The 68,735-nt window shown below is 46.7% G+C and overlaps 2 protein-coding genes across 3 annotated transcripts; one reads left to right on the forward strand and one right to left on the reverse strand.

Moving 5' to 3' along the window:
* Positions 1 to 7: 7 nt before the first annotated feature.
* Positions 8 to 17,039, reverse strand: LOC123488994 (ornithine aminotransferase, mitochondrial-like). 2 transcript variants are annotated; one of them, XM_045219714.1, is made up of 5 exons: positions 16,784 to 17,039; positions 4,874 to 5,107; positions 2,665 to 2,889; positions 477 to 572; positions 8 to 169 (listed from the first exon to the last, which is right to left on the reverse strand). In XM_045219714.1, the coding sequence occupies exons 2-5, from the start codon at positions 5,085 to 5,087 to the stop codon at positions 30 to 32; spliced, it is 675 nt and encodes a 224-aa protein (XP_045075649.1). In that variant the 5' UTR covers positions 5,088 to 5,107; positions 16,784 to 17,039; the 3' UTR covers positions 8 to 29. The 2 variants fall into 2 exon arrangements, with proteins under 2 accessions (XP_045075649.1, XP_045075648.1); XM_045219713.1 differs by lacking the exons at positions 8 to 169; positions 2,665 to 2,889; positions 4,874 to 5,107; positions 16,784 to 17,039 and adding an exon at positions 973 to 2,651 and having other exon boundaries at positions 488 to 572.
* A 12,962-nt stretch (positions 17,040 to 30,001) lies between these two features.
* Positions 30,002 to 52,338, forward strand: LOC121578328 (phospholysine phosphohistidine inorganic pyrophosphate phosphatase). Its single transcript, XM_041892643.2, has 7 exons — positions 30,002 to 30,190; positions 31,500 to 31,687; positions 34,301 to 34,454; positions 34,643 to 34,706; positions 34,842 to 34,934; positions 35,276 to 35,367; positions 50,911 to 52,338. The coding sequence occupies exons 1-7, from the start codon at positions 30,003 to 30,005 to the stop codon at positions 51,005 to 51,007; spliced, it is 876 nt and encodes a 291-aa protein (XP_041748577.1). The 5' UTR covers position 30,002; the 3' UTR covers positions 51,008 to 52,338.
* The last annotated feature ends 16,397 nt before the right edge of the window (positions 52,339 to 68,735 follow it).

The following is a 68,735-nucleotide window of genomic DNA, read 5'->3' on the forward strand; positions in this document are numbered from 1 at the left end:
GTTCAGTATTATATATGATGCATGTCACGTCAGCCTCGTACCTCCAGAGCAGGGATGTCATTGTAGGGGACGAGCCCAAAGCCAGGCATGAAGGGCCCGAAGCCCTCGTAACTGCTAGGGTCCGTAGAGCTGGAGATGGCTGCCATGGTCCGGCCCCAGAAGTTACCATCTACAGAGGAGAGGGAAGACACACTACATTAGCGTCCTTCTTTTAATGATATTCACCACACAATTCACAGTTCAAACGCATTCTGCGCCATGTGAATGAACTAAATGAACACATGGATATGGCATTCAATAACATGGTAACAAATATAGCTGCAAGCAGCCGTGGCGGGGTTAAAGCCCAATGGCACCACCGTAAAACAATGATTGGTATTGTGTATTTCAGGAACGCACAGGTAGGTTAGACAGGGCCAAACATCCTGCATCTCAGGACATGATGGGAAACCAAAAGTTGCTGTATATTGACTTACTTGCAAAGATGATTTTTGCCTGGTTCTTGGGCACGCCCTTCACAGTGTAGGCCCACTTACGGGCTAGCTTACAGGCCGTCTCTCCACCCTCCACACCTGGGAGAGAACATTAGTATGTCACTACACTTAGAATTCAATATGTTGTGTTGCCACGGACCGTGACAGAAGACATACCTGTCAGACAGCTAGTGAGCAGTCTCTCCACCCTCCACACCTTGTCAAGGGGAGACATGTTGTTCTCAGGACGTACTATAAATCATGCTGTGCCATGCAACTGGTCCTGAACACCAGATGGCCACATATCAGACCTCCTAACCTGTGTCCATGGGCAGTACATATCAGACCTCCTAACCTGTGTCCATGGGCAGTACATATCAGACCTCCTAACCTGTGTTCATGGGCAGTACATATCAGACCTCCTAACCTGTGTCCATGGGCAGTACATATCAGACCTCCTAACCTGTGTTCATGGGCAGTACTTATCAGACCTGCTAACCTGTGTTCATGGGCAGTACATATCAGACCTCCTAACCTGTGTTCATGGGCAGTACTTATCAGACCTCCTAACCTGTGTCCATGGGCAGTACATATCAGACCTGCTAACCTGTGTCCATGGGCAGTACATATCAGACCTCCTAACCTGTGTTCATGGGCAGTACTTATCAGACCTGCTAACCTGTGTTCATGGGCAGTACATATCAGACCTCCTAACCTGTGTTCATGGGCAGTACTTATCAGACCTCCTAACCTGTGTCCATGGGCAGTACATATCAGACCTCCTAACCTGTGTTCATGGGCAGTACTTATCAGACCTGCTAACCTGTGTTCATGGGCAGTACATATCAGACCTCCTAACCTGTGTTCATGGGCAGTACTTATCAGACCTGCTAACCTGTGTTCATGGGCAGTACATATCAGACCTGCTAACCTGTGTTCATGGGCAGTACATATCAGACCTGCTAACCTGTGTTCATGGGCAGTACATATCAGACCTCCTAACCTGTGTCCATGGGCAGTACTTATCAGACCTCCTAACCTGTGTCCATGGGCAGTACATATCAGACCTGCTAACCTGTGTTCATGGGCAGTACATATCAGACCTGCTAACCTGTGTCCATGGACAGTACATATCAGACCTCCTAACCTGTGTTCATGGGCAGTACATATCAGACCTCCTAACCTGTGTTCATGGGCAGTACTTATCAGACCTCCTAACCTGTGTTCATGGGCAGTACTTATCAGACCTGCTAACCTGTGTTCATGGGCAGTACATATCAGACCTGCTAACCTGTGTTCATGGGCAGTACATATCAGACCTCCTAACCTGTGTCCATGGGCAGTACTTATCAGACCTCCTAACCTGTGTTCATGGGCAGTACATATCAGACCTCCTAACCTGTGTTCATTGGCAGTACATATCAGACCTCCTAACCTGTGTTCATGGGCAGTACATATCAGACCTCCTAACCTGTGTCCATGGGAAGTACTTATCAGACCTCCTAACCTGTGTTCATGGGCAGTACACATCAGACCTCCTAACCTGTGTTCATGGGCAGTACATATCAGACCTCCTAACCTGTGTTCATGGGCAGTACTTATCAGACCTCCTAACCTGTGTTCATGGGCAGTACATATCAGACCTACTAACCTGTGTTCATGGGCAGTACATATCAGACCTCCTAACCTGTGTTCATGGGCAGTACTTATCAGACCTCCTAACCTGTGTTCATGGGCAGTACATATCAGACCTACTAACCTGTGTTCATGGGCAGTACTTATCAGACCTCCTAACCTGTGTTCATGGGCAGTACATATCAGACCTACTAACCTGTGTTCATGGGCAGTACTTATCAGACCTCCTAACCTGTGTTCATGGGCAGTACATATCAGACCTGCTAACCTGTGTCCATGGGCAGTACTTATCAGACCTCCTAACCTGTGTCCATGGGCAGTACATATCAGACCTCCTAACCTGTGTTCATGGGCAGTACTTATCAGACCTGCTAACCTGTGTTCATGGGCAGTACTTATCAGACCTCCTAACCTGTGTTCATGGGCAGTACATATCAGACCTCCTAACCTGTGTCCATGGGCAGTACATATCAGACCTCCTAACCTGTGTTCATGGGCAGTACATATCAGACCTCCTAACCTGTGTCCATGGGCAGTACTTATCAGACCTGCTAACCTGTGTTCATGGGCAGTACTTTGTCGTATCCAAACAGGGTGGTGATGTACTCCTCGTAGGCCCCCAGGACGTCGTTGTAGAAGGCCCTGGAGGTCAGGGTGAGCTTGGAGGCCTGGGCGTTCAGAGCAGTGATGATCTTAGGGTGGCAGTGGCCCTGGTTCACTGCACTGTAGGCACTCAGGAAGTCATAGTATCTGTTTCCCTCCACGTCCCACACATACAGACCTGGAGAGGAGAGGACACAGAGCAGAGGGGGTTTGGAACAGCCACTGGAGAGAAGAGGACACAGAGCAGAGGGGGTTTGGAACAGCCACTGGAGAGAAGAGGACACAGAGCAGAGGGGGTTTGGAACAGCCACTGGAGAGAAGAGGACACAGAGCAGAGGGGGTTTGGAACAGCCACTGGAGAGAAGAGGACACAGAGCAGAGGGGGTTTGGAACAGCTACTGGAGAGAAGAGGACACAGAGCAGAGGGGGTTTGGAACAGCCACTGGAGAGAAGAGGACACAGAGCAGAGGGGGTTTGGAACAGCTACTGGAGAGAAGAGGACACAGAGCAGAGGGGGTTTGGAACAGCTACTGGAGAGAAGAGGACACAGAGCAGAGGGGGTTTGGAACAGCTACTGGAGAGAAGAGGACACAGAGCAGAGGGGGTTTGGAACAGCCACTGGAGAGAAGAGGACACAGAGCAGAGGGGGTTTGGAACAGCTACTGGAGAGAAGAGGACACAGAGCGGAGGGGGTTTGGAACAGCTACTGGAGAGAAGAGGACACAGAGCAGAGGGGTTTGGAACAGCCACTGGAGAGAAGAGGACACAGAGCAGAGGGGGTTTGGAACAGCTACTGGAGAGAAGAGGACACAGAGCAGAGGGGGTTTGGAACAGCTACTGGAGAGAAGAGGACACAGAGCAGAGGGGGGTTTGGAACAGCTACTGGAGAGAAGAGGACACAGAGCAGAGGGGGTTTGGAACAGCTACTGGAGAGAAGAGGACACAGAGCAGAGGGGGTTTGGAACAGCTACTGGAGAGAAGAGGACACAGAGCAGAGGGGGTTTGGAACAGCTACTGGAGAGAAGAGGACACAGAGCAGAGGGGGTTTGGAAAAGCCACTGGAGAGAAGAGGACACAGAGCAGAGGGGGTTTGGAACAGCTACTGGAGAGAAGAGGACACAGAGCAGAGGGGGTTTGGAACAGCCACTGGAGAGAAGAGGACACAGAGCAGAGGGGGTTTGGAACAGCTACTGGAACCAAGCCTTGTCCCCAGAACGGCCCATAGGGGGAGGAGCCTATCTCCTGTTTCTGTAGCGTGAGGCAGCTTGATGCACAGTAGACAGGACACTAGTCTTGACGTGCAGTAGACAGGACACTAGTCTTGATGCACAGTAGACAGGACACTAGTCTTGATGTACAGTAGACAGGACACTAGTCTTGACGTACAGTAGCCAGGACACTAGTCTTGACGTGCAGTAGACAGGACACTAGTCTTGACGTGCAGTAGACAGGACACTAGTCTTGATGTACAGTAGACAGGACACTAGTCTTGATGGACAGTAGACAGGACACTAGCCTTGATGGACAGTAGACAGGACACTAGTCTTGACGTGCAGTAGACAGGACACTAGTCTTGACGTACAGTAGACAGGACACTAGTCTTGATGTACAGTAGACAGGACACTAGTCTTGATGTACAGTAGACAGGACACTAGTCTTGACGTACAGTAGACAGGACACTAGTCTTGACGTACAGTAGACAGGACACTAGTCTTGATGTACAGTAGACAGGACACTAGTCTTGATGTACAGTAGACAGGACACTAGTCTTGACGTACAGTAGACAGGACACTAGTCTTGACGTACAGTAGACAGGACACTAGTCTTGATGTACAGTAGACAGGACACTAGTCTTGACGTACAGTAGACAGGACACTAGTCTTGATACTAGTCTTGACGTACAGTAGACAGGACACTAGTCTTGATGTACAGTAGACAGGACACTAGTCTTGATGTACAGTAGACAGGACACTAGTCTTGACGTACAGTAGACAGGACACTAGTCTTGATGTACAGTAGACAGGACACTAGTCTTGATGTACAGTAGACAGGACACTAGTCTTGACGTACAGTAGACAGGACACTAGTCTTGACATCCAGTAGACAGGACACTAGTCTGTCAGCTACTGTTCTAGCTGGTTTTATCTCTGTGGGTCACTCACCCTTTCCCTTCTCCAGCGCCACAGGAAGTGGGTGGTAGTTGTGGGCTCCATATTTCTCCTCTCTGGCGTACACCTCCTCAGCGGTGAGGGGTTGGTCGGTCTTCAGGTTGGAGGCGGCGGTAGAGGCAGGACGCGTCCCGGAGTGGACAGCTCTGGTCAGGGCCGGGGCAGCGCTCCGCAGGCTGTGGCTCAGCTTGGAAATCATCCCCGTCATTGGTTAATGTCTGCTACAGTCTACACAGAGAGACAGAGATCGGAGCCTAATGAATACATCTACTAACAGAAGAAAATGGACTGGAACAGGGACGTCTGCTACAGTCTACACAGGGAGGGATTGGATGGAACAGGGGACGTCTGCTACAGTCTACACAGGGAGGGATTGGATGGAACAGGGGACGTCTGCTACAGTCTACACAGGGAGGGATTGGATGGAACAGGGGACGTCTGCTACAGTCTACACAGGGAGGGATTGGATGGAACAGGGGACGTCTGCTACAGTCTACACAGGGAGGGATTGGATGGAACAGGGGACGTCTGCTACAGTCTACACAGGGAGGGATTGGATGGAACAGGGGACGTCTGCTACAGTCTACACAGGGAGGGATTGGATGGAACAGGGGACGTCTGCTACAGTCTACACAGGGAGGGATTGGATGGAACAGGGGACGTCTGCTACAGTCTACACAGGGAGGGATTGGATGGAACAGGGGACGTCTGCTACAGTCTACACAGGGAGGGATTGGATGGAACAGGGGACGTCTGCTACAGTCTAGACAGGGAGGGATTGGATGGAACAGGGGACGTCTGCTACAGTCTACACAGGGAGGGATTGGATGGAACAGGGGACGTCTGCTACAGTCTACACAGGGAGGGATTGGATGGAACAGGGGACGTCTGCTACAGTCTACACAGGGAGGGATTGGATGGAACAGGGGACGTCTGCTACAGTCTACACAGGGAGGGATTGGATGGAACAGGGGACGTCTGCTACAGTCTACACAGGGAGGGATTGGATGGAACAGGGGACGTCTGCTACAGTCTACACAGGGAGGGATTGAATGGAACAGGGGACGTCTGCTACAGTCTACACAGGGAGGGATTGGATGGAACAGGGGACGTCTGCTACAGTCTACACAGGGAGGGATTGGATGTAATTTATTCTGGGTAACAGACATATACAACAGAATGAACAATGTGGACCCAGAGGATATCACTTGAAAGTATTAATTAAAACGCTTGTTTCCAAAGTGGTCCTCAATGCTAAAACAATAACACATAATGATTAAAAAGGCCAGACAAAATGACAAACAATCAGAAATATATTCATTTATATTGACGTCCTAAAAAGTGGCACTATTCACTGCACTTTTCCCTAACCTTAAAAATCAACCATATTAATTTCACATTTCAACCTTTAAAAAAAACAATCTATTCATTCATTGCACATCCTACCTATCGTTCAAATAAATACACCTGACCAGCAGTAGGGGGCGCAAGGGGCAGTGGAGAGGTTTCTCTTACTTAGACAACCTTGTCCAAATGAAACCTTTAAAAAGCAAGTAAAAGGTTATTTCTACTTTTTCCTTTGCTTGATCTCCAAGGGGAGGCTATTCCAGAGACAAATACCTGTATAGAAAAACGTACTCCTCGCAGTACCGTTTACTCTTGGGATTTTACAAGACATACCACTAGCTCTGCTATTGTAACAGTGTTGATTATAGACCATATCAACGTGGTGTTTCATATAACCTGGGGCACGATCATTTAAGATGTCAAACAAATGATACAAGTTTAAGTTGGTCCACTCTGGACTCCAAAGGCAACAGGCCCACCTCCCAGAACTCCTGTACCCCTATATGGGTCCTAGGGGGACATTCAGAACTCCTGTACCCCTATATGGGTCTTAGGGGGGGACATTCAGAACTCCTGTACCCCTATATGGGTCCTAGGGGGGGACATTCAGAACTCCTGTACCCCTATATGGGTCTTAGGGGGGGACATTCAGAACTCCTGTACCCCTATATGGGTCTTAGGGGGGACATTCAGAACTCCTGTACCCCTATATGGGTCTTAGGGGGGGACATTCAGAACTCCTGTACCCCTATATGGGTCTTAGGGGGGGACATTCAGAACTCCTGTACCCCTATATGGGTCCTAGGGGGGGACATTCAGAACTCCTGTACCCCTATATGGGTCCTAGGGGGGGACATTCAGAACTCATTCAGAACTCCTGTGGCTATAACATGACTATGATGACTTAATGCTATACTTTTTTTACATTTTAGTCATTTAGCAGACGCTCTTATCCAGAGCGACTTACAGTTAAGTGCATACATTTTCATACTGGCCCCCCCCGTGGGAATCGAACCCACAACCCTGGCGTTGCAAACGCCATGCTCTACCAACTGAGCTACACGGGGCATGGGCAGGACCACACAGCACAATACAACGTGACTGTACTAATTTTAGATCAAAAGGGGGTGCCGGTCGCACGTGTACAAACAAAGCATAGCACCATCATCTTCATTACAGGGCTACAATGGCACAATGAACTAGGCAGGGTTGCTTTCTTGATCTAAACAGTCATACAATACAATGGAATACCCATATAATGATGCACCATACACCTACACAATTACAGGGTATATAAACAACGTACTGGGAAACGTTATCCTTTCCAAATACAGGGTTAAAATGTCAGAAATGATATGACAGCCAAAACCAGAGCTAGCCAGCTCACAATAGCTAGCTCGCAGTACAAACTACTAACGCGAATTAGCATAACCATAAATATGACGTTTATCGTCAGAGTGCATCTTCAGACATAAACACCTGAAAGATATGAAATACGTACTTACATATCAACCAGGACGCACACTGGCCTTGGCTAACACAATGAAAAGCTAACTGTTGGGAAAACACGAGGATGGCTGGAACTTTCTGTCACTTGACTTCTCTCCAGCTGATCTTCTCTGAGCTTGAGATCGCCCAGCATGCTCTGCTCCACTTCACCGGTGGGCGGAGCTACACCTCTGATATAATGAACTAACATTACTGATATGATTAACTACAAATACTTCACAGCCTTTTGTACACTGAAAATAAGGTTGAGACAAGCAGTTTCTTAACTTTGATGTTAAAATATCTAGTGTTACGATATAAAGATTTCAATTTGTTCGCCATTTTAGAAAGAATTTTAGCAGCAATCAGGTCTCCAGAAAGGGATTGATCTAGGGGCACACCAAGATAAATTACACTTGTTTTAGATTCAATCTCCTTGCCTGCACAGTTTACCTTTATCTTGTCAGCCTTAAGCAATCTACGTTTAGCTAACATGAATAATATGCATGTCGATCTCTCCTGGCTCAAAGTGGAGGAGAGATTGACTTCATCACTACTTGTATTTGTGAGAGGTATTGACATGTTGAATGTACCGAGCTGTCTGTTTGAACTACTGGCACACAGCTCGGACACCCATGCATACCCCACAAGACATGCCACCAGAGGTCTCTTCACAGTCCCCAAGTCCAGAACAGACTATGGGAGGCGCACAGTACTACATAGAGCCATGACTACATGGAACTCTAATCCACATCAAGTAACTCATGACAGCAGTAAATTGATTGATTGATTTTTAAAAAACAGATAAAAATACACCTTATGGAAAACCAGGGACTGTGAAGCAACACAAACATAGACACATGCATTCAAACACACGATAACATACCCACTATACACACATGTACACTTGGATTTTGTGTTATAGATATGTGGTAGTAGAGTAGAGGCCCGAGGGCACATACTTAATATGTTGTGAAATCTGTTATGAATGTATTGGAATGTTTAAAAAAAATGTATAACTGCCTTAATTTTGCTGGACCCCAGGAAGAGTGGGGATCCATTATAAATACAATAGATATGCCACCATGGCATCAGTGTTCTAGTAGATAGACTTCCAGTCATTGCGCTAACGCAAGTTAGCATTGGCTCGCCAACTACCTCTACCTTCCTTCCTACTGGACACATGGTTTCCACTAGTTCATCTGACTGAGGAAATAGATAAAAGGGCCTCATTGCCAAAATCCCCAAGTATCCATTTAACCTAGCAGGTTGACGTTTACTGTCATGAGTCAGAACTGAGCGATTTCCCCTTAGATAGGCCAAAATTGGCTATATTGTACAAATTCATGAAAACTCAAATTAGCTTGTTGGTCTTAACTTAAGGTTCGGGCTAGGCATTAGGAAGCCTGTCCTCATCCAACCCTGGCCACAAAGGGTGGTGGGTACAGCCTGTCCTCATCCTGGCCACAAAGGGTGGTGGATACAACCTGTCCTCATCCAACCCTGGCCACAAAGGGTGGTGGGTACAGCCTGTCCTCATCCAACCCTGGCCACAAAGGGTGGTGGGTCAACCTGTCCTCATCCAACCCTGGCCACAAAGGGTGGTGGGTCAACCTGTCCTCATCCTGGCCACAAAGGGTGGTGGGTCAACCTGTCCTCATCCAACCCTGGCCACAAAGGGTGGTGGGTCAACCTGTCCTCATCCAACCCTGGCCACAAAGGGTGGTGGGTACAGCCTGTCCTCATCCTGGCCAAAGGGTGGTGGGTCAACCTGTCCTCATCCAACCCTGGCCACAAAGGGTGGTGGGAACAGCCTGTCCTCACCCTGGCCACAAAGGGTGGTGTGTCAGCCTGTCCTCCCTGGCCACAAAGGGTGGTGGGTACAACCTGTTCTCATCCAACCCTGGCCACAAAGGGTGGTGGGTACAGCCTGTCCTCATCCTGGCCAAAGGGTGGTGGGTCAACCTGTCCTCATCCAACCCTGGCCACAAAGGGTGGTGTGTACAGCCTGTGATAATGATATGCCACCCTGGCATCAGTGTATATGATCCTCCACTCAGCGTGTATTCAGCAGGCAGGAATGCTGAGCTGCACTTCTCTTTCAGACACAGCAGCACAACAGAAGACCTGACCTCTGCTGGACCTCTGGACGCCCCGGGTTCACGTCAACTAACTCCATACTACTAAAGGACTAATGAACTGTAGTGTTCACTTGTTCCTGACCTTTCTCTCTGACGGGCAGCACCATTGCTATGGAAACACTGTCTGAGTCCAGTTAGGTCTACTGAAAGGTGCAGGCAAGACTGAGTTGGTTTGCTGCTGTAGAAGGAGAGGTGCTGCAGTGCAGTTAAAGAGAATAGACAGTCACTTGGCTGGAGTCTCATTAAATGTTTAGTGTCAGTTGATCATGGAATCAGTCTGACCGACACACTGGAAAGGCTTCATGGGGCTCTGTCAGTTACACGGCTTTATAGTGGCTCTTCATTATATTATCCAACTCCCTGGCTGAGAAACAGGCCAAACTTTACCTATCAAAACACCAGTTAACATTTCACCAAATTCTAAGAGCTTGTTGTTCACTAGATAGCTTAAAGCTTCAGTCCACTTCCAGTTACAAAAAGATCACATATTTCATAGAATGAACACAGGACACATGTACGGGCAAATAAATCCACGTGGATGTAACAGTGCGGAGACAGACAGCCCAACACCACTAATGGAGTTATCAATAAATCAGCTAGTACAGACAGTAAACAAAGTGAGTCAGTCGGGAGTCCGGTCCGTCTTCACCAAGGTTAATGTCTGTCCCATGAGGTAATGTTTTATTTGCCACTCCAGCCCCTGTCCAAATCGCTCATGGAAGAAGGTGATAGGTTGTGGCGGCACCGCCTCCCAAACACCCCCCCCCCCGCCCCCCCTCCCTACATCACAAGCCACAGCTAAATTAAGACCAGCCCCAACCCACAGGCCATGTGACGCACCACAAGACGAGTGTTCACGGTCGTACTCACTATGCACCAAAACGGAGGAAAACGGACTGAAACAGGGAGGGACTCCAACTGGACCTGAACTTTTCCAATAAACACTCATTTTCTTTTTCCTTTGCAAAATGTTTTGCTACGGTGTGCACTAATGAATATGACCAAGAGTTCCCCTCCCTCTATCCCTCAGGTCAGCTACCCTTACCATAAACGTTTTGCTACGGTGTGCACTAATGAATATGACCAAGAGTTCCCCTCCCTCTATCCCTCAGGTCAGCTACCCTTACCATAAACGTTTTGCTACGGTGTGCACTAATGAATATGACCAAGAGTTCCCCTCCCTCTATCCCTCAGGTCAGCTACCCTTACCATAAACGTTTTGCTACGGTGTGCACTAATGAATATGACCAAGAGTTCCCCTCCCTCTATCCCTCAGGTCAGCTACCCTTACCATAAACGTTTTGCTACGGTGTGCACTAATGAATATGACCAAGAGTTCCCCTCCCGCTATCCCTCAGGTCAGCTACCCTTACCATAAACGTTTTGCTACGGTGTGCACTAATGAATATGACCAAGAGTTCCCCCTCCCTCTATCCCTCAGGTCAGCTACCCTTACCATAAACGTTTTGCTACGGTGTGCACTAATGAATATGACCAAGAGTTCCCCTCCCTCAGGTCAGCTACCCTTACCATAAACGTTTTGCTACGGTGTGCACTAATGAATATGACCAAGAGTTCCCCTCCCTCAGGTCAGCTACCCTTACCATAAACGTTTTGCTACGGTGTGCACTAATGAATATGACCAAGAGTTCCCCTCCCTCAGGTCAGCTACCCTTACCATAAACGTTTTGCTACGGTGTGCACTAATGAATATGACCAAGAGTTCCCCTCCCTCAGGTCAGCTACCCTTACCATAAACGTTTTGCTACGGTGTGCACTAATGAATATGACCAAGAGTTCCCCTCCCTCTATCCCTCAGGTCAGCTACCCTTACCATAAACGTTTTGCTACGGTGTGCACTAATGAATATGACCAAGAGTTCCCCTCCCTCTGTCCCTCAGGTCAGCTACCCTTACCATAAACGTTTTGCTACGGTGTGCACTAATGAATATGACCAAGAGTTCCCCTCCCTCTATCCCTCAGGTCAGCTACCCTTACCATAAACGTTTTGCTACGGTGTGCACTAATGAATATGACCAAGAGTTCCCCTCCCTCTATCCCTCAGGTCAGCTACCCTTACCATAAACGTTTTGCTACGGTGTGCACTAATGAATATGACCAAGAGTTCCCCTCCCTCTATCCCTAAGGTCAGCTGACTACCACAGCAGCAGCAGCAGCAGAGCCCAGTAACTATGCCTACATATTGCATGCTACTGTCTATCTCACAGCTTATGACAAGCTGTAATTACCATCGAATCAGTCTCACCTGAAATGCACTCACTGGAACAGGCCCAGATGCCATCAAGACGTTCGTTCTCTGGTAACAAGCTAACTAACTTGTTAGTGACGGTCTATAATAGAATGTCTATTTGACAAAATAAAGGAGATACACGTTGATGTAATCAACTCAAGGGGCTGTGATCAATGACTAAAACAGGCCAAGAGATGCCATCCAGACCGTCTCCAGTAACAATACTGTTAGCCAACTTGATAGCAGTGAGCTAAGTCTACAGGTCAAGATAAAGGAGATGGGCCTCTTTGGCTGATTGAATCAACACTGACCGATGAACCTTCAGTCAAAATCCAACCGGAGACTGAATCAATGCGTTTGACAGATAAGCAGTGCTCTTGTCATGGTCCTCTCCTGGAATAGATAGGAGGACCCATGACCAAAACCCAGAGAGGAGTTAGCTCCTCTGGGAGGCGGGGACTAGCTGGCTAAGCTAGCACAGTGTCCTTCAAGCCCCGCCTGCCGAACACCTGCCCTCGCCATCGTTAACAGAACTGCAGGAAAACAGCCCCCCGACAGCCGGAAGGGCGAAGGACACTACCGGTGTGTACTAGCTATAGCTAGCTACCGTTGTCTCCTCCCGCCTCTTCTTCTTCTTCTTCTTCTGTGGGGTTTATTGGTTGGCATCCAACGTTATGGTGCATTACCGCCATCTACTGTCCTGGAGCGCCCCTGCCTCCCGCCTATGTACTGGAGTCCTAGCTTAAAAATGAACCAACATTTACATTTACATTTTAGTCATTTAGCAGACGCTCTTATCCAGAGCGACTTACAGTTAGTGAATACATTTTTATTTTTTTATACTGGCCCCCCGTGGGAATCGAACCCACAACCCTGGCGTTGCAAACGCCATGCTCTATCAACTGAGCTACACAGAGGGGTTCCTGCAGATGCAGCAATGCCCACATGAAGGAACCCCCTGAATTTGCGGGCTGCAGTTGCACCCTTCTCCAGGTGGTGGCCTCTTGTCTTCCGTAAAACAAGGAAAGGGATAGGGGGGATACCTAAAATCAGTTGTACAACTTAATGCATTCAACTGAAATGTGTCTTCCGCATTTGACCCAACCCCTATGAATCAGAGAGGTGCGGGGGGGCTGCCCTAATCGACATCCGCGTGTTACCTTGTCGGCTCTGGGATTCGATCCAGCAACCTTTTGGTTCCTGGCCCAACGCTCCTACCCAAGCGCTGTAACTTGGGAGATATGGGCTTGTGGGAACACTAACCCATATCAAGGTGTGTATCAATTTAACTTTTTGTTTTTAGAAAAATATTTCTGGCTGATATGAAAGATACGGTCCTTATGCTTCCAAAACCGTACCGCAAGCAACGCGTGTTAATGTTCAGATTGAGCGTCGGGGCTCTTAACAAAACTCTCCCGTACAGAAGAGTCCTTCGTCCAATGACTCTCATGTGTAATGTAATGAACGCACAGTTATAGCTAGCTCAGGGCAGGTGAGTAATCAAAATATAGCATTGTTTGGTTTAAGTGTTTCTCTCTTGAAGTTGAAGTGTTTGACAACTCGCCGGGCGGTGCATCCACCGACGAAGTGCTCAGAGCAGGTGCAATTTGGACGGAGCCTCAGTTCAAGAACAAGCAAACATATAACCCGAAGACACCCAGGTTATAGTTAACACTCAAAATGAAAAAATAGGCACCACAGCCAGAGTCTTCCGAACAGCCTTACAAGGACGCTAAACGTCATAGCCACAGGCCCGCTCATGGCTTTGGGCAAGAAATTGACTGTCAGGAGTTAAATGGAACATATTTTTCCCTTTACAAACTTGTTCTGTACTGTGAAGTTAATCTGAATAGGAGTTTAATATTATCACATAGGCAGGAGGCCTATACAGTGGGGAGAACAAGTATTTGATACACTGCCGATTTTGCAGGTTTTCCTACTTACAAAGCATGTAGAGGTCTGTAATTTTTATCATAGGTACACTTCAACTGTGAGAGACGGAATCTAAAACAAAAATCTAGAACATCACATTGTATGATTTTTAAGTAATTAATTTGCATTTTATTGCATGACATAAGTATTTGATCACCTACCAACCAGTAAGAATTCCGTCTCTCACAGAACTGTTAGTTTTTCTTTAAGAAGCCCTCCTGTTCTCCACTCATTACCTGTATTAACTGCACCTGTTTGAACTCGTTACCTATTTAAAAGATACCTGTCCACACACTCAATCAAAAAGACTCCAACCTCTCCTCAATGGCCAAGACCAGAGAGCTGTGTAAGGACATCAGGGATAAAATTGTAGACCTGCACAAGGCTGGGATGGACTACAGGACAATAGGCAAGCAGCTTGGTGAGAAGGCAACAACTGTTGGCGCAATTATTAGAAAATGGAAGAAGTTCAAGATGACGGTCAGTCACCCTCGGTCTGGGGCTCCATGCAAGATCTCACCTCGTGGGGCCTCAATGATCATGAGGAAGGTGAGGGATCAGCCCAGAACTACACGGCAGGACCTGGTCAATGACCTGAAGAGAGCTGGGACCACAGTCTCAAAGAAAACCATTAGTAACACACTACGCCGTCATGGATTAAAATCCTGCAGCGCACGCAAGGTCCCCATGCTCAAGCCAGCGCATGTCCAGGCCCGTCTGAAGTTTGCCAATGACCATCTGGATGATCCAGAGGAGGAATGGGAGAAGGTCATGTGGTCTGATGAGACAAAAATATAGCTTTTTGGTCTAAACTCCACTCGCCGTGTTTGGAGGAAGAAGAAGGATGAGTACAACCCCAAGAACATCATCCCAACCGTGAAACATGGAGGTGGAAACATCATTCTTTGGGGATGCTTTTCTGCAAAGGGGACAGGACGACTGCACCGCATTGAGGGGAGGATGGATGGGGCCATGTATCGCGAGATCTTGGCCAACAACCTCCTTCCCTCAGTAAGAGCATTGAAGATGGGTCGTGGCTGGGCCTTCCAGCATGACAACGACCCGAAAAACACAGCCAGGGCAACTAAGGAGTGGCTCCATAAGAAGCATCTCAAGGTCCTGGAGTGGCCTAGCCAGTCTCCAGACCTGAACCCAATAGAAAATCTTTGGAGGGAGCTGAAAGTCCATATTGCCCAGCGACAGCCCCAAAACCTGAAGGATCTGGAGAAGGTCTGTATGGAGGAGTGGGCCAAAATCCCTGCTGCAGTGTGTGCAAACCTGGTCAAGACCTAAAGGAAACTTATGATCTCTGTAATTGCAAACAAAGGTTTCTGTACCAAATATTAAGTTCTGCTTTTCTGATGTATCAAATACTTTTGTCATGCCATAAAATGCAAATTAATTACTTAAAAATCATACAATGTGATTTTCTGGATTTCTGTTTTAGATTCCGTCTCTCACAGTTGAAGTGTACCTATGATAAAAATTACAGACCTCTGCATGCTTTGTAAGTAGGAAAACCTGCAAAATCGGCAGTGTATCAAATACTTGTTCTCCCCACTGTATATTCTCATGTGTGTATTCTGCTGTAACATACATTTATTTATTTTATTTGAAGTTATATTCCGATATTGGGATATTTGTTCTACTGCTACATTGATGTCTTGAAAATGATATGAAATTCGGGTCTTGTAAGCCCCACAGCTGAGTATGTTAGCATATGCATATGGCGGGTGTTCTGCAGTGACATTGATGTCTTAAAAATGTGCTATAAGGAAGTTCGGACTTGTGTAAACCCCACCTCTATATTCGAGTATGTGGGCATATGCTATGCGTATGGCGGGTGTTCTGCAGTGACGTCTAAAATGCTTTGGATGAATCAGCACCTTGGAGAGCGCCGTCCATTTCAACACCATTGATAGTGAGGTGATTTGGCTGTTTCCTCTGTCTAATGCCCTGCGACGTTGTTAAGTCACTTTTTCCTCTTCATGCGTTCAGGTACCTCAAAGCCCCCCGGATAACCCCCCCTCCAGCGCTCACTATGTGTTCCGGGACCTCCCGATTTACAAATGAGCCACTGTCAACAAACATCTGTCATTTAAATTAAACAGGTCGAGCCTTTTGACACAGAGAGAGAGTGTTATCCTAACTAATTAGAATGACTACAAAATCTAGCTAACTGCCCTCTTTACCAACCCTATCTGCCACTGCACTGCCGAGTTCATGGAATATTACCTGAGCGGTAGCTTCGTCCTTCAATTAGCCATTTAAATTAACATTTATATTGACATTTTTGACTCCTGCCATCTGTAACTGATAGCAATCTGTAACATTAAAAGTAAACGTCTAAATTGTTAGCTAAACGGTCATTTAAAATGGCTAGTTGCGGGACGAAACTACCTGAGCTGCGGTTGTTACGACGTGGCTAGCTACTGTAGCTAGCTATGCTAACTTGCTAGCCAACTTCACCAGCTTGTGCGCTAACAATGAAGATAGCTACATTTTCCAACCCTAAAAAACTATAGAGAACTAGTTACATTAGTTAGCTAAACCAGATGGTATTGCAAACGCCACTATAGGTAGCTAGCTGTAACTACGTTACGTGATAAAAGACGCCGGACGGCTACCGTTAGCTAACCCACACCTGCTCGAGCTGTCTAACCGGAAAAGGTGGTGCCACCCAAGCTAACTAATCACTCAAAAATGTACTAGTACTTTAGCTGAATATAAGATCACTCAAATTACCTTTAAAATGTGACCTCCTCTTGAAAATAACGTAGATTTTTTTACGTCCATAAACAGGAGACCTCAAAGCGGCTTGTCAGAACCCCGGCGTGCCCGAAGTCAGGAGCGAATGGGTGTTGTGAAGAAGGTTAGCTACGTCAACTGATACGTCAACTGCGTGGCCCGCTGTCATCACCCGCCCCTATGTGGGCTCTAGAAAGATCATTTGGGTTGAGTGGGATATGCACTTCAAAAGAGATTACCCCTTTTTATAATATCGCGTTTGTCTTGGGGGGAAACTATTCCAAGTAGCAAAGGAAAGGAAAGTGGTGCATGTCTAGAATGGCACTAAATGGCATTGAGCATAGCACGAATGACGCGCAACTTCAATGATGCAATATCATCAAATCATTGCGATGATGTTGGTCACATTTCTACGTGTGCATTTGTGCATAAATACCTTCATGCCTACTGCCTATTGGTTTTTCTTTTGTTGTATTTAATAAGCATTTTTTTTTGTTTTTAAATAATGTTCTTTAGAAGAGCAAGTGTGATCTCTTTTTCAATTCATCATAATCAATAGGACACATGTCAAGGTGCGAAGTTCATGATTTGAGTAGCCTAGTCTTCATTTTGCATGTTGAAAAAATCACTTAAAAATCAATTAAATTCATGTTCTGGTTATCTTTAAAGATCAATATGACTTTATTTCACTCCTCAACTGGCTTCGCTGTTTCAAAGACAGAAATTGATCAAAATCCAGCCCTACTTGTTGACACAGCCAGTGAAGCTGCAATATTTACCTAACATAGCCTACGTGTGTTTGAACAGCACCTGGGCCCAGGGACACTCAGCAAAACACAGCGTTATCAGGTTTAGTGGAAGGTAACTAATCAGGTCTGCACAGTGGTCAGGTCTGCACAGTGGTCCTCTGTAGCTCAGCTGGTAGACCCATACACAAAAAAAAAAAAAAAACATGTATGCACGCATGACTGTAAGTCGCTTTGGATAAAAGCGTCTGCTAAATGGCATATTAAATATTAGTATTAAATTACCGTTAACATTGTAGATGTCCCTTGAATAGATTGAGTCATACGTCTATGCTATTGGATAAATGTGAAGTGAGGTGTTTAAAAAAAACATGTGCATACAGTATGGCCGGATCAAATCAATAAAAATTATCTTTATTGAGAAGTAAAACTAAAGGTCCGTTTGGACTGAGATTGAAAGGTGGCAGGGTTAGGGGTCAAATACTGTGGCCTATACACAGTCTTTTTTTAGTGAAAGTCTAACACACACCCCTTGCACAGACTTCACATTTTGCTGCCTAAAAAATTTAATCTAAAAAAGGGATGATGTTAGATTTTGTTTATGCTAGTCCCAGATGTTGCGTGTCACGTTCAGCCAATCAGGTTGCAGCAGTCTGTTTTTTCATACCTGGTCTGATGGTTTCAAAATAAAAGAGTGCTGCAACCTGATTGGCTGAAAGCGATATGCAACATCTGGGACTAGCATTAGCTACTCTAGCATGTTGGTGAAAAATTCTGTTTCGTAAAGAAAGTATGCATATTTTTTCCCCTGTTTTTTTTTCCGCCTTCTCGCCATTAAATCGAGTTAAGAAGGAAATCTTAAATCCGTTCTACCTAATTACTACCAGCATGTTAAATGTGCAACCAGAGGGAAAAAAAACTCTAGACCACCTTTACTCCACACACAGAGACGCATACAACGCTCTCCCTCGCCCTCCATTTGGCAAATCTGACCATAACTCTATCCTCCTGATTCCTGCTTATAAGCAAAAACTAAAGCAGGAAGCACCAGTGACTCGGTTAATAAAAAAGTGGTCAGATGATGCAGATGCTAAGCTACAGGACTGTTTTGCTAGCACAGACTGGAATATGTTCCGGGATTCTTCAGATAGCATTGAGGAGTACACCACATCAGTCACTGGCTTCATCAATAAGTGCACCGATGATGTCGTCCCCACAGTGACCGTACGTACATACCCCAACCAGAAGCCATGGATTACAGGAAACATCTGCACTGTGCTAAAGGGTAGAGCTGCCGCTTTCAAGGAGCGGGACTCTAACCCGGACGCTTATAAGACATCCCGCTATGCCCTCCGACGAACCATCAAACAGGCAAAGAGTCAATACAGGACTAAGATTGAATCGTACTACACCGGCTCTGGCGCTCGTCGGATGTGGCAGGGCTTGAAAACTATTACAGACTACAAAGGGAAGCACAGCCGCGAGCTGCCCAGTGACACAAGACTTCCAGACGAGCTAAACCACTTCTATGCTCGCTTCGAGGCAAGCAACACTGAAGCATGCATGAGAGCACCAGCTGTTCCGGATGACTATGTGATCACGCTCTCCGTAGCCGATGTGAGTAAGACTTTTAAGCAGGTCAACATTCACAAGGCCGCAGGGCCAGACGGATTACCAGGACGTGTATCCGAGCATATGCTGGCCAAATGGCAAGTGTCTTCACTGACATTTTCAACATGTCCCTGACTGAGTCTGTAATACCAACATGTTTCAAGCAGACCACCATAGTCCCCGTGCCCAAGGACTCTAAGATAACCTGCCTAAATGACTACCGACCGTAGCACTGACGTCTGTAGCCATGAAGTGCTTTGAAAGGCTGGTCATGGCTCACATCAACAGCATTATCCCAGAAACCCTAGACCCACTCCAATTTGCATACCGCCCCAACAGATCCACAGATGATGCAATCTCTATTGCACTCCACACTGCCCTTTCCCACCTGGACAAGAGGAACACCTACGTGAGAATGCTATTCATTGACTACAGCTCAGCATTCAACACCATAGTGCCCTCAAAGCTCATCACTAAGCTAAGGATCCTGGGACTGAACACCTCCCTCTGCAACTGGATCCTGGACTTCCTGACGGGCCGCCCCCAGGTGGTAAGGGTAGGTAACAACACATCTGCCACACTGATCCTCAACACGGGGGCCCCTCAGGGGTGCGTGCTCAGTCCCCTCCTGTACTCCCTGTTCACCCATGACTGCATGGCCAGGCACGACAATAACACCATCATTAAGTTTGCCGATGACACAACAGTGGTAGGCCTGATCACCGACCACGATGAGACAGCCTATAGGGAGGAGGTCAGAGACCTGGCCGTGTGGTGCCAGGATAACAACCTCTCCCTCAACGTGACCAAGACAAAGGAGATGATTGTGGACTACTGTCACGCTCGTCGAACAGAGATGACCAAGGCGCAGCGTTGCAGGCAAACATACTCTTTATTCCGAGACACGATCAAAACAACAAATGATACGTGACAGTTCACGGTCTACCATAAACAGATTAGAAACAAAAACCCACAAACACAAAGGGAAAGACACAGTTTAAATATGGCTCCCAATCAGAGACAACCAGCACCAGCTGTCACTCGTTGCCTCTGATTGGGAGTCACTCAGGCCAACATAGAAATACAAACTAGAACTCCCAACATAGAAACAGAATACATAGAACTACACACCCTGGCTCAACATAACAGTGTCCCCAGAGCCAGGGCGTGACAGTACCCCCCCCTAAAGGCGCGGACTCCGACCGCGCCAACTAAATACCACAGGGGAGGGACCGGGTGGGCACTCCGCCTTGGCGGCGGATCCGGCTCCGGGCCTGATCCCCACTCCCTCTCCAACCCCCCAAAGTACCCCTGGTCCGGTCTAGCCCCGCTGGCCGGAGCTGGACTGCACACTGATGGAGCGGATTGCTCTAGCTCCGGCGTAAAACATCTGACCAGTGCCGAACCATGCACCAGTGGAACAGGCACGGGGGTGCCGGACTGACGACGCCCACCACTGGCTTGGTGTGGAGAACAGGCACGGGCCGTGCTGGACTGACAACGCACACCACTGGCTTGGTGTGAGGAGCAGGAGTGAGCCGAACCGGGCTGACGAAACGCACCACTGACTTGGTGCGGGGAGCAGGAACGGGCCGAGCCGGGCTGACGAAGCGCACCACTGACTTGGTGCGGGGAGCAGGAACGGGCCGAGCCGGGCTGACGGGGCGCACCACTGACTTGGTGCGGGGAGCAGGAACGGGCCGAGCCGGGCTGACGAGCGCACCACTGACTTGGTGCGGGGAGCAGGAACGGGCCGAGCCGGGCTGACGGGCGCACCACTGACTTGGTGCGGGGAGCAGGAACGGGCCGAGCCGGGCTGACGAGCGCACCACTGACTTGGTGCGGGGAGCAGGAACGGGCCGAGCCGGGCTGACGAGCGCACCACTGACTTGGTGCGGGGAGCAGGAACGGGCCGAGCCGGGCTGACGGCGCACCACTGACTTGGTGCGGGGAGCAGGAACAGACCGGACCGTACTGGGGACACACACCACTGGCCCTACACCGGGATCTGGAACGGGCCGGACCGGACTGGTAACACACCCCAGTACCTCTCGCCGTGCCTCTACACCTTCCATCCCCTCTTCTACCAGTGGCCCCCGTAACCTGGCGGCCTTCTCTGCCAACCCGCTGGACCGCTCTATCGCGGCCTCCTGCTGCCCCGACGTCGTGAGCCCCCCCCTAAAAATTTTCTGGGGGTCTCTCCTCCCCGTGGGCCAGGCCTCTATAGTTCTCGCCCAACTCTCGCTCTTCTGCCCCCAACTCCCGCTATTCAGCTCCTCAATAGGCTTGACCCAGTCGAAGCTCTTCCTCCATTGTTCCCAAGTCCACTCTCTCTGCTCTTCACTCGGCTTGACCCAGTCGAGGCTGCCACGGAGATCTGCTAGGGATTTCCCTGGCGATGGCTCCTCGACTCGCTGCTTGGTCCAGTAGTGGTGGGTTTTTCTGTCACGCTCGTCGAACAGAGATGACCAAGGCGCAGCGTTGCAGGCAAACATACTCTTTATTCCGTGACACGATCAAAACAACAAATGATACGTGACAGTTCACGGTCTACCATAAACAGACTAGAAACAAAAACCCACAAACACAAAGGGAAAGACACAGTTTAAATATGGCTCCCAATCAGAGACAACCAGCACCAGCTGTCACTCGTTGCCTCTGATTGGGAGTCACTCTGGCCAACATAGAAATACAACAACTAGAACTCCCAACATAGAAACAGAAGACATAGAATTACACACCCTGGCTCAACATAACAGTGTCCCCAGAGCCAGGGCGTGACAACTACAGGGAAAAAAAGAGGACTGAGCACGCCCCCATTCTCATCGACGGGGCTGTAGTGGAACAGGTTGAGAGCTTCAAGTTCCTTGGTGTCCACATCACCAACGAACTATCATGGTCCAAACACACCAAGACAGTCGTGAAGAGGGCACGACAAAGCCTGTTCCCCCTCAGGAGACTGAAAAGATTTGGCATGGGTCCTCAAAAAATTCTACAGCTGCACCATCGAGAGCATCCTGACTGGTTGCATCACCGCCTGGTATGGCAACTGCTTGGACTCCGACCGCAAGGCAGAGGGTGGTGCGTACGGCCCAGTACATCACTGGGGCCAAGCTTCCTGCCATCCAGGACCTCTATACCAGGCGGTGTCAGAGGAAGGCCCTCAAAATTGTCAAAGACTCCAGCCACCCTAGTCATAGACTGTTCTCTCTGCTACCGCACGGCAAGCGGTACCGGAGTGCCAAGTCTAGGTCCAAAAGACTTCTCAACAGCTTCTACCCCCAAGCCATAAGACTCCTGAACAGCTAATCATGGCTACCCACCCCATCTTTTTACGCTGCTGCTACTCTGTTAATTATTTATGCATAGTCACTTTAACTCTACCCACATGTACATATTACTTCAACTACCTCAGCTAGCCGGTGCCCCCGCACATTGACTCTGCACCGGTACCCCCCTGTATATATAGCCTCCCTACTGTTATTTTATTTTACTTCTGCTCTTTTTTTCCTCAACACTTTTTTGTTGTTTTATTCTACTTTTTTATTAAAAATAAATGCACTGTTGGTTAAGGGCTGTAAGTAAGCATTTCACTGTAATGTCTGCACCTGTTGTATTTGGCGCATGTGGCCAATCAAATTTGATTTGATTTGATTTGATTTGAAATAGACGCATTTCAAATAAAATAAAATCAAATTTTATTGGTCACATACACATATTTAGCAGATGTTATTGCGGGTGTAGCTTGTGTTTCCCCAACAGTTTAGTAGTATCTAACAAGTCACAACAATACACACAATACACACAAATCTAAAAGTAAAATAATGGAATTAAGAAATATATAAATATTAGGACGAGCAACGTCGGAGTGGCATGGACTAAAATACAGTAGAATAGAATAGAACACAGTATATACATATGAGATGAGTAAAGCAGTATGTAAACATTATTAAAGTGACTAGTGTTCCATTATTAAAGTGGCCAGTGATTCCAAGTCTATGTATATAGGGCAGCAGCCTCTAAGGTGCAGGGTTACGTAACCGGGCTGGAAGCCGCCTAGTGATGGCTATTTAACAGTCTGATGGCCTTGAGATAGAAGCTGTTTTTCAGTCTCTCGGTCCCAGATTTGATGCACCTCACCTTCTGGATGATAGCGGGGTGAACAGGCAGTGGCTCAGGTGGGTGTTGTCCTTGATTATCTTTTTGGCCTTCCTGTGACATCGGGTGCTGTAGGTGTCCTGGAGGGCAGGTAGTTTGCCCCCGGTGATGCGTTGGGCAGTTGCTGTACCAGGCGGTGATACAACCCGACAGGATGCTCTCAATTGTGCATCTGTAAAAGTTTCTTAGGGTTTTAGGTGCCAAGCCAAATTTCTTTGCAGCCTGAATGGAGAATGTTTTATGTACTAACCGGTCCATGGGGATACGAATGTATAGCCAGCTGCATGCATTCCCTTTGAACGGTAAAATGAAACGACTCAATATCACCATCTGCTGGCCATTGGGCATGCATTCCCTTTGAACGGTAAAATGAAACGACTCAATATTACCATCTGCTGGCCATTGGGTTATATCCAAGCTCACTGCTCAGAGTCACCGAGTCTCCACCATTCACCCACTATGAGGGAGACACGTCAGGAAAGCAAAAACCTTTATCTAAAATTAGTAGAGGGGAGATTATTACGAAACGGATCCTCTGTTAAAGTTTAAAATGTATTTTATATCTGAGTACAAGTTTCAAGTTTTGTTATTAGTCGTATGTACAGGATACACATGGTACTGTCTACACACTGTCCAATGAAATTGCATTTCTTGCAGTATTATATCTGAATACAGTCATAAAATATTCATATTACAATTACTTATGAAGCCATACACAGTTCTCATTTATATTATACCTTAAGAGGCCTTGGCTTCTCCACTTGAAGCATATATCTCTCTCTCAACAAAGCAGACATACACTCACATAACACAGTCGATGTGACGTCTTCACTGATACTGGAGTTCTGGCTGTCACTTCTCCCTACTCCCCAACAGCTGTAGTCATCCTAGTTGGACCTTCAGTAGGATTCAGTCTGTATTCATTCTGACCAGAGGATTAAACTAGGCCGTAATGACGTCTGGACCATCTGTTTAGCAGGACTCAGTCTGTATTCATTCTGACCAGAGGATTAAACTAGGCCGTAATGACGTCTGTGTCAGTGTTTTGAGGTGGATGTGGTGTTGGAGTCAGGCGCAGGACACAGAAGCTTAGTCCAAACAGACTTTACTTGTCAGCAAATGACAATACAAAATAAAGGGCCTCAAATAACGGAGGCGAGCGATACGCAAAACAGTGCGTAAAACACTAAACATAAGCGATGCGCAAACAGTGCGTCAATCCACTTAAATACAAGAATGCAAAATCCAAAACCTCAACGGACAGGCGTACAACAACACACAACAACAAACAACACCGACTTCTCAACAGCTTCTACCCCCAAGCCATAAGACTCCTGAACAGCTAATCATGGCTACCCGGACTATTTGCACTGCCCCCCCACCCCATCCTTTTACGCTGCTGCTACTCTGTTAATTATTTATGCATAGTCACTTTAACTCTACCCACATGTACATATTACCTCAACTACCTCAACTAGCCGGTGCCCCCGCACATTGACTCTGCAACGGTACCCCCCTGTATATATAGCCTCCTACTGTCATTTATTTACTGTAATATAGCCTCCCTACTGTCACTTTATTTTACTTCTGCTCTTTTTTTCTCAACACTTTTTTGTTGTTGTTGTTTTATTCTTACTTTTTTTGTTTAAAATAAATGCACTGTTGGTTAAGGGCTGTAAGTAAGCATTTCACTGCAATGTCTGCACCTGTTGTATTCGGCGCATGTGACCAATAAAATTTGATTTGATTTGATTTGACCAAAGGAAACTTATAGGTGACATAATCAGGACAGGATAAGACACAGGTGCACCAAACAGACAAAACCAAACAAACACAGAGAACATCAAACGGTAGCAGCTAGTACTCCGGGGACGACGAACGCCGAAGCCTGCCCGAACAAGGAGGAGGAGCAGCCTCGGCGGAATTCGTGACAGTCTGGACCATCTACTCCCAGTCAGTGACGCCCCAAAGGAGTTGAATTGGCATTGGGCTCAGTGTGGTAAACGTTTCCAAGGTGACGGATATATGGAGAGGTCAGAGACAGCCAGACGTGTAAAAGGGGCTAAGGAACAGAAGTAGAGTTTTGGAGAAACGCCATCGGAGCGTGCTCTGCAAGCAATGCAGCAGATGAAGGCCAAGCAAGAGCGTGGTGAACGGTTAGACGGGCTTATAGACAGCGAGGAAGAAGGAGAAAAGAAGATGTCAGTTGAGGAAGAATGGCATCAGACATGATAAAGAATAATCTGGTCCAGTAGGAGTGACATTTTCGGAGAAAGTGGATCCTTGCCTTTTGGCTGAACCATTTGTGGTTTCAGGGTGGGTGAGAAATGAGTTGGGGGCAGTTGAATCAGTGAAGGGAACCTGTAGTGGACTTGTGATATTTGTTTGCGTTTCTTCTGCCCAGAGGGAGTGGGCGCTCCGTGTCACGCAACTTGGGTCAAGATCTGTTTCTTGCTTTGCTCTTAGGAACAGGACACCGTTGAAAGGGGTGATTTCTAGGGGTAGCGTTAAGTGTGGAGGTGGGAGCAAATGAAGTTGAAAATTCCTGGTGTTTGTGACGCCCGCCAGTTTGATGCAACGTAGAACCGGTGGGGAGCGTGGTGAGACAGAGGAGTCACTGTCAGTCCTTATGAGTTTTAAGTCAGAGTTTCTACTAGACAAAGTCATGTTAGGATATATCAGTTATCCTGTTAGAGTATATATCAGTTATCCTGTTAGAGTATCTATCAGTTATCCTGTTAGAGTATCTATCAGTTATCCTGTTAGAGTATCTATCAGTTATCCTGTTAGAGTATCTATCAGTTATCCTGTTAGAGCATATATCAGTTATCCTGTTAGAGCATATATCAGTTATCCTGTTAGAGCATATATCAGTTATCCTGTTAGAGCATATATCAGTTATCCTGTTAGAGCATATATCAGTTATCCTGTTAGAGCATATATCAGTTATCCTGTTAGAGCATATATCAGTTATCCTGTTAGAGTATCTATCAGTTATCCTGTTAGAGTATCTATCAGTTATCCTGTTAGAGTATATATCAGTTATCCTGTTAGAGCATATATCAGTTATCCTGTTAGAGTATCTATCAGTTATCCTGTTAGAGCATATATCAGTTATCCTGTTAGAGTATATATCAGTTATCCTGTTAGAGTATATATCAGTTATCCTGTTAGAGTATATATCAGTTATCCTGTTAGAGCATATATCAGTTATCCTGTTAGAGTATATATCAGTTATCCTGTTAGAGCATATATCAGTTATCCTGTTAGAGTATATATCAGTTATCCTGTTAGAGTATATATCAGTTATCCTGTTAGAGCATATATCAGTTATCCTGTTAGAGCATATATCAGTTATCCTGTTAGAGCTTTTGTGCCGAATCCACTGCGCTGTTTCAGGTGTAACATTTATGGTAATGTTGCAGCAGTGTGTAGGAAGGAGATTCCAGTTTTGAGGCAGTGTCAGAGGAAGGCCCTAAAAGTTATCAAAGACTCTAGCCACCCTAGTCATAGACTGTTCTCTCTGCTAGAGCACGGCAAGCGGTTCCGGAGCGCCAAGTCTAGGTCCAAAAGACTTCTCAACAGCTTCTACCCCCAAGCCATAAGACTCCTGAACAGCTAATCATGGCTACCCGGACTATTTGCACTGCCCCCCCACCCCATCCTTTTTACGCTGCTGCTACTCTGTTAAGTATTTATGCATAGTCACTTTAACTCTACCCACATGTACATATTACCTCAATTACCTCGACTAACCGGTGCCCCCGCACATGTACCGGTACCCCCTGAATATAACCTCCCTACTGTTATTTTATTTTACTGCTGCTCTTTAATTATTTTCTTTTTTTCTTAAACTGTATTGTTGGTTATGGGCTTGTAAATAAGCATTTCACCAGTGGCGGCTCCTGAAAAAATTATCAGGGGGGGCAATTTTTCTGATGATTTAGGTGACCTACACACATTTTAAAAAAGATATGTCCAGCAACAACATGAAGACAGGGGCAGCATATAAGTCAATACTGATATACACATTACTTGCTTCAAAAAGGCCTCATGGTTGAATTGGAAATATGTGCACCTGAGCATAATTCACAACAAGCAAGCAGGAGCTTTTGATAGAGGCTACTGAAAACATTGATGCAAGTTATTGGTAATAAGAAATTTTTATAGACTTCCATATTCTGCCCTCTTGTATAGATTTGTGAAAATGAACAGTGATAGACATTTTGCCTGAAAACAGAATTTGAAAATAATTTATAGAAAAGGTAAACACAGCTATCTGTATGGCTTTGTAAAAATGAACAACCATATTCTGGCCAATTGTATAGATTTGTAAATATGATGATGTCTCCTTTCATGCATACATTTTCAAATAAAGCTCTGCTTTGAGAAAGATCGAATGATATTGTTTAATCTTACCTTATGGCCTGCACACTGCTTGTGAAGCTGTCGAGGGCACGTTTGATGAAGACAGCATCGATGTCCTTCTTCTGTAGCTTCTGGTACAGAATGTCGACGTGGGGCATGATTTTGTGAAAAAGCCCCAGGAAAAAAAAAAAAAATTCTTGCTATCTATGTACCTCAGCACAAGCACCAGCTGTGTCTGTGTAGAAACGTCCGTGGTCTCGTCAGCTTGGATAGCTACGAAGTTCGCCGACTTCACCTCCTCCACAATATGTTCCCTCATGACCGCTAGCATACACTCCAGTAGCTCGTTTTGAATGGTCTTTGATGTGCCCTTGAAAACTTTAGCATTTTTAAGATGGTCATCAAACACCTCATCTAATTGTGCCACAAAGTTGACAAGTCCAAGAAAAATACCAGGGTTGGTGGAGCCCTCCGTTTCATCTTTGCCTCGCAAAGCTAACTCAAACACTCCGCAAAACTTCACACACTGGATTAGCCGGCTGAGGATGTGGCGGTTCTTGCTAACCTCATCGTTGTGGCGGCGGACAGCTAGCCTGTATCCCTCATCCAGTTGAGTGGCAATGTTCACTCTCCCCAAAGCAGACAATCTCAAACAGCTATCCATGTGGGTCTTTGACAGCCCAATTTTTGGAAAATCCTCGGGTGTAGGACTTTTCCCCCTTTAGTAGAAACCTGTTGAATTATTAAATTTGGTCTGGGAGGTCCTAATTGTTTCGTTGCCAATTTATCTTGATTTGTTCGCCGACAAAAATGAACTTCTTTCAAAGAGACAATCGAGTTGCACTGAACGCTAGCCATCTTGATTGACGCTGCTACCCGCTCTTTTCTTAGTTATGTTACGTATGTCGAAAGCGCGTAAGTGCAAGCCCTCCCGGAACCCATAGAGATTGTATTGAAAGCTCTGATATTTGAAAAAAAAAAGATTTTACATGAGAGGCTATGAGACACTTCTGGGCGATTTTCAACCTGACTGAAATCGCCCCAAAACGGGCGGGGCCATTTGAAGCACGACTTTAGCCTGATTGGACATTTAGTGGCAGATCAGACGTCTAGATTAGAACACTAATAACTACTGTTGCCGTGATATAATTGATTAGAAAAAAAATCCCTTCCTTTTCCCGTTTGGCAGTGCGTCGCCCATATCGCCCTAATGAACACACCGCCCCTGCATTTCACTGTAATGTCTACACCTGTTGTATTCGGAGCATGTGGCAAATAACATTTGATTTGATTTGAAGATGTAGGAAGTGTGCAGGAGGGCATGGGATAGAGGATTGTGGAGTTTTGAGGCAGTGAAGAATGTGGAGGAGGATGGGTCAAGGACGAGGGATCCTGAAAGGATCCCAGTGAGTAGTAGATTTGTGCCAGCACAGAGGGATAGGGCAACACATGAGTTACGCTTCAGTAAGGTTGGATTCTTAGCGTTCATAGCAACGGTTATTATCTATACCGCAGAAATGGAACGTAAATCACAGAGAATAGATGTTGTGGTGGCAGCTGCAGAGATGTATTTGGGTAAACAAGATTTAACTTCAGAAGAGTCCCCTGTAGCTCAGTTGGTAGAGCATGGCGCTTGCAACGCCAGGGTTGTGGGTTCGTTTTCCCACGAGGGGCCAGTATGAAAATGTGTGCACTCACTAACTGTAAGTCGTCTCTGGATAAGAGCGTCTGCTAAATGACTAACATGTAACATGTAAGAGTTACAGGGTGTGTTGAGGGGTGGCGTCCCGTCCTCCCAGGCCGATGGCGTCCCGTCCTCCCAGGCCGATGGCGTCCCGTCCTCCCAGGCCGATGGCGTCCCGTCCTCCCAGACCGATGGCGTCCCGTCCTCCCAGGCCGATGGCGTCCCGTCCTCCCAGGCCGATGGCGTCCCGTCCTCCCAGGCCGATGGCGTCCCGTCCTCCCAGGCCGATGGCGTCCCGTCCTCCCAGGCCGATGGCGTCCCGTCCTCCCAGGCCGATGGCGTCCCGTCCTCCCAGGCCGATGGCGTCCCGTCCTCCCAGGCCGATGGCGTCCCGTCCTCCCAGGCCGATGGCGTCCCGTCCTCCCAGGCCGATGGCATGGTGCAGAAGCAGATAGGGTCAAAGTAGTGGAATGGGGTAGTGGGTTTTCAACGAGTGTAGGTGGTGGTGTCTAGGACTATATTTCCATTTCTTAGAGGAACAGGAATAATGAAGATAATTTAATGTAGGTAGGCCGTGACTGGCCTCACACTCCAGTACAGTAGGTGGCGGTGTATGCACCTAAAAGTTGGATGCAACCAAATCCATAAAATGAGGACGAAGAAGAAGAAGGAAGCAGCAGTTGTTTCTCTGTGTCACTTTTTCGCCATGGCAGCTACCCACTGGGAAGACTCCGTCAAAAGTCTGAAAGGTGTGATTTTAGACATGTGCGGCGTGTTATATGATGCTGGGGAAGACGGCGGCTCTCCGATTCCAGGCTCCGTAGAAGCAGTGAGAAGGTAAGGCTAGGTAGACTACTATGTAGACGTTGACCTATGCCCGGTGGCATTCTGAGGACGGACGCTGTTTCGTGGACGGTGGGTCCGGGTGGAAACATATTGAACGGGCAAATCTAGGGCCGATCGGCAGCCAGCAGTGAAGCGTCCGTGTGGTTGTTCTGGTTCTGGGATCGAGCACATCTGCTCCTTGCCAACTCTGAGCTTTCACTCTTTTTTTCGGCGTGGCCGACACCAGTTGGAAAGATTGCATCCGAAGTCTTTAGACGTGCGGCGTTTTATATGACTGTGGTGAAGGAGGTGGTTATCCAATTCCAGGCTCCGTAGGTAGGAGAAGTGAGAAGATGAGGTTTATACATCAGAACGACGGGGTGCGACGATTAGCCTTTTAGATTCATTCATATTGAAATGTAGCAGCAGAACACATGATACACTGCAGAAATAGGAAACTATTTTAACAGCTCTACGACAGCTATAGTACACTTCTATTACATGTGTAAAGTTTAAGTTCTGAATGTTGTTAACCTTCGAATGGGTAGTCTCAGGTGAGTCTGGTTTTGTTGTCAGTCTGCTGTGTAACCTAATGTCAAACATTCAAAACTGATAAGGGGGGAGTGGCACGATGGCTTCAGAGCTGTCACTCACTGCAGCACTGAATACATTATTTCTACAATCCAATAAAATGCAAATAAATGCAATGTGTAATGGTGCAGATCAGTTGAATGTCCTTTCGGACTACACATGTAGAGATTCATTGTAGCCTAATGATTGGATTGGTTTTTATTTCTCTACTGGGGTTGTTTTTGGTTCAGAATGAAGTCATCTCTAGAGAATGTGGTTTCACTGCATCTGTTCTGCAGTCTACCAAGGTTGTAATGTCAAACCTATTAGAAAAGTAAACTCAGACACCTGGACTTACTACCAGCAGGAGAACAAAGTATCCTTGATAAACAGGAAGAAAGAACTACAACAACCCACTGGTAATCAAAGCTCGTCCCCCGGGCTAACTTTGCATAGGGCATATAAGGAAGTGTCTGGTGAATGAGATTAATGAGGTTATCAAAATATCTTGATTAAATCTCATAGCGCAAAAAAAAAAGAATTTACACTCGACTAGTCTTTTCTTACAAGCACTGACTTTGCTGATAACTACTCTGAGGAAAATGTTCTGACTATGACTGAGATGTGGTTGTCTCACATAGCTAATTTAACATGAATGCACTTACTGTAAGTCGCTCTGGATAAGAACGTCTGCTAAATGACAAAAATGCTGAATGTAAAAATGATTATGTCAATACGTTTCCCCATAAAGGCTAAAGGCGTCGGACCTGCAGCTGCGTTTCTGTACCAACGAGACCCAGGCCACACGGGAGGAGTTTGTAGCCAAGCTGCAGAGGATGGGCTTTGATATCTCTGTGTCTGAGGTGTTCTCCCCAGCCCCGGCTGCCGTGGCTGTCCTGAAGGAGAGGGGTCTACGACCTCACCTGCTGGTCTATGATGGTATTGATTAATCATGTTAATTAGGTTTATTGTACTTAAAGAGGAAATCTTTCCACAGCTCGCAAGTTCCATACACACACACCTACTCTTACCCAGCCTGGCTCAAAGTAACCCTGTCATTTGTTCTTCATGATTCTACCTCCTGGTGTGACTTTGTGAAGGCTATCGGGATGGGAACCCCTCAGTCAGGAACAGGAGTAAACTGGCACACGTAGTCAGGCCAGATCTAGTCGGCAGCAAACAGCCACAACTCCAAGAGCTTTACACACAGAACCTCACAATAACTTTACACACAGAACCTCACAATAACTTTACACACAGAACCTCACAATAACTTTACACACAGAACCTCACAGTAACTTTACACACAGAACCTCACAGTAACTTTACATACAGAACCTCACAAGAACTTTACACACAGAACCTCACAAGAACTTTACACACAGAACCTCACAAGAACTTTACACACAGAACCTCACAAGAACTTTACACACAGAACCTCACAAGAACTTTACACACAGAACCTCACAAGAACTTTACACACAGAACCTCACAAGAACTTTACACACAGAACCTCACAAGGAAAGCAGCCCAGGTCTGGTATAACTGCTTTCATGTTGTTGGACCCCAGGAAGAGTAGCTGCTGCCTTGGCAGGAACTAATGGGGATCCATAATAAACCCCAGGAAGAGTAGCTGCTGCCTTGGCAGGAACTAATGGGGATCCTTAATAAACCCCAGGAAGAGTAGCTGCTGCCTTGGCAGGAACTAATGTGGATCCATAATAAACCCCAGGAAGAGTAGCTGCTGCCTTGGCAGGAACTAATGGGGATCCATAATAAACCCCAGGAAGAGTAGCTGCTGCCTTGGCAGGAACTAATGGGGATCCATAATAAACCCCAGGAAGAGTAGCTGCTGCCTTGGCAGGAACTAATGGGGATCCATAATAAACCCCAGGAAGAGTAACTGCTGCCTTGGCAGGAAAATGGATCCAAAAACCCCAGGAAGAGTAGCTGCTGCCTTGGCAGGAACTAATGGGGATCCATAATAAACCCCAGGAAGAGTAGCTGCTGCCTTGGCAAATAAATGCACATACAAATGGTCACATCCACCAACTGCATCCTTCCATATGCTGCCGTCTGGTCGGAGACTAGGGTTGCATCCTTCCATATGCTGCCGTCTGGTCGGAGACTAGGGTTGCATCCTTCCATATGCTGCCGTCTGGTCGGAGACTAGGGTTGCATCCTTCCATATGCTGCCGTCTGGTCGGAGACTAGGGTTGCATCCTTCCATATGCTGCCGTCTGGTCGGAGACTAGGGTTGCATCCTTCCATATGCTGCCGTCTGGTCGGAGACTAGGGTTGCATCCTTCCATATGCTGCCGTCTGGTCGGAGACTAGGGTTGCATCCTTCCATATGCTGCCGTCTGGTCGGAGACTAGGGTTGCATCCTTCCATATGCTGCCGTCTGGTCGGAGACTAGGGTTGCATCCTTCCATATGCTGCCGTCTGGTCGGAGACTAGGTTGCATCCTTCCATATGCTGCCGTCTGGTCGGAGACTAGGGTTGCATCCTTCCATATGCTGCCGTCTGGTCGGAGACTAGGGTTGCATCCTTCCATATGCTGCCGTCTGGTCGGAGACTAGGGTTGAATGGTGGGAACCCGGTTTACCGGGGTTTACCGCCCAACACCACTCCCTTTTCCCGGGATGAATAACTGCGAGAAACCGGTCAATTATAATAAATTATTTATATGAACAGCATGGCGTGACAATGGACCTGTTAAATGATATACAATGTCTAAATCTGTCTTCTCTATGGCCTCTGCATGATGAATCATCAACGCTCAGGGTGGGGACAGACAGCCCATCTCAGTATGGAGAGCAGTTCACAATGCATGTAGACCTATCATCTCACCATGGTAACAGTGCATGTAGACCTATCATCTCATCATGGTAACAATGCATGTAGACCTATCATCTCATCATGGTAACAATGCATGTAGACCTATCGTCTCATCATGGTCACTTTGTTTCTTGTGACAGGTAGGCCTGCATTTGCTGCAGCATGGTCTATTCTACAGTAATATAAAGACAGAATGTGCCTTTAATTAACCCATCTCCATCTGGCTTTCAGGGGTCACCTTATCTTTTAATTGTACATTTAATGTATAGCTCAGGTAGCATCATGCTTGAATTTTCAATTCAAATCCAGACATAGGCTTTATGTATATACTTCATAATTATTTTGAAAGACACTTCCGGTTGGAAATACCGGGTTACCCCGGAGAAAAGGGATTTACTCTTGGGATGGAACATTTTAGTAAAATACCGGGAAAATATTAAACCCTATTGGAGACTAAAGTTACGGCTCGCATGGAAGAATGGACTGAATACATCCGCTTTGTCCTCTGTAGTGACAATCCTAAAGAAGATGCTGAACTTGACTCGATGTCTGTGTTTTTATGTCTGTTTTTATCCTTTTAATGTAAGCCAGAGCGCCCAAGACCATCTTCCGTTCTGTGTTACTTTAATGGACAATAACGTTTTTAGAATTTTGTCTAATATTTCTATGCAAAGTGATCGTGCATACTGTGTTTTGTTTGGTTCGTTGTAGGTGTTGTCCCTGAGTTTGACAGTGTTGAGAAGGCCAACCCAAACTGTGTTGTCATAGGAGATGCAGCAGAGAAGTTCTCCTACCAGAACCTCAACGATGCCTTCAGAGTTCTCATGGGGCTGGAGAAACCAGTGCTGTTCTCTCTGGGCAGAGGGTATGCGCTCTCTCTCTCTCTCTCTCTCTCTCTCTCTCTCTCTCTCTCTCTGTCTCTCTCTCTGTCTCTCTCTCTGATAATAATGCTATTATCATGTAGTAATAACCCAGTAATAAAGGCCTGATTTATTCAGGCCTTTATTCCTGCAGCTTTACTTGAACCCTGTGGTCCACTGTGTGATCTTATAGGAAGTACTACAAAGAGGATGACGGCCTGAAACTGGATGTTGGGGTTTACATGAAGGCGCTGGAGGTGAGAGCTATTATGTTACACACAGAGTAGGAGAGTTGGAAGTCAAAGCACTTTGATATCGCCCCCCCAGACCTTTGTGGGAACTTGTAGTCATCTCTGTTGTTTGTTGATCTGTCTTCGTGTTTCACTCCTCAGTATGCCTGTGATATAGAAGCTGAGGTCATTGGGAAGCCTGACCCCATGTTCTTTCAGAAAGTTCTAGATGACATGGGGATTCAGTCACACCAGGTAGGATTTTTTTTTTTAAAGCCAAGCACATACACTACCAGTCAAAAGTTTTAGAACACCTACTCATTCAAGGGTTTTCTTTATTTGTACTATTTTCTACATTGTAGAATAATAGTGAAGACATCAAAACTATGAAATAACACATATGGAATGATGTAGTAACCAAAACAAAAGTGTTAAACACATCAGAATGTATTTTATATTTGATTCTTCAAATAGCCACCCTTTGTCTTGATGACAGCTTTGCACACTCTTGGCATTCTCTCAACCAGCTTCACCTGGAATGATGATTCTCTCAACCATTCTGAGCCATCCTCTTTGTCTGTCTGTCTGTCTGTCAGACTCTGATGATTGGTGATGATCTGGTGAATGATGTGGGCGGAGCCCAACACTGTGGAATGAAGGGTGTCCAAGTGAGGACAGGAAAATACAGGTAGGTGTTTGTGTATGTTGACATCTGTATGTTTGGCTTCACGTAACTGAAATTCATGCAGGCAGAAACCACCCACCCCATCAACGACCACAAGAGGGCGGTCTAACACCACAATAACTGCACAAAGCTGTCACTTTTACTACAGGCCTACATGTGGAGACCACCTATTTTAACTCAATGTTTAGGGGCATTTTCCTGGACACAGATTAAGTCTAAGGACTCAAAAAACTATTTTCGATGGAGATTCCCCATTGAGCTAACTTCTAAGGAATTGTCTGTAGAGCTCCGAGACAGGATTGTGTCGAATCACAGATCTGGGGAAGGGTACCAAAACATTTCTGCAGCATTGAAGGTCCCCAAGAACACAGTGGCCTCCATCATTCTTAAATCAAAGAAGTTTGGAACCACCAAGACTCTTCCTAGAGCTGGCCGCCCGGCCAAACTGAGCAATCGGGGGAGAAGGGCCTTGGTCAGGGAAGTGACCAAGAACCCGATGGTCACTCTGATAGAGCTCCAGAGTTCCTCTGTGGAGATGGGAGAACCTTCCAGAAGGACAACCATCTCTGCAGCACTCCACCAATCAGGCCTTTATGGTAGAGTGGCCAGACTGAAGTCACTCCTCAGTAAAAGGCACATGACAGTCCGCTTGGAGTTTGCCAAAAGGCACCTAAAGACTCTCAGACCATGAGAAACAAGATTGTCTGGTCTGATGAAACCAAAATTGAACTATTTGGCCTGAATGCCAAGCATCACATAGTTCACCATCTCCACTGGGTTAGTTATGTCTAATAGTCCCACTGGGTTCACCATCTCCATTGGGTTAACTAGGTCTAAGAGTCCCACTGGGTTCACCATCTCCACTGGGTTAACTAGGTCTAAGAGTCCCACTGGGTTCACCATCTCCACTAGGTTAGTTGGTCTAAGAGTCCCACTGGGTTCACCATCTCCACTGGGTTAGTTGGTCTAAGAGTCCCACTGGGCTCACCATCTCCACTGGGTTAACTAGGTCTAATAGTCCCACTGGGTTCACCATCTCCACTGGGTTAACTAGGTCTAAGAGTCCCACTGGGTTCACCATCTCCACTGGGTTAACTAGGTCTAAGAGTCCCACTGGGTTCACCATCTCCACTGGGTTAACTAGGTCTAAGAGTCCCACTGGGTTCACCATCTCCACTGGGTTAACTAGGTCTAAGAGTCCCACTGGGTTCACCATCTCCACTGGGTTAGCTGGTCTAATAGTCCCACTGGGTTCACCATCTCCACTGGGTTAGTTGGTCTAAGAGTCCCACTGGGTTCACCATCTCCACTGGATTAGTTGGTCTAAGAGTCCCACTGGGTTCACCATCTCCACTGGGTTAACTAGGTCTAATAGTCCCACTGGGTTCACCATCTCCACTGGGTTAACTAGGTCTAATAGTCCCACTGGGTTCACCATCTCCACTGGGTTAACTAGGTCTAAGAGTCCCACTGGGTTCACCATCTCCACTGGGTTAACTAGGTCTAATAGTCCCACTGGGTTCACCATCTCCACTGGGTTAACTAGGTCTAATAGTCCCACTGGGTTCACCATCTCCACTGGGTTAACTAGGTCTAATAGTCCCACTGGGTTCACCATCTCCACTGGGTTAACTAGGTCTAAGAGTCCCACTGGGTTCACCATCTCCACTGGATTAGTTGGTCTAAGAGTCCCACTGGGTTCACCATCTCCACTGGATTAGTTGGTCTAAGAGTCCCACTGGGTTCACCATCTCCACTGGGTTAACTAGGTCTAATAGTCCCACTGGGTTCACCATCTCCACTGGGTTAACTAGGTCTAATAGTCCCACTGGGTTCACCATCTCCACTGGGTTAACTAGGTCTAATAGTCCCACTGGGTTCACCATCTCCACTGGGTTAACTAGGTCTAATAGTCCCACTGGGTTCACCATCTCCACTGGGTTAACTAGGTCTGATAGTCCCACTGGGTTCACCATCTCCACTGGGTTAACTAGGTCTAAGAGTCCCACTGGGTTCACCATCTCCACTGGGTTAGTTGGTCTAAGAGTCCCACTGGGTTCACCATCTCCACTGGATTAGTTGGTCTAATAGTCCCACTGGGTTCACCATCTCCACTGGGTTAACTAGGTCTAATAGTCCCACTGGGTTCACCATCTCCACTGGGTTAACTAGGTCTAATAGTCCCACTGGGTTCACCATCTCCACTGGGTTAACTAGGTCTAATAGTCCCACTGGGTTCACCATCTCCACTGGGTTAACTAGGTCTAATAGTCCCACTGGGTTCACCATCTCCACTGGGTTAGTTGGTCTAATAGTCCCACTGGGTTCACCATCTCCACTGGGTTAACTAGGTCTAAGAGTCCCACTGGGTTCACCATCTCCACTGGGTTAACTAGGTCTAATAGTCCCACTGGGTTCACCATCTCCACTGGGTTAACTAGGTATAATAGTCCCACTGGGTTCACCATCTCCACTGGGTTAGTTGGTCTAAGAGTCCCACTGGGTTCACCATCTCCACTGGGTTAACTTGGTCTAATAGTCCCACTGGGTTCACCATCTCCACTGGGTTAGTTGGTCTAAGAGTCCCACTGGGTTCACCATCTCCACTGGGTTAACTAGGTCTAAGAGTCCCACTGGGTTCACTATCTCCACTGGGTTAGTTGGTCTAAGAGTCCCACTGGGTTCACCATCTCCACTGGGTTAACTTGGTCTAAGAGTCCCACTGGGTTCACCATCTCCACTGGGTTAACTAGGTCGAAGAGTCCCACTGGGTTCACTATCTCCACTGGGTTAACTAGGTCTAAGAGTCCCACTGGGTTCACTATCTCCACTGGGTTAGTTGGTCTAAGAGTCCCACTGGGTTCACCATCTCCACTGGGTTAACTTGGTCTAAGAGTCCCACTGGGTTCACCATCTCCACTGGGTTAACTTGGTCTAAGAGTCCCACTGGGTTCACCATCTCCACTGGGTTAACTAGGTCTAAGAGTCCCACTGGGTTCACCATCTCCACTGGGTTAACTAGGTCTAATAGTCCCACTGGGTTCACCATCTCCACTGGGTTAACTAGGTCTAATAGTCCCACTGGGTTCACCATCTCCACTGGGTTAACTTGGTCTAAGAGTCCCACTGGGTTCACCATCTCCACTGGGTTAACTAGGTCTAAGAGTCCCACTGGGTTCACTATCTCCACTGGGTTAGTTGGTCTAAGAGTCCCACTGGGTTCACCATCTCCACTGGGTTAACTTGGTCTAATAGTCCCACTGGGTTCACCATCTCCACTGGGTTAACTAGGTCTAATAGTCCCACTGGGTTCACCATCTCCACTGGGTTAACTAGGTCTAATAGTCCCACTGGGTTCACCATCTCCACTGGGTTAACTAGGTCTAATAGTCCCACTGGGTTCACCATCTCCACTGGGTTAACTTGGTCTAAGAGTCCCACTGGGTTCACCATCTCCACTGGGTTAACTAGGTCTAAGAGTCCCACTGGGTTCACCATCTCCACTGGGTTAACTAGGTCTAATAGTCCCACTGGGTTCACCATCTCCACTGGGTTAACTTGGTCTAATAGTCCCACTGGGTTCACCATCTCCACTGGGTTAGTTGGTCTAATAGTCCCACTGGGTTCACCATCTCCACTGGGTTAGTTGGTCTAATAGTCCCACTGGGTTCACCATCTCCACTGGGTTAACTAGGTCTAATAGTCCCACTGGGTTCACCATCTCCACTGGGTTAGTTGGTCTAATAGTCCCACTGGGTTCACCATCTCCACTGGGTTAGTTGGTCTAATAGTCCCACTGGGTTCACCATCTCCACTGGGTTAGTTGGTCTAATAGTCCCACTGGGTTCACTATCTCCACTGGGTTAGTTGGTCTAAGAGTCCCCTTGTGGGAGCAGTAATAGCTAGTAGCCTATTAGCTGTATTAGTAATAGCTGTATTAGTATTAGCTGTATTAGTATTAGCTGTATTAGTAATAGTATTAGCTGTATTAGTATTAGTAATAGTATTAGCTGTATTAGTAAGTATTAGCTGTATTAGTAATAGTATTAGCTGTATTAGTATTAGCTGTATTAGTAATAGTATTAGCTGTATTAGTAATAGTATTAGCTGTATTAGTAATAGTATTAGCTGTATTAGTATTAGCTGTATTAGTAATAGTAGTAGCTGTATTAGTAATAGTATTAGCTGTAATAGTATTAGCTGTATTAGTAATAGTATTAGCTGTAATAGTAATAGTATTAGCTGTAATAGTATTAGCTCTATTAGTAATAGTATTAGCTGTAATAGTATTAGCTGTATTAGTAATAGTATTAGCTGTAATAGTAATAGTATTAGCTGTAATAGTATTAGCTCTATTAGTAATAGTATTAGCTGTAATAGTAATAGTATTAGCTGTAATAGTAATAGCTGTATTAGTATTAGTAATAGTATTAGCTGTATTAGTAATAGCTGTATTAGTAATAGTATTAGCTGTATTAGTAATAGTATTAGCTGTAATAGTAATAGTATTAGCTGTATTAGTATTAGTAATAGTATTAGCTGTATTAGTAATAGTATTAGCTGTATTAGTAATAGTATTAGCTGTATTAGTAATAGTATCTTGTGTGTTTAAGTTGAGCATGTTAAACACAGCTCTGACTGGGTGTTTCACACACACACACAGATTCATATACACACATACACACACACACACACACACACACACACAGATTCACACAGATACATACAACACACACACACACACACACACACACACACACACACACAGATTCATATACATACATACATACAGACACAAACTCACACACACACACACACACACACACACACACACACCTACACTCACAGATTCACACAGATACATACATACATACATACATACATACATACACACACATTTTCACACACACATACACACATGCTTGCAGATTCACACACACACACACACGGTGACAGATTGGCACTGATCTGAGCCAAAGGGGGCCGATGGTGTGTGTGTGTGGCATCACGTAACTGATGGCCAGGTGGCTGTTCAGCCTCACACAAACACTGTCTGCTACTTTTCATTGTGAGTGTGAGACGTGAGATTTAGCTTTGTTTAGCCTTGCATGACCCGTAAACTCTGTGGGGAGCAGGGAGCAGCCATAAACCACAGCGAGATGTGGGAAAACACAGCTGGCTGTCTCCAAGGAGGTGTCCCAAATGTCACCCTAGTACTTATAGTGCACTGTGTAGGGGATAGGCTGCCATCTGGGACCAGCCCAAGTCAACTAGGCGCTGCTCTCTCAGTGCTCTGTCTCAGGCCTCCTGTGTAGTTCCCCACCAGGCCTTCCAATATGGCTGCTTGTAACACCCTGAATCTGTTACCAGGCCTTCCGATGTGGCTGCTTGTAACACCCTAAATCTGTTACCAGGCCTTCCGATATGGCTGCTTGTAACACCCTAAATCTGTTACCAGGCCTTCCAATATGGCTGCTTGTAACACCCTAAATCTGTTACCAGGCCTTCCGATGTGGCTGCTTGTAACACCCTAAATCTGTTACCAGGCCTTCCGATGTGGCTGCTTGTAACACCCTAAATCTGTTACCAGGCCTTCCGATGTGGCTGCTTGTAACACCCTAAATCTGTTACCAGGCCTTCCGATGTGGCTGCTTGTAACACCCTGAATCTGTTACCAGGCCTTCCGATACGGCTGTATTGTAACACCCTAAATCTGTTACCAGGCCTTCCGATACGGCTGTATTGTAACACCCTAAATCTGTTACCAGGCCTTCCGATACGGCTGTATTGTAACACCCTAAATCTGTTACCAGGCCTTCCGATACGGCTGTATTGTAACACCCTAAATCTGTTACCAGGCCTTCCGATACGGCTGTATTGTAACACCCTAAATCTGTTACCAGGCCTTCCGATACGGCTGTATTGTACCCTACCGAGGGAGAACACAGAGGGACATGAAAGGTACTAATTATATCTTCAGCCAGATGTGATATTAATGACCTGTTTATGACCTTCTCCTCGTCCTCCTTTTGGGGGTTATGGAATCATTATTACCAAAGCCGTTTAGTTTAATTAAGGCCATGTTTATGGTCCTAGATTTATGAATGATAAATGTGTGCTTGTTGGCGGAGGACACTTTGTTGTGTGGATGGAATGTTTGGTATCCAAGGGTAACCCCAACTACTACATGGCTGCATTCTCATAATAGGCCGTGGTTCTTGCAACCAATTCTTCATTGGACCTGTCATATCTGAGCGCTGTGTTTTCCCGTGGTGTGTGTTCGGCTCAGTGTGGCTATAGGCGCTGGTCCCATCATCTAGACAGTAAGCTTTCCATGGAACCATCGCCTCCAGGTAAATCTCCCAAACGGAAGGCTCCAAATAGTTCTGGAATTTAACACGCATACAAATGGCCCTACACACACACACACACACACACACACACACACACACACACACACACACACACACACACACACACACACACACACACACACAGAACTCCCAATCTATCACACACACACACACACACACACACACACACACACACACACACACACAAACTCACCACATACAGAACTGTGTTAGAGTTTGAGAAGCCCTTTGTTGCTCTGAGATAAAGATCTATTTACCTGACAAATAAGTCATTTCCCAGAAAGGTGCCAATAATATATGTTTCATTCTTAATACTTATGTTCTGCAATACTGAAACATTTTGGGTTATGCAAAGAATATGTAGCTTGTGTAACGCAAAAACATTTCCTAATACAATAGCTGTAGTCTGTAGTCATTTCCCATCAGTCTGACTGAGCATGTGACTAGACGTATGCCACCGCACTAATGGTGGAGTCTGGAGATTACCGTGACTACATTTTAGTCATTTAGCAGACGCTCTTATCCAGAGCGATTTACAGGAGCAATTAGGGTTAAGTGCCTTGCTCAAGGGCACATGGACTGATTTTTCACCTAGTCGGCTCGGGGATTAGAACCAGCGACCTTTCGGTTACTGCCACAACGCTCTTAACCACTAAGCTACCTGCCGACTACACCCCTCTAATGTAATATACTGATGTACTGAACATGGAGGTGCAAGATGGTAAAATATATATGAGAGAGAGAGAGAGAGAGAGAGAGAGAGAGAATTTAATGTACAACAGGTTTGCACAGGGAAATCAGAATAGCTCTGAGATCTGACTGCTGATGTTGATCAAATAAAATAGCATGGGAACAATCTGATCTGATGAACTCTGTATCAGCCTCCTGTGAACTCTGTTCTACCATCGCCTGGAATAGCCTTTTCAGCTATGTAGCAGCATATTGAATCATAGCAGCTGTATGGACTTGCTTACATTTTGACAACCACATATCCCAGTAGTTAGTATATTCATCTTCAGATAGTTAGGTGAGACAACCACATATCCCAGTAGTTAGTATATTCATCTTCAGATAGTTAGGTGAGACAACCACATATCCCAGTAGTTAGTATATTCATCTTCAGATAGTTAGGTGAGACAACCACATATCCCAGTAGGTAGTATATTCATCTTCAGATAGCTAGGTGAGACAACCACATATCCCAGTAGTTAGTATATTCATCTTCAGATAGTTAGGTGAGACAACCACATATCCCAGTAGTTAGTATATTCATCTTCAGATAGTTAGGTGAGACAACCACATATCACAGTAGTTAGTATATTCATCTCCAGGTTCATCTCTCTGTAGGTGATGGCTTTGTTATGGAAGGTTTGGGAATCGCTTCCTTTTAGGTGGTTGGAGAATTTAACGGCTCTTTTCTGGATTTTGATCATTAGCGGGTATCGGCCTAATTCTGCTCTGCATGCATTATTTGGTGTTTTAAAATATTTTAGCAGAATTCTGCATGCAGTCTAAATTTGGTTTTGTCCCATTTTGTGAATTTTTGGTTGGTGAGCGGACCCCAGACCTCACAACTATGAAGGGCAATGGGTTCTATAACTGATTCAAGTATTTTTTGCCAGATCCTAATTGGTATGTCGAATTTTAGTTCCTTTTGATGGCGTAAAAGGCCCTTCTTGCCTTGTCTCTCAAATCGTTCACAGCTTTGTGGAAGTTACCTGTGGCGCTGATGTTTAGGCAGAGGTATGTATAGTTTTTTGTGTGCTCTAGGGCAACGGTGTCTAGATGGAATTTGTATTTGTGGTCCTGGCAACTGGACCTTTTTTGGAACACCATTATTTTTGTCTTGCTGAGATTTACTGTCAGGGCCCAGGTCTGACAGAATCTGGGCAGAAGATCTAGGTGCTGCTGTAGGCCCTCCTTGGTTGGGGACAGAAGCACCAGATCATCAGCAAACAGTAGACATTTGACTTCAGTTTCTAGTAGGGTGAGGCCGAGTGCTGCTGACTGTTCTAGTGCCCTCGCCAATTTGTTGATATATATGTTGAAGAGGGTGGGGCTTAAACTGCATCCCTGTCTCACCCCATGGCCCTGTGGAAAGAAATGTGTGTGTTTTTTGCCAATTTTAATCACACACTTGTTGTTTGTGTACATGGATTTTATAATGTCGTATGTTTTTCCCCCAACCCCACTTTCCATCAATTTGTATAGCAGACCCTCATGCCATATTGAGTCAAAAGCTTTTTTGAAGTCAACAAAGCATGAGAAGACTTTGCCTTTGTTTTGGTTTGTTTGTTTGTCAATTAGGGTGTGCAGGGTGAATACGTGGTCTGTCGTACGGTAATTTGGTAAAAAGCCAATTTGACATTTCCTCAGTACATTGTTTTCACTGAGGAAATTTAAGAGTCTGCTGTTAATGGTAATGCAGAAGATTTTCCCAAGGTTGCTGTTGACGCATATCCCACAGTAGTTATTGGGGTCAAATTTGTCTCCACTTTTGTGAATTGGGGTGATCAGTCCTTGGTTGGTGAAGATGTCAGAGCTAAGGATGATGTTAAAGAGTTTAAGTATAGCCAATTGGAATTTGTGGTCATTTAATTGAGGATACCATCAACACCACAGGCCTTTTTGGGTTGGGGGGTTTGTATTTTGTCCTGTAGTTCATTCAATGTAGTTGGAGAATCCAGTGGGTTCTGGTAGTCTTTAATAGTTGATTCTAAGATTTGCATTTGATCATGTATATGTTTTTGCTGTTTGTTCTTTGTTATAGGGCCAAAACGATTGGAGAAGTGGTTTACCCATACATCTCCGTTTTGGATAGTTAACTTGTGTTGTTGTTTGTTTAGTGTGTTTCGATTTTCCCAGAAGTGGAGTCTATGGATTCTTCAATTACATTGAGTTGATTTCTGACATGCTGTTCCTTCTTTTTCCGTAGTGTATTTCTGTGTTGTTTTAGTGATTCACCATAGTGAAGGCGTAGGTTTTCTGGGTCTCTATGTTTCTGGTTGGATAGGTTTCTCAATTTCTTTCTTAGGTTTTTTCTTTCTTCATCAAACCATTTGTCACTTGTTACTTTTCTTCAGTTTTCTGTTAGAGTTTTTTTAGATTTGATAGGGAAGCTGAGAGGTCAAATATATAGTTTAGGTTTTCTACTGCCAAGTTTACACCTTCACCTTCACTACCTTCACTATTCACTATTACTTGTCCAGGAAGTTGTCTAAAAGGGATTGAATTTGTTGTTGCCTAATTGTTTTTTGGTAGGTTTCAACACTACTTTCCTTCCATCTATAGCATTTCTTAATATTATTCAGTTCCTTTGGTTTTGATGCCTCATGATTGAGTATTGCTCTGTTCAAGTAGACTGTGATTTTGCTGTGATCTGATAGGGGTGTCAGTGGGCTGACTGTGAACGCTCTGAGAGACTCTGGGTTGGGGTCAGTGATGAAGTAGTCTACAGTACTACTGACGAGATGAGGTGTACCTACCGTAGGAGTCCCCTCGAAGCCTACCATTGACTATGTACAGACCCAGCGTGCGACAGAGCTGCAGGAGTCGTGACCCGTTTTTGTTGGTTATGTTGTCGTGGTTGTGCCTAGGGGGGCATATGGGGGAGGGAATGCTGTCACCTCCAGGTAGGTGTTTGTCCCCCTGTGTGCTGAGGGTGTCAGGTTCTTGTCCAGTTCTGGCATTTAGGTCGCCACAGACTAGTACATGTCCCTGGGTCTGGAAATGATTGATTTCCCCCTCTAGGATGGAGAAGCTGTCATCGTTAAAGTATGGGGATTCTAGTGGGGGGATATAGGTAGCACACAGGAGGACATATTTCTCTGTTGATATAATTTCCTTTTGAATTTCTAGCCTGTTTTGATTAATTTAATAGAGTGAGTTAGGTCTGCTCTATACCAAATTAGCATACCCCCTGTTTCACACTTGGTATTTTGGTGGATGGGACTACCAGCTCTCTGTAACCTAGAGGGCAACCAGTGGGTCCATCTCTTCTATACCATGTTTCTTGTAGGATGACAATGTCTCTATTTCTGATTTCTTTGGTGAAGTCCAGGTTCCTGCTCTTTAGGCCGAAGGCAGATGACCTCAGGCCTTGGATATTCCAGGATGAAATAGTGAAGGCTTTGTGTTCCATAAAGTGTCCAATGTTGTTAGTCGTGTGGTTTGGCCTCAGGCCAGTAATTGTGAGCAGAGCCTGCTGAGAATCTGGTCCTGCAGGTCTGGGAGAGTGTATCGCTGGTCTGGGTGGGGTGTCTGTTGATCTGTTGCTCCTGTGTGAGGTGTTGGCGCTGCGGTTGAGGGCGATGTCTTTTAGGGTCCTGGCGAAGTTGAGCACTGCTGCCTTGTACAGTGCATTTGGAAAGTATTCAGACCCCTTCCCTTTTTCCACATTTTGTTACGTTACAGCCTTATTCTGAAATTGACTAAATTAATGAAAATAGGGGCCTCCCGAGTGGCGCAGCGGTCTAAGGCACTGCATCGCAGCGCTAGAGGCGTCACCACAGACCCGGGTTCGATCCCGGGCTGTATCACAACCGGCCGTGATCGGGAGTCCCATAGGGCGGCGCACAATTTGCCCAGCGTTGTCCGGGTTAGGGGAGGGTTTGGCCAGGGGCGCTATACTTGGCTCATCGTGCTCTAGCAACAACTTGTGGGGGGGCCGGGCGCCTGCAGGCTGACCTCGTCGTCAATTGAACAGTGTTTCCTCCGACACATTGGTGCGGCTGGCTTCCCGGTTATGTTTCGAAGGACGCATGACTCGACCTTCGCCTCCTGAGCCCGTTGGGGAGTTTCAGCGATGAGACAAGATCGAAAATTGGTGAGAAAAAGGGGGTTAAAATACAACAACCAAAAAAAATACAAAATAAATCCTCATCGATCTACACACAATACCCCATAATGCCAAAGCAAAAACAGGTTTTTAGAAAATCTTGCACATTTATAAAACAAATCTTATTTACATAAGTATTCAGACCCTTTGCTATGAGACTCGAAATTGAGCTCAGGTGCATCCTGTTTCCATTGATCATCATCCTTGAGATGTTTCTACAACTTGATTGGAGTCCACCTGTGGTAAATTCAATTGATTGGACATGATTTGGAAAGGCACACACCTGTCTATATAAGGTCCCACAATTGGCAGTACATGTCAAAGCAAAAACTAAGCCATGAGGTCGAAGGAATTGTCCGCAGAGCTCCGAGACATCATTGTGTAGAGGCACAGATCTGGAGAAGGGTACCAAGAAATGTCTGCAGCATTGCAGGTCCCCAAGAACACAGTGGCCTCCATCATTCTTAAATGGAAGAAGTTTGGAACCACCAAGACTCTTCCTAGAGCTGGCCGCCCGGCCAAACTGAGCAATCGGGGGAGAAAGGCCTTGGTCAGGGAGGTGACCAAGAACCCGATGGTCACTCTGACAGAGCTCCAGAGTTCTTCTGTGGAGATGGGGAAAACCTTCCAGAAGGACAACCATCTCTGCAGCACTCCACCAATCAGGCCTTTGTGGTAGAGTGGCCAGACGGAAGCCACTCCTCAGTAAAAGGCACATGACAGCCTGCTTGGAGTTTGCCAAAAGGCACCTAAAGGACTCTCAGACCATGAGAAACAAGATTCTCTGGTCTGATGAAACCAAAATTGAACACTTTGGCCTGAATGCCAAGCGTCATGTCTGGAGCTATGCTTTCTGTGTGGTTTGAAAGGACAGGGAGGGCTATGGCCTAGGTTCTGGATCTGGACCTGTTAACATGTATTGATACAACATTGACCTGCAGGACCTTGCTGAGCCCTAGGTCCAGCCCCAACCCCAGTCCCTAGTCCTATCCCCAGTCCCAAGTCCTATCCCCAGTCCCAGTCCTATCCCCAGTCCCAGTCCTATCCCCAGGCCCAGTCCTATCCCCTGGCCCAGTCCTATCCCTAGTCCTACCCCCAGTCCCAGTCATATCCCCAGTCCCAGTCATATCCCCAGCCCCAACCCCAGGCCCAGTTCTATCCCCAGTCCTATCCCCTGTCCCAGTCCTATCCCCAGTCCCAGTCCTATCCCCAGTCCCAGTCCTATCCCCAGTCCTATCCCCAGTCCCAGTCCTATCCCCAGGCCCAGTCCTATCCCCAGTCATATCCCCATTCCCAGTCATATCCCCATTCCCAGTCATATCCCCAGTCCCAGTCATATCCCCAGGCCCAACCCCAGGCCCAGTCCTATCCCCAGTCCCAGTCCTATCCCCAGTCCTATCCCCTGTCCCAGTCCTATCCCCAGTCCCAGTCCTATCCCCAGTCCCAGTCCTATCCCCAGTCCCAGTCCTATCCCCAGTCCCAGTCCTATCCCCAGGCCCAGTCCTATCCCTAGTCCTATCCCCAGTCCTATCCCCAGTCCCAGTCCTATCCCCAGGCCCAGTCCTATCCCCAGGCCCAGTCCTATCCCTAGTCCTATCCCCAGTCCTACCCCCAGTCCCAGTCCCAGTCCTATCCCTAGTCCTACCCCCAGTCCCAGTCATATCCCCAGTCCGTCATATCCCCAGCCCCAACCCCAGGCCCAGTCCTATCCCAAGTCCTATCCCCAGTCCCAGTCCTATCCCCAGTCCTATCCCCAGGCCCAGTCCTATCCCCAGGCCCAGTCCTATCCCCAGGCCCAGTCCTATCCCCAGTCCTACCCCCAGTCCCAGTCCTATCCCCAGTCCCAGTCATATCCCCAGCCCCAACCCCAGGCCCAGTCCTATCCCCAGTCCTATCCCCTGTCCCAGTCCTATCCCCAGTCCCAGTCCTATCCCCAGTCCTATCCCCTGTCCCAGTCCTATCCCCAGTCCCAGTCCTATCCCCAGGCCCAGTCATATCCCTAGTCCTATCCCCAGTCCCAGTCCTATCCCCAGGCCCAGTCCTATCCCCAGGCCCAGTCCTATCCCCAGTCCTACCCCCAGTCCCAGTCCTATCCCCAGTCCCAGTCATATCCCCAGCCCCAACCCCAGGCCCAGTCCTATCCCCAGTCCTATCCCCAGGCCCAGTCCTATCCCCAGTCCTATCCCCAGGCCCAGTCCTATCCCCAGTCCTACCCCCAGTCCCAGTCCTACCCCTATCCCCAGTCCTATCCCCAGTCCTATCCCCAGTCCCAGTCCTACCCCCAGTCCTATCCCCAGGCCCAGTCCTACCCCCAGTCCTATCCCCAGTCCCAGTCCTATCCCCAGTCCTATCCCCAGTCCTATCCCCAGTCCCAGTCCTATCCCCAGTCCTACCCCCAGTCCCAGTCCTACCCCCAGTCCTATCCCCAGGCCCAGTCCTATCCCCAGCCCCAACCCCAGGCCCAGTCCTATCCCCAGCCCCAACCCCAGGCCCAGTCCTATCCCCAGTCCTATCCCCAGTCCCAGTCCTGTCCCAGTCCTATCCCCAGGCCCAGTCCTATCCCCAGTCCCAGTCCTATCCCCAGCCCCAGTCCTATCCCCAGTCCCAGTCCTATCCCCAGTCCCAGTCCTATCCCCAGTCCTACCCCCAGTCCCAGTCCTACCCCCAGTCCTATCCCCAGTCCCAGTCCTATTCCCAGCCCCAACTCCAGTCCCAGTCCTATCCCCAGTCCTAGTCCCATCCCCAGGCCCAGTCCTATCCCCAGTCCTAGTCCCATCCCCAGTCCTATCCCCAGGCCCAGTCCTATCCCCAGGCCCAGTCCTATCCCCAGTCCTATCCCCAGGCCTAGTCCCATCCCCAGGCCCAGTCTCATCCCCAGTCCTATCCCCAGGCCCAGTCCTATCCCCAGGCCCAGTCCTATCCCCAGTCCTATCCCCAGGCCTAGTCCCATCCCCAGGCCCAGTCCCATCCCCAGTCATATCCCCAGGCCCAGTCCTATCCCCAGGCCCAGTCCTATCCCCAGGCCCAGTCCCATCCCCAGTCCTATCCCCAGGCCCAGTCCTATCCCCAGGCCCAGTCCTATCCCCAGGCCCAGTCCTATCCCCAGGCCCAGTCAGCCCATTACCTCAGCAGTACCACTAACTGCTCTGTCCTGAATACTGCCTGCTCACATTGACCTGGCTACCCTACATTATTCATGGAAGAGTAGATGACAAAGGCTGGGCGGGCGGGCGGGCAGGCAGGCAGGCAGGCGGGCGGGCAGGCAGGCAGGCAGGCAGGCAGGCAGGCAGGCAGGCAGGCCAGGGCATATTTTAGAAGAGGTGACTGGAGGACAGGAAGAGACAGAAGATGTAATTGTCCCCTCATCACCACTGCTGGTAACACAATAGCCTTTTCTAGCAGTGTGTGTGTATCTTCGTGTCAGCGTGTGTGGACTCCATCAGGCCACTGCTGGGTGGATGGGTGAGGGACTGAGGCAGTAATCCAACCACAGGAGACATAACATCCCTGTACACACACACATAACACAGATATATATACACACACATAACACCCTGTACACACACACATAACACCCTGTACACACACACATAACACCCTGTACACACACACATAACACAGATATATATACACACACAACACAAATAACAGCCTGTACACACACAAACAACACAGATACACACACACACACACACACACACACACACACAAACATAAGACCCTGTACACACACACATAACACAGACACACACACACACACACACACAAACATAAGACCCTGTACACACACACACACAACACCCTGTACACACACACACATAACACCCTGTACACACACACATAACACCCTGTACACACACATAAAAGCCTGTACACACACACATAACACACTGTACACACACAAACAACACAGATACACACACACACACACACACACACATAACACCCTGTACACACACACATAACACAGATATATATACACACACACACAAACATAAGACCCTGTACACACACACATAACACAGACACACACACACAACACCCTGTACACAAACACAGATACACACACATAACACCCTGCCGGCCATTAGCTGGCCAGCTCACATAACCCTCCCATCTCACAGTGCAGACCGCCCACTGACACACAGGACAACACAAGGCCATCCTCCTCAATATTCACCGCTGCACCCCACTGCATTCAGCACCTCGCTCTCTCTCTCTCGCTCTCTCTCTCTCTCTTTCTCTCGCTCTCTCTCTCTCTCTTTCTCGCTCTCTCTCTCTCTCTCTCTTTCTCGCTCGCTCGCTCACTCTCTGTCTCTCTCTCTCTCTCTGCAGACCCAGTGATGAGAAGCACCCCACAGTGACAGCTGATGGCTATGTGGACAACCTGGCGGAGGCTGTGGATACCATCCTGAAGCTCCGGGGCCAGTGAGGAGAGGACCAGGAAGAACCACCCTCACCACCACAATACACCATACACACACAATCACTGACTACTACTAGTACGACCTGACAGCAGGGAGTAACCCACTAACATAGAGAGCCATGGAGGAGATAGAAGAACAGTCTTATAAGAGATAGAGCCAAGATGGAGGAGATAGAAGAACAGTCTTATAAGAGATAGAGCCATGTTGGAGCCAAGATGGAGGAGATAGAGCCATGTTGGAGCCAAGATGGAGGAGATAGAAGAACAGTCTTATAAGAGATAGAGCCATGTTGGAGCCAAGATGGAGGAGATAGAAGAACAGTCTTATAAGAGATAGAGCCAAGATGGAGGAGATAGAAGAACAGTCTTATAAGAGATAGAGCCATGTTGGAGCCAAGATGGAGGAGATAGAAGAACAGTCTTATAAGAGATAGAGCCATGTTGGAGCCAAGATGGAGGAGATAGAAGAACAGTCTTATAAGAGATAGAGCCATGTTGGAGCCAAGATGGAGGAGATGGAAGAACAGTCTTATAAGAGATAGAGCCATGTTGGAGCCAAGATGGAAGAGATAGAAGAACAGTCTTATAAGAGATAGAGCCAAGATGGAGGAGATAGAAGAACAGTCTTATAAGAGATAGAGCCAAGATGGAGGAGATAGAATAACAGTCTTATAAGAGATAGAGCCATGTTGGAGCCAAGATGGAGGAGATAGAAGAACACTTTCTTAGAAGAGCAAGAGAAGGTACTGTAGAAACAGTTCAAGTAGCCTGTCTTTGCTAGAGCAAGAGAGCTATGCAGTTTAGAGAGGCAGGATGATACTGAGTCAGAGGGTAACTAGTTAGGTAAGTTAATAACCTCATGGTCAGAGGGTAACTAGTTAGGTAAGTTAATAACCTTGTGGTCAGAGGGTAACTAGTTAGGTAAGTTAATAACCTCGTGGTCAGAGGGTAACTAGTTAGGTAAGTTAATAACCTTGTGGTCAGAGGGTAACTAGTTAGGTAAGTTAATAACCTCATGTTTACCTGAAGGTGCCTAAAGCCAGTTGTCTGGCCTCTTTACACGATGAGGACGGACGGACGGACGGACGGACGGACGTAGAGTATAATGGAATCCATCCTATAGCTCTGTTTTACACAGTCAACTGCTCTAGAGTATCAATCAGTCAGCAACCCTGGCTCTGAGGGGTCTCCGTGTACACACTGGGACCGCATTACCGTAATGACTATGGATGTTGGTTTTCTCATTGCTATGCTAATAATGAAACAATGTAGCATTTATAACATTCAGAGTAGAGGTCAGGACGTTGACGTTGTAACAATAAAAATTCCTGATGGCCTCCGTTGGCTCACTGCCTCTGGTAATGTAGTCATGTAGATGCCGCTGTGGGTTGGACTGGTGTGTAGAGAATCTATATCTGCTACTAGAGCTAGCGTCCTCATAACACACCCGTCCGTACACACAACCGTGACACAGTTAAAGTGCAGGACAGAACCTTGACAGAACCTTTTGACTAATCACATTCTGAAGGGTTCTAGAACAGGAGAACACTCCCAATAGATATTGAACATCTTTTGTCTTCTCTGTAGTCATTTTTCTTCTGCCACATCTTGGTGGGAGCCATTGTCATCATAGACTGTTTTTAAGTGCTCAATGCCCTAGTGTGTGTGTTGTGTGTGTGTGTGTGTGTGTGTGTGTGTGTGTTGTGTGTGTGTGTGTGCGCACAGCCTTGGCCCTGAGTTGTAACTGAGTTCATATCCCAACTCTCTTTGTTAGACTGCAACAAGCCATTGGAAGTGGGAGGAGTCTGTGGGTGAGATGGTCAACATTGGAAGTGGGAGGAGTCTGTGGGTGAGATGGTCAGCATTGGAAGTGGGAGGAGTCTGTGGGTGAGATGGTCAGCATTGGAAGTGGGAGGAGTCTGTGGGTGAGATGGTCAGCATTGGAAGTGGGAGGAGTCTGTGGGTGAGATGGTCAGCATTGGAAGTGGGAGGAGTCTGTGGGTGAGATGGTCAACATTGGAAGTGGGAGGAGTCTGTGGGTGAGATGGTCAACATTGGAAGTGGGAGGAGTCTGTGGGTGAGATGGTCAACATTGGAAGTGAGAGGAGTCTGTGGGTGAGATGGTCAACATTGGAAGTGGGAGGAGTCTGTGGGTGAGATGGTCAACATTGGAAGTGGGAGGAGTCTGTGGGTGAGATGGTCAACATTGGAAGTGGGAGGAGTCTGTGGGTGAGATGGTCAACATTGGAAGTGAGAGGAGTCTGTGGGTGAGATGGTCAACATTGGAAGTGGGAGGAGTCTGTGGGTGAGGGACGGTCCACATTATAATTAGGGATGTAGTGATGCCGTGGCGCGGCTCTCCCTCACTGTTCTCAATTTGAGAATAGACGGAGTTGGTAAAAAATATTTCTTGGAAAATGTATTCTGATAAATTCTGAATAAATTACATTTAATTACCACAAAAATTCCATGAGAATTATAGAATGTGTAGGCCATAGCAGCCTATAGGCAGGTAAATGGTGGTTTCTTCCCTGTCTGAATGTGTAGGCTATAGCAGCCTATAGGGAGGTAAATGGTGGTTTCTTCCCTGTCTGAATGTGTAGGCTATAGCAGCCTATAGGGAGGTAAATGGTGGTTTCTTCCCTGTCTGAATGTGTAGGCCATAGCAGCCTATAGGCAGGTAAATGGTGGTTTCTTCCCTGTCTGAATGTGTAGGCTATAGCAGCCTATAGGCAGGTAAATGGTGGTTTCTTCCCTGTCTGAATGTGTAGGCTATAGCAGCCTATAGGGAGGTAAATGGTGGTTTCTTCCCTGTCTGAATGTGTAGGCCATAGCAGCCTATAGGCAGGTAAATGGTGGTTTCTTCCTGTCTGAATGTGTAGGCCATAGCAGCCTATAGGCAGGTAAATGGTGGTTTCTTCCCTGTCTGAATGTGTAGGCTATAGCAGCCTATAGGCAGGTAAATGGTGGTTTCTTCCCTGTCTGAATGTGTAGGCTATAGCAGCCTATAGGGAGGTAAATGGTGGTTTCTTCCCTGTCTGAATGTGTAGGCTATAGCAGCCTATAGGGAGGTAAATGGTGGTTTCTTCCCTGTCTGAATGTGTAGGCTATAGCAGCCTATAGGGAGGTAAATGGTGGTTTCTTCCCTGTCTGAATGTGTAGGCCATAGCAGCCTATAGGCAGGTAAATGGTGGTTTCTTCCCTGTCTGAATGTGTAGGCTATAGCAGCCTATAGGGAGGTAAATGGTGGTTTCTTCCCTGTCTGAATGTGTAGGCTATAGCAGCCTATAGGGAGGTAAATGGTGGTTTCTTCCCTGTCTGAATGTGTAGGCTATAGCAGCCTATAGGGAGGTAAATGGTGGTTTCTTCCCTGTCTGAATGTGTAGGCCATAGCAGCCTATAGGCAGGTAAATGGTGGTTTCTTCCCTGTCTGAATGTGTAGGCCATAGCAGCCTATAGGCAGGTAAATGGTGGTTTCTTCCCTGTCTGAATGTGTAGGCTATAGCAGCCTATAGGCAGGTAAATGGTGGTTTCTTCCCTGTCTGAATGTGTAGGCTATAGCAGCCTATAGGGAGGTAAATGGTGGTTTCTTCCCTGTCTGAATGTGTAGGCTATAGCAGCCTATAGGGAGGTAAATGGTGGTTTCTTCCCTGTCTGAATGTGTAGGCTATAGCAGCCTATAGGGAGGTAAATGGTGGTTTCTTCCCTGTCTGAATGTGTAGGCTATAGCAGCCTATAGGGAGGTAAATGGTGGTTTCTTCCCTGTCTGAATGTGTAGGCCATAGCAGCCTATAGGGAGGTAAATGGTGGTTTCTTCCCTGTCTGAATGTGTAGGCCATAGCAGCCTATAGGCAGGTAAATGGTGGTTTCTTCCCTGTCTGAATGTGTAGGCTATAGCAGCCTATAGGGAGGTAAATGGTGGTTTCTTCCCTGTCTGAATGTGTAGGCTATAGCAGCCTATAGGGAGGTAAATGGTGGTTTCTTCCCTGTCTGAATGTGTAGGCTATAGCAGCCTATAGGGAGGTAAATGGTGGTTTCTTCCCTGTCTGAATGTGTAGGCCATAGCAGCCTATAGGGAGGTAAATGCAAGGCAGTAGGTACCACTTCTACTGCGTTTGCAGACTAACTGATCCGCCACATGAACCTCATCATCACACCAACGAGCTCTAGGATCCAAATTCACCGTGTGTCTGCCTCGATGTTCATAAAACTCCCACAGACCTCCCCTCTTGCGATGTGGAGCCCCGAACGATATGTGACCACTTGGTTACGGTGCTGGGCCAGTATGAAAAATGTATGCACTCACTAACTGCTAAAATGTAATGTTATGACACCAAGTCCTCTCTGTGCACATTATACTGAATCCACGGACTGTTTTCCCCTGCTATAACATGTACTTACATTTTAGTCATTTAGCAGACGCTCTTATCCAGAGCGACTTACAGTTAGTGAGTGCATACATTATTATTATTATTGTGGCGCCGCCCCATGGGTCTCCCGGTCGCGGCCGGCTACGACAGAGCCTGGATTCGAACCAGGATCTCTAGTGGCACAGCTAGCACTGCGATGCAGCGCCTTAGACCACTGGGCCACTCGGGAGACTACTTACTGCGTTATAACATCTCATTCTAATTAATTAATTGTGATTTATTGATTTCAGTAGAAAAAGCCATGTCTAATTTTCTAACCTCCTAATCTCTCCACAGTGCTTTGAAACGTAAACAAATGGTTGAATCTTTCACATTTCTTCTCCTCTTCATCGCATGTAAATTGTATTCTATTGTAGGAGTTTTAAAGTGGGTCAGGAAAACCCATTATTCCCGTATAAAAGCCCCTAGGTTTCATTGTGCTGAATGGATTCGTGGAGAACAAGAGAATATTGTTTTAAAGTGATTTATTGAGCTTCTTCTTGGGTCAAGTCACCGTTTAAGTTGAATATAGCATACATTTTATTGGGCAATTAAACCTAACGAAATGCTAGAAAGTGTTATGAAATTCTGTCTTGGTCTGCAGTACCCCATTCCTTTTGTAGTGCACTACTTTAGACCAAGGGCCCCTATCCACATCGTAGGAGTGCTGATCTTTTTTAAAAATTATTATTTAACCTTTATTTAACCAGGTAAGAAGCCAGTTGAGAACAAGTTCTCATTTACAACTGCGACCTGGCCAAGATAAAGCAAAGCAGTGCGATTAAAAACAACAACACAGAGTTACATATGGGGTAAAACAAAACATAAAGTCAAAAAAATACAACAGAAAATATATATACAGTGTGTGCGAATGTAGCAAGTTATGGAGGTAAGGCAATAAATAGGCCATAGTGCAAAATAATTACAATTAGTATTAACATTGGAATGATAGATGTGCAAGAGATGATGTGCAAATAGAGATACTGGGGTGCAAATGAGCAAAATAAATAACAATATGGGGATGAGGTAGTTGGGTGGGCTAATTTCAGAATGGCTGTGTACAGGTCCAGTGCTCTGACAACTGATGCTTAAAGTTAGTGAGGGAGATAAGAGTCTCCAGCTTCAGAGATTTTTGCAGTTCGTTCCAGTCATTGGCAGCAGAGAACTGGAAGGAATGGCGGCCAAAGGAGGTGTTGGCTTTGGGGATGACCAGTGAGATATACCTGCTGGAGCGCAGACTACGGGTGGGTGCTGCTATGGTGACCAATGAGCTAAGATAAGGCGGGGATTTGCCTAGCAGTGATTTATAGATGGCCTGGAGCCAGTGGGTTTGGCGACGAATATGTAGTGAGGACCAGCCAACGAGAGCGTACAGGTCACAATGGTGGGTAGTATATGGGGCTTTGGTGACAAAACGGATGGCACTGTGATAGACTACATCCAATTTGCTGAGTAGAGTGTTGGAGGCTAATTTGGAAATGACATCGCCGAAGTCAAGGATCGGTAGGATAGTCAGTTTTACGAGGGCATGTTTGGCAGCATGAGTGAAGGAGGCTTTGTTGCGAAATAGGAAGCCAATTCTAGATCTAACTTTTGATTGGAGATGCTTAATGTGAGTCTGGAAGGAGAGTTTACAGTCTAAACAGACACCTAGGTATTTGTAGTTGTCCACATACTCTAGGTCAGACCCGCCGAGAGTAGTGATTCTAGTCGGGTGGGCGGGTGCCAGCAGCGTTCGATTGAAGAGCATGCATTTCGTTTTACTAGTGTTTAAGAGCAGTTGGAGGCTACTGAAGGAGTGTTGTATGACATTGAAGCTCGTTTGGAGGTTTGTTAACACAGTCCAATAAAGGGCCAGATGTATACAAAATGGTGTCGTCTGCGTAGAGGTGGATCTGAGAGTCACCAGCAGCAAGAGCGACATCATTGATATACACAGAGAATAGAGTCGGCCCGAGAATTGAACCCTGTGGCACCCCCATAGAGACTGCCAGAGGTCCAGACAACAGGCCCTCCGATTTGACACATTGAACTCTATCTAGGATCTGTCCATCTTATTCATTATGATCTAAAGGGTCAAGCTGATCCTAGATAGGCACTCGTACTGTTGGCTCAAATTCTTCAACTGATTATTGGGAAGTAATGATGCTCAAATCAATACTAACTGTAAGTGGCTCTGGATAAGAGCGTCTGCTAAATGACTAAAATGTCAAATGTGGTAAGAAGGAAACACCGACTCGTCGTCAAAGTATTAAGATTATTCTTTAGTTCAAATAAAATAAAATAAAAAATGTATTGGCCACATGCGCCGAATACAACAGGTGCAGACATTACAGTGAAATGCTTACTTACAGCCCTTAACCAACAGTGCATTTATTTTTTATAAAAAAGTAGAATAAAACAACAAAAAAGTGTTGAGAAAAAAAGCGCAGAAGTAAAATAAAATAACAGTAGGGAGGCTATATATACAGGGGGGTACCGGTGCAGAGTCAATGTGCGGGGGCACCGGCTAGTTGAGTTAATGCAATTGCAGACAGAAGTTAGTACAGAGGACAATATTGAAAACTCTCCCCAAGTTCTGCGAGGAGTCTAAGACATCTTGTAACTTATAAAGCCTCCCCAACCCTTCCCAGCGTGACTTCCCCTAACAACAACAGCTTAATACATCTACCTATCCCTGACAGGGCCAATCACCTTGTCAGTATTTTAATAGCTTCAGAAACATGGGTTTGACCGATACTTGACTTCTCATACAGGAACCGGACAATATCATCTTGCGACATTTGACATTTCATAAGGGAGAAGTAAGCATCTTCTAGGTGAAGTGGATTTTTCTGTGGTTAGGCTCAGCTTCCTCTTTTCACAGAAGCAGACAGCTTGGATGTCTGTGCCAGACACAGGGTCTCCGTAGAGCAGGTTGGATGTCTGGGCCAGACACAGGGTCTCCGTAGAGCAGGTTGGATGTCTGGGCCAGACACAGGGTCTCAGTAGAGCAGGTTGGATGTCTGGGCCAGACACAGGGTCTCCGTAGAGCAGGTTGGATGTCTGGGCCAGACACAGGGTCTCCGTAGAGCAGGTTGGATGTCTGGGCCAGACACAGGGTCTCAGTAGAGCAGGTTGGATGTCTGGGCCAGACACAGGGTCTCCGTAGAGCAGGTTGGATGTCTGGGCCAGACACAGGGTCTCTGTAGAGCAGGTTGGATGTCTGGGCCAGACACAGGGTCTCCGTAGAGCAGGTTGGATGTCTGGGCCAGACACAGGGTCTCCGTAGAGCAGGTTGGATGTCTGGGCCAGACACAGGGTCTCCGTAGAGCAGGTTGGATGTCTGGGCCAGACACAGGGTCTCCGTAGAGCAGGTGCGTAGGTGTTCGTCTGTGACCCCTTCAGTACTCTTGAGACACTTCGTGGTTACGGGCCCAGGTCCCATTGGGCTCTGGTCTAAAGTAGCGCACTATATAGTGAATAGGCTGTCGTTTGGGACGTAGCCTTAACAGACTCCAGTTGGTAACCTTAGACCTGAGCCTCAGTCCTATTTTGGGGATTCTGAAATAAATATTTACATTATATCTGAGAAACTAGCAGAAGTGTAGCCAGAAGTCCACAGTATTTCATCAGTTGACACTTTGTTTGACCTTGTGTTTGGTACAACATTCGGTCGCTGTGCTCCAAGATATACCGTATGGACATATGATACATGACCTCAGATAGATAGACCTACAGCTCAGACAACGTCAAGGAACAAGATATCAGACTGTTGTTTTCCAGGTCCTCTAGTTCAACTGGGGTCATATTCAGAGGGTTGTTTTCCAGGTCCTCTAGTTCACCTGGGGTCACATTCAGAGGGTTGTTTTCCAGGTCCTCTAGTTCACCTGGGGTCATATTCAGAGGGTTGTTTTCCAGGTCCTCTAGTTCACCTGGGGTCACGTTCAGAGGGTTGTTTTCCAGGTCCTCTAGTTCACCTGGGGGTCACATTCAGAGGGTTGTTTTCCCGGTCCTCTAGTTCACCTGGGGTCACATTCAGAGGGTTGTTTTCCAGGTCCTCTAGTTCACCTGGGGGTCACATTCAGAGGGTTGTTTTCCAGGTCCTCTAGTTCACCTGAGGTCACATTCAGAGAGTTGTTTTCCAGGTCCTCTAGTTCACCTGGGGTCATATTCAGAGGGTTGTTTTCCAGGTCCTCTAGTTCACCTGGGGGTCATATTCAGAGGGTTGTTTTCCAGGTCCTCTAGTTCACCTGGGGGTCACGTTCAGAGGGTTGTTTTCCAGGTCCTCTAGTTCACCTGGGGTCACATTCAGAGTGTTGTTTTCCAGGTCCTCTAGTTCACCTGGGGTCGCATTCAGAGGGTTGTTTTCCAGGTCCTCTAGTTCACCTGGGGTCACATTCAGAGGGTTGTTTTCCAGGTCCTCTAGTTCACCTGGGGTCACGTTCAGAGGGTTGTTTTCCAGGTCCTCTAGTTCACCTGGGGTCACATTCAGAGGGTTGTTTTCCAGGTCCTCTAGTTCACCTGGGGTCACGTTCAGAGGGTTGTTTTCCAGGTCAACTAGTTCACCTGGGGGTCACATTCAGAGGGTTGTTTTCCAGGTCCTCTAGTTCACCTGGGGTCACATTCAGAGGGTTGTTTTCCAGGTCCTCTAGTTCACCTGGGGTCACATTCAGAGGGTTGTTTTCCAGGTCCTCTAGTTCACCTGGGGTCACATTCAGAGTGTTGTTTTCCAGGTCCTCTAGTTCACCTGGGGTCACATTCCGAGGGTTGTTTTCCAGGTCCTCTAGTTCACCTGGGGTCGCATTCAGAGGGTTGTTTTCCAGGTCCTCTAGTTCACCTGGGGTCACGTTCAGAGGGTTGTTTTCCAGGTCCTCTAGTTCACCTGGGGTCACATTCAGAGGGTTGTTTTCCAGGTCCTCTAGTTCACCTGGGGTCACATTCAGAGGGTTGTTTTCCAGGTCCTCTAGTTCACCTGGGGTCACATTCAGAGGGTTGTTTTCCAGGTCCTCTAGTTCACCTGGGGGTCACATTCAGAGGGTTGTTTTCCAGGTCCTCTAGTTCACCTGGGGGTCACGTTGAAGGATAAAGATACAGGCCACGGTTTCCATGACAGCACCTCACACAGATGTTCCTCAATATGACACACATAGTGGACCCGGTTCATCACCCCGTGGCAATACGCACGCCTGATCTCAAGGTTAGTCAGGTCTGACACCATTTCACCCAGCTAATAAACTAACCCATGACAGCAAGGCAGTAGGTATCAATCTCCCTGGAGGGTTGTCCATGACAGCAAGGCAGTAGGTCTCAATCTCCCTGGAGGGTTGTCCATGACAGCAAGGCAGTAGGTATCAATCTCCCTGGAGGGTTGTCCATGATAGCAAGGCAGTAGGTATCAATCTCCCTGGAGGGTTGTCCATGACAGCAAGGCAGTAGCTATCAATCTCCCTGGAGGGTTGTCCATGACAGCAAGGCAGTAGCTATCAATCTCCCTGGAGGTTTGTCCATGACAGCAAGGCAGTAGCTATCAATCTCCCTGGAGGGTTGTCCATGACAGCAAGGCAGTAGGTCTCAATCTCCCTGGAGGGTTGTCCATGACAGCAAGGCAGTAGGTATCAATCTCCCTGGAGGGTTGTCCATGACAGCAAGGCAGTAGGTATCAATCTCCCTGGAGGGTTGTCCATGACAGCAAGGCAGTAGCTATCAATCTCCCTGGAGGGTTGTCCATGACAGCAAGGCAGTAGGTATCAATCTCCCTGGAGGGTTGTCCATGACAGGTAGACTGGCTGTTGATTTACTTCTCTCTAAGTGCAGCTAATTGATTACTTCACTATTTCACACACACACACACACACACACAGAGGCTGGATGACCTTTCCAATAACAGTGATGAGCTCATTCAGGGGACAAGCCTGGGCATGTGTTACCTCAGCATTTCGTTATCACTAAAGATCGATTGACAGCCAGTCGCCATTATACCGTCGCCGTCCCAAAGGGGCACCCTATTCCCCATGGGGATTCTAGTCTAAAGTAGTGCACTAGATAAGGGTGGAATTTGGTATGCAATCATTCTGTCAATGGTTTGCTGACTACTGGCCTTCCCCTCTACGCCTGGTGGTTGTCTCTCTTTCAGAGTGAATGATATTCCCATTAGTCTTTCTGTCACCTTTATTGACTGTATTGACTGAGGGGTTGTTTGTTCAAGATTATCGTTTGATAGCGAGGCTAGATAATCTGCCGACACCTGGATCTGCTGGGTGTACCGGAGGTAGTCTACACATAGCAGTCTATGTGGAACAGGGTGTGTACCATTCAAGGCCATTACTTGTTTGGTGACCTGAAACCAAAAGGTTGAAATAAGTAATTTTAACAGTTATCTACAGTCGTTTGACAGTATGAAAGAAAAAAAAAACATCTATGCACTCACTAACTGTAAGTCACTCTGGATAAGAGCGTCTGCTAAATGACTAAAATGTAAATGTAACAGTATTATCTATAGTCGTTTAACAGTTATCTATATTTATTTAACAGTATTATCTATAGTCAGTCTATATTTATAGTCACTACATGCAAACGACACGTTGTCCTCTCAGAGCTAGCTAATCACATGACCAGAGCTAGCTAATCACATGACCAGAGCTAGCTAATCACATGACCAGAGCTAGCTAATCACATGACCAGAGCTAGCTAATCACATGACCAGAGCTAGCTAATTACATGACCAGCCTAATGTTTGGAGATTGTACAGATTGCCAGACATTCCTCAGAGCCTGAAATATTTCATTGAAATACACTAAACAAAAATATAAATGCAACAATTTCTGAGTTACAGTTCATATAAGGAAATCAGTCAATTTAAATCAATTAATTAAGCCCTAATCTATGGATTTCACATGACTGGGAATACAGATATGCATCTGTGGGTTACAGATACCTTTAAAAAAAAAAAAAAAGTAGGGGGCGTGGCTCAGAAAACCAGTCAGTATCTGGTGTTTCACCATTTGCCTCATGCAGCGCGACACATCTCCTGCTCATAGAGTGTGAAAGATTCAGCAGGCTACTGGCATTACACACCTGGCTATCAGGATGCCAAGGGAAGCCAGGCTTCCCCGAATAATGGACCCCCCAAAAAAATGTATCTTTCGTCTCTGTGTTTTCATAATTTTCCTTCAATTCTCAAGAGGCTGAATGTATCTCACAGGAGAATGTATCCGAGCGAGCAAACAGCGCCCCTCTGTCTCTCTACATGTAGACCATCAATCTAATGCTGTCTGGTCCAAACGAGTATGACATTGTTGCCTCTCGTAGCATTAATGGCAAGGGAAGCCAGTGAGCATCTGGCCTCCCTTGACAAAAAAAAAAGTATAAAAAATTAGCCAATCAGCGTTGAGCTAAACTGAGCGAGTTCAACTGTGAATGGTCCTGGCGCACCAAAAAAAAGTGTCACGGGAAGCCATCTTGAATTTGGCTTCAATCCTATCAAATCCCATTGAGAGCATGCGTCATTGACAGAAAGACTTGAATTGTTGCATCTCGTTGTGTTGTTGTCCTCCGGTGGCTAGCTAGCCAGCTAGCTAAAATTGTCCCTTTCCTAAATTAGCCATGGATGGAGATAGGGATTTGGACTTGTGGTTTTACTTAATCCTCTGTACTGGCCAATGATTATAACGCCGATTCTGATCCAACAATTAAATTCAGACATTGTTGTGCCCCTGGTCTGAGAGGACGGAAGTTCAATATGTAGCTAGATGTAGAAGGCTAATGTTAACTAGCTAACGTTGCCCATGAATGGAAGTTAGGCTAGTGAGCAAGCATTTTAGCCAGGTAGCCTAGGAAAACACAAAATAAAAGCGTGTACTATATGACAGAGTGATAGACCGTTTCGTCAACATGAAAGAGAGGAGGATATCATTGGTGTTTCTCTACTAGTAGGGTGAGTCAACATGAGAGAGGAGGATATCATTGGGGTTTCTCTACTAGTAGGGTGAGTCAACATGAGAGAGAGGAGGATATCATAAATGACATTTGGGCAAAAAGGTGAACTCAGCTCCATCATTCATTGAATCAGATGGCTCATACATCAAAACCCACTGATATTGCCAACTACTTTAATGTTTTTTTCACTGGCAAGATTAGCAAATTTAGGCATGACATGCCAGCAACAAATGCTGACACTACACATCCAAGTATAACTGAGCAAGTTATGAAAGACAAGCATTGTAATTTTCAATTCCGTAAAGTGAGTGTGGAAGAGGTGAGAAAAGTATTGTTGTCCATCAACAATGACAAGCCACCGGGGTCTGACAACATGGATGGAAAATTACTGAGGATAATAGCGGACGATATTGCCACTCCTATTTGCCATTTGTTTAATCTAAGCCCACTAGAAAGTGTGTACCCTCAGGCCTGGAGGGAAGTAAAAGTAATTCCGCTACCCAAGAATAGTAAAGCCCCCTTTACTGGCTCAAATAGCCGACCAATCAGCCTGTTACCAACCCTTTGTAAACTTTTGGAAAAAATTGTGTTTGACCAGATACAATGCTATTTTACAGTAAACAAATTGACAACAAACTTTCAGCATGCTTATAGAGAAGGACATTCAACAAGCACAGCACTTACACAAATGACTGATGATTGGCTGAGAGAAATTGATGATAAAAAGATTGTGGGAGCTGTTTGTTAGACTTCAGTGCAGCTGCTGACATTATCGATCATAATCTGCTGCTGGAAAAACGTATGTGTTATGGCTTTACACCCCCTGCTGTGGATAAAGGGTTAGCTGTCTAACAGAACACAGAGGGTATTCTTTAATGGAAGCCTCTCCAACATAATCCAGGTAGAATCAGGAATTCCCCAGGGCAACTGTCTAGGCCCCTTACTTTTTTCAATCTTTACTAACGACATGCCACTGGCTTTGAGTAAAGCCAGTGTGTCTATGTATGTGGATGACTCAACACTATACACTTCAGCTACTACAGCGAGTGAAATTACTGCAACACTTAACAAAGAGCTGCTGTCAGTTACAGCATGGGTGGCAAGGAATAAATGAGTCCTAAATATTTCAAAAACTAAAATAATTGTATTTGGGACAAATCATTCACTAAACCTCAACTAAATCTTGTAATGAATAATGTGGAAATTGAGGACGTTGAGGTGACTAAACTGCTTGGAGTAACCCTGGATTGTAAACTGTCATGGTCAAAACATATATTGATACAACAGTAGCTAGGATGGGGAGAAGTCTGTCCATAATAAAGCACTGCTCTGCCTTCTTAACAGCACTATCAACAAGGCAGGTCCTACAGGCCCTAGTTTTGACGCACCTGGACTACTGTTCAGTAGTGTGGTCAGGTGCCACAAAGAGGGACTTTGAAAATTGCAGTTGGCTCAGAACAGGGCAGCACGGCTGGCCCTTGGATGTACACAGAGAGCTAATATTAATGACATGCATGTCAATCTCTAATGACTCAAAGTGGAGGAGAGATTGACTTCATCACTACTTGTTTTTGTAAGAGGTGTTGACAAGCTGAATGTACCGAGCTGTCTGTTTAAAATACTAGCACACAGCTCGGACACCCATGCATACCCCACAAGACATGCCACCAGAGGTCTCTTCACAGTCCCCAAGTCCAGAACAGACTATGGGAGGCGCACAGTACTACATAGAGCCATGACTACATGGAACTCTATTCCACATCAGGTAACTGATGCAAGCAGTAGAATCCGATCTTTTTTTTTAACAGGTAAAAATACACCTTCTGGAACAACGGGGACTGTGAAGAGACACACACAAGAGTATAGACACATGCATACGCACACATTGTAATATTGTTGTATGGTGGTATTAAACATTTTGTATTGTAGATATGTAGTGGTGTAATAATGTCATATGATGTACTGTTTTATATTTTGTTTTATATGTAATGTTAGTGTTTTAATATGTTTGGTCCCCAGGAAGAGTAGCTGCTACCTTGGCAGGAACTAATGGGGATCCATAATAAACCCCAGGAAGAGTAGCTGCTGCCTTGACAGGAACTAATGGGGATCCATAATAAACCCCAGGAAGAGTAGCTGCTGCCTTGGCAGGAACTAATGGGGATCCATAATAAATACAAATACAAAAATAGAGTTTATCAGGCTGTTGATTGTGGCCTGTGGAATGTTGTCCCACTCCTCTTAAATGGCTGTGCGAAGTTGCTGGATATTGGCGGGAACTGGAACACGCTGTCATACACGTCGATCCAGAGCATCCCAAACATGCTCAATGGGTGACATGTCTGGTGAGAACTGGGACATTTTCAGCTTCTTTGTAACATGGGGCTGTGCATTATCATGCTGAAACGTGACGGCGGTGGATGAATGGCACGACAATAGAGCCCCACTGTGGAGGTGTCATAATACCCATAAAACCTAGCGGTCAAACTTTATATGGATTTTTGTAACTTTTTTAATTTAACCTTTAACTAGGCAAGTCAGTTAAGAAAGAGTTCTTATTTACAATGACGGCCTACCAAGAGTCAAAAGGCCTCCTGCGGGGACGGGGGCTGGGATTAAAAATAAAAATATAGGACAAAACACACATCACAACAAATATATTGATAAAAGTCACCTTGTCCGAGAGAGATTTACATGGTTATCAAAACGTCACGCCAGGGTAAGCCTACACGAAACACTTAAAATAAGGGCTTTAGTGTAGGCTTACCCTGGCGTGATGTTTCGATAACCATGTCAATCTCTCTCTGGACAAGGTGACTTTCATCAATATATTCAGCTCCATTTACTCTCATATTCAAAAATACTAATTAGCGTCAAAGTAGATATTATGCAAGACTACAAATTCCCGCCAGCTCCTGCACGCCATCTCTAGCTGACACCTTTGCTAACAGGTATTGTGTAAATGTAAAAACTTGCACAAGACAGTTCACAGAACTCAACGTGCTCAGTTACCCCAACAAGTACCCTCAATGTGCTCAGTTACCCCAGCAACGACCTTAAACGTGCCCAGTTACCCCAGCAACGACCTTAAACGTGCTCAGTTACCCCAGCAACGACCTTAAAGTTGCTCTACAAGGCCAAATGACAAGTCTGCAGGTTACAGAGGCATACTGTGGGCAGCAGGTGGCTCAGTGGTTAAGAGCGTTGTGCCAGTAACCGAAAGGTTGCTGCTTCTAATCCCTGAGCCGACTAGGTGAAAAATCTGTCGATGTGCCCTTGAGCAAGGCACTTAACCCGAACTGCTCCTGTAAGTCGCTCTGGATAAGAGCGTCTGCTAAATGACTAAAAAAAATGTAAAATACTCTCTCCCCAAGCCAACCGATACATAGCCTATGTTTATTTCTATGTCATTTGTTTGAATATGGGTCCTCCTACATACTGCACACCTGTGTTGGCTTGGCCCACCTAAACGACTGCCAGCTGCCGTTACCTTGAAGCTTTCATCTCCTCTCTTTTAAGCACTTCCTGTTCCACAGGAAAGGGGTCATGTCAGCTGACTAACCAGACGTGACTATCCTGCACACACCTGCAGCCACTAGTTTTGATGCTACCAGTCCCATTAAAGTGTCCGATCCCCTCCCCTTTGTGTGTGGATTGGAGCAAATGGTGTATGTGGACTGCAGAGTGGAGGGAGGCCTCTTGCTTTCTTTCAGTAGCCAAGCCGCTTGTTTTCCCCTGGTTTCATCACTACCGTTCCCCCGTGGACAGCTGTGGCAACACTGTTAGCTTTCACAGCACTCTGGAGTTCTGAGAATCCTCTCTCTTTGGAACGTCAGCCTGAATTTTCTCCCCCCTCCATGGATTTGAAGGAGCAGCTGCCCAAAATCCCTCCTCCCTCCCCTTCCATCCAGGACACACACCACCAACCCACAGATCTCTACCCCAGGAGGACACACCACCAACCCACAGACCTCTCTACCCCAGGACACACACCACCAACCCACAGACCTCTCTACCCCAGGACACACACCACCAACCCACAGATCTCTCTACCCCAGGACACACACCACGAACCCACAGACCTCTACCCCAGGGACACACCACCAACCCACAGATCTCTCCACCCCAGGACACACACCACCAACCCACAGATCTCTCTACCCCAGGCACACACACCACCAACCCACAGATCTCTCTACCCCAGGGACACACACCACCAACCCACAGATCTCTCTACCCCAGGAGGACACACCACCAACCCACAGATCTCTCTACCCCAGGGACACACACCACCAACCCACAGATCTCTCTACCCCAGGAGGACACACCACCAACCCACAGATCTCTCTACCCCAGGGACACACACCACCAACCCACAGATCTCTCTACCCCAGGGACACACACCACCCCTAAGACAAGCAACTGTCCAATGACTAAACCCTGAGGGACTGCTACCCCTAGACACAATGCATAACCCTATGATGTCATTCCGTGTGTGTGGCCGTATGCCCCTATGTTGAAGGATACTATCCTGAGGGAGAATCGACACTACACATTTTCGTGTTCCGTTTTCGTGTTCTGTTGCAAAACGTTTTGAAACTGTGTACCTTCATGAACACCAGACTGCAGGTTCAGCGGGTTCCTTTCTACACACATTTTCGTGTTCCGTTTTCTGTTGCAAAACGTTTTGAAACTGTGTACCTTCATGAACACCAGACTGCAGGTTCAGCGGGTTCTTCTCTGGAGTCTCTGGAACAGCGTTGGCCAGACATCTGAGGGAGGAGGATGCCCGTCTCTAATGCACCAGGGCTGGGTTCAGGCCTCTCCTCTCCTGTGGCGTGGAAGTGTGTGTGTGTGTGTGTGTGTGTGCGCTCGCAAGCATCTTAAGTGTGTGTGTGTTTGTCTCTCTTTCTATGAGGTGTCTGGTTGCCCTTTGTAGAAGGAAAGCAATTCAGTCTGTCAGTTAACGCTCTGACGACGTGAGCAGGCTAGTTTGACCTTTGACCTTTACTGACAGTACATGCATCTAATAACACACACACACACACACTCTCTCTCTCTGGTTGCAGTATGATGGGGCCGAGCTACCCTGAACTTTTAAAGGTGAGCAATACCATACAGTCAGACACTTTCCATCTGTCAATAACTATTTTTCCATAAAACTGTGATCCTCTGGGCCTCCCGAGTGGCGCAGCGGTCGAAGGTACTGCATCTCAGTGTTGCGGCGTCACTACGCCCTATGGGACTTCTGGCCATGACCGGGAGTCCCATAGGGCGGCGCACAATTGGCCCAGCGTCTTCCGGGTTAGGGGAGGGTTTGGCCGAGGGGGGCTTTACTTGGCTCATCGCGCTCTAGCGACTCCTTGTGGCGGGCCGGGCACCTGCAGGCTGACTTCGGTCGTCAGTTG

The sequence above is a fragment of the Coregonus clupeaformis genome, unplaced genomic scaffold, assembly GCF_020615455.1.
Source record: "Coregonus clupeaformis isolate EN_2021a unplaced genomic scaffold, ASM2061545v1 scaf2657, whole genome shotgun sequence".
NCBI classification, from domain to species: domain Eukaryota; kingdom Metazoa; phylum Chordata; class Actinopteri; order Salmoniformes; family Salmonidae; genus Coregonus; species Coregonus clupeaformis.

What these genes read in the sequence shown, in the direction of transcription:
- LOC123488994 (XM_045219713.1), bottom strand. Translation starts at nt 2,003, where the DNA reads ATGTGTACTGCCCATGAACACAGGTTAGGAGGTCTGATAAGTACTTCC. An exon ending in TGTACTGCCCATGAACACAG is followed by an intron (nt 573 to 972) that starts GTTAGCAGGTCT and finishes GTTCTCTCCCAG; the next exon opens with GTGTGGAGGGTGGAGAGACG.
- LOC121578328 (XM_041892643.2), top strand. Translation starts at nt 30,003, where the DNA reads ATGAGGACGAAGAAGAAGAAGGAAGCAGCAGTTGTTTCTCTGTGTCAC. An exon ending in TCCGTAGAAGCAGTGAGAAG is followed by an intron (nt 30,191 to 31,499) that starts GTAAGGCTAGGT and finishes TTCCCCATAAAG; the next exon opens with GCTAAAGGCGTCGGACCTGC. An exon ending in GTGAGGACAGGAAAATACAG is followed by an intron (nt 35,368 to 50,910) that starts GTAGGTGTTTGT and finishes CTCTCTCTGCAG; the next exon opens with ACCCAGTGATGAGAAGCACC.